Source organism: Triticum aestivum, chromosome 3A (assembly GCF_018294505.1).
Source record: "Triticum aestivum cultivar Chinese Spring chromosome 3A, IWGSC CS RefSeq v2.1, whole genome shotgun sequence".
NCBI lineage: Eukaryota > Viridiplantae > Streptophyta > Magnoliopsida > Poales > Poaceae > Triticum > Triticum aestivum.
The window spans coordinates 554,697,435-554,758,837 of record NC_057800.1 but is presented as its reverse complement, the minus strand read 5'-3'; the positions used below and the strand labels follow the sequence as shown (position 1 = coordinate 554,758,837).

The 61,403-nt window shown below is 46.7% G+C and overlaps 4 protein-coding genes and 1 long non-coding RNA gene across 5 annotated transcripts; 3 read left to right on the top strand and 2 right to left on the bottom strand.

The window, feature by feature from the left end:
• The first annotated feature begins 14,929 nt into the window (after positions 1-14,929).
• Positions 14,930-20,144, top strand: LOC123062193 (uncharacterized). Its single transcript, XM_044485575.1, has 3 exons — positions 14,930-15,579; positions 19,207-19,379; positions 19,660-20,144. The coding sequence occupies exons 1-2, from the start codon at positions 15,008-15,010 to the stop codon at positions 19,376-19,378; spliced, it is 744 nt and encodes a 247-aa protein (XP_044341510.1). The 5' UTR covers positions 14,930-15,007; the 3' UTR covers position 19,379; positions 19,660-20,144.
• A 4,861-nt stretch (positions 20,145-25,005) lies between these two features.
• Positions 25,006-25,896, top strand: LOC123058630 (stress response protein NST1-like). The gene is made up of 2 exons (XM_044481334.1): positions 25,006-25,255; positions 25,334-25,896. Exons 1-2 carry the CDS (start codon positions 25,040-25,042, stop codon positions 25,715-25,717), a joined length of 600 nt encoding a protein of 199 aa, XP_044337269.1. The 5' UTR covers positions 25,006-25,039; the 3' UTR covers positions 25,718-25,896.
• An 890-nt stretch (positions 25,897-26,786) lies between these two features.
• LOC123058629 (uncharacterized) lies at positions 26,787-28,004 on the bottom strand. The gene is made up of 3 exons (XM_044481333.1): positions 27,846-28,004; positions 27,351-27,771; positions 26,787-27,144 (listed from the first exon to the last, which is right to left on the bottom strand). Exons 1-3 carry the CDS (start codon positions 27,960-27,962, stop codon positions 27,134-27,136), a joined length of 549 nt encoding a protein of 182 aa, XP_044337268.1. The 5' UTR covers positions 27,963-28,004; the 3' UTR covers positions 26,787-27,133.
• Positions 28,005-32,971: 4,967 nt separating this feature from the next.
• Positions 32,972-33,806, bottom strand: LOC123058628 (uncharacterized). The gene is made up of 3 exons (XR_006427248.1): positions 33,664-33,806; positions 33,473-33,569; positions 32,972-33,068 (listed from the first exon to the last, which is right to left on the bottom strand). It is a non-coding gene; the product is annotated as an uncharacterized lncRNA (long non-coding RNA).
• Positions 33,807-37,166: 3,360 nt separating this feature from the next.
• On the top strand, positions 37,167-38,175 carry LOC123058627 (protein LURP-one-related 5). The gene has a single exon (XM_044481332.1). It carries the CDS (start codon positions 37,284-37,286, stop codon positions 37,944-37,946), a length of 663 nt encoding a protein of 220 aa, XP_044337267.1. The 5' UTR covers positions 37,167-37,283; the 3' UTR covers positions 37,947-38,175.
• The last annotated feature ends 23,228 nt before the right edge of the window (positions 38,176-61,403 follow it).

Here is a 61,403-nt window from a genome sequence, read left to right as displayed (position 1 = left end):
ACGTACACGTCTCCTTCTTATCCCCTCCTTCTTCCTTGGAGCTTCCTCCATTTTCCTGCCTCCTTTGACTGGCTGCTGTTGTTGGTTGCGGTAGTACTGCTCCTGGGTCAACGGTACTACCGTGGGCATCCGCGGTAGTATCGCGCAGTGGCGCGGTAGTACCGCTGGTGCCCACGGTAGTACCGCTCCCCTGGAGCCGCACTACCGCTGCCCACCAGGCTAGTGCCGCCCCTTTGCGGTAGTAGGAGCGGATGTAATTTTTTACATCCGCACCTACCGCGGTAGTACCGCTTTCGCCGTGTGGTAGTACCGCGCTATGCGGTCAGGCAGTAGTACCGCCCCACGGCAGTACTACTGTGTCGGGTTTTTGCTACTTCCGTTTCTTTGCGGAAGTAGGCACGGAAGTTTCCCTTATCCCCTGGCTGGGACTTTTGCCACGCGGTAGTACCGCATGGGGGGCGCGGTAGTACCGCGCGTGCGGAAGTTCCGCCCCCAGCTTCTGTTCTTCGGTTCTGTGCTGGGGTCGCGGCAGTACCGTGGGTCGGTACGGTAGTACCGCACAGCCGTGCGGTAGTACCGCTTGGTTGCAAGCAGTAGTACCGCGCGGCCTTGCGGTAGTACTGCTGGCCAGGCGCGGTTGTACCGCTGGCCGCGGGCTGGTTGGTGGGTAACGGTTGGATCTTTTCCACACACTATATAAGGGGTCCCCTTCTTCCCCGTTGACTCACCTCTCCCACCATTAAAGTTCCATTATCGCTCCAAGCTCCATTTTCGCCCGATCTCACTCCCTAGCCAATCAAACTTGTTGATTTGCTCGGGAGTGGTTGAGAAGGCCCCGATCTACACTTCCACCAAGAGATATTTGATTCCCCCCCACTAATCCCTTGCGGATCTTGTTACTCTTGGGTGTTTGAGCATCCTAGACGGTTGAGGTCACCGCGAAGCCATAGTCCATTGTGGTGAAGCTTCATGGTGTCGTTGGGAGCCTCCAATTGAGTTGTGGAGATTGCCCCAACCTCGTTTGTAAAGGTTCGGTCGCTGTCTCCAAGGGCACCAATAGTGGAATCACGGCATCTCGCATTGTGTGAGGGCGTGAGGAGATTACAGTGGCCCTAGTGGCTTCTTGGGGAGCATTGTGCCTCCACACCGCTCCAACAGAGACGTACTTCCTCTCAAAGGGAAGGAACTTCGGCAACACATCCTCGTCTCCACCGTCTCCACTCTTGGTTATCTCGTGCCTTTACTTGTGGAAGCTTATTTGTTTCATATATCTTGCTTGCTTGTGTTCCTATTCGTGTTGCATCATATAGGTTGCTCACCTAGTTGCATATCTAGACAACCTACTTTGATGCAAAGTTTAAATTGCTAAAGAAAAGCTAAAAATTGTTAGTTGCCTATTCACCCCCCCTCTAGTCAACCATATCGATCCTTTCAGCTGACGTCACGAAGGTTTCGGCTGATACCACGATGTCGCGTGCCCATAACTGTCCCCGCGTAGATGGTTAGTGCGTATAGGCCAGTAGCCAGACTCAGATCAAATACCAAGATCTCGTTAAATGTGTTATCTTGAAAAAACCGCGAATGCCGACCAGGGCCAGGCCCACCTCTCTCCTAGGTGGTCTCAACCTGCCCTGTAGCTTCGCCACAAAGATCCACTCAGAGGGCCGTCAGGACAAACGTCCTTTCGGACCCAATCCGTGAATCACTCGCGGGTACTCCTACGAGCCGACCCGTCTTTAGTCACCACAAGTATCATATATTATGTATATAAGTATATACCCGTGATCAACTCCCGAGTGATCACGGCCCGATAGTATAGCATGGCAGACGGACAAGAATGTAGGGCCACTGATGGTAAACTAGCATCCTATACTAAGCATTTAGGATTGCAGGTAAGGTATCAACAGTTGTAGCAACAATGACAGGCTATGCATCAGAATAGGATTAACGGAAAGCAGTAACTGTTGGGGAACGTAGCAATAATTCAAAATTTTCCTACGTGTCACCAAGATCAATCTATGGAGTCATCTAGCAACGAGGGAGGAGTGGATCTACATACCCTTGTAGATCGCGCGCGGAAGCGTTCAAGAGAACGGGGTTGATGGAGTCGTACTCGTCGTGATCCAAATCACCGATGATCCTAGCGCCGAACGGACGGCACCTCCGCATTCAACACACGTACGGAGCAGCGAAGTCTCCTCCTTCTTGATCCAGCAAGGGGGAAGGAGAGGTTGATGGAGATCCAGCAGCACGACGGCGTGGTGGTGGAAGTAGCGGGATTCCAACAGGGCTTCGCCAAGCGCTGCGGGAGGAGGAAGATGTGTCATGGGAGGGAGAGGGAGGCGCCAGGGCTTAGGTGCGGCTGCCCTCCCTTTCCCCCACTATATATAGGGCCAAGGGAGAGGGGGGGCGCAGCCTTTGGCCCTTCCTCCAAGGAAGGGTGCGGCCAGGGAGGAGTCCCTCCTCCCCAAGGCACCTCGGAGGTGCCTTCCCCTTTTAGGACTCTTCCTTTCCCTCTTCTCTTGGCGCATGGGCCTCTTGGGGCTGGTGCCCTTGGCCCATATAGGCCAAGGCGCACCCCCTACAGCCCATGTGGCCCCCCGGGGCAGGTGGCCCCACCCGGTGGACCCCCGGGACCCTTCCGGTGGTCCCGGTACAATACCGATGACCCCGAAACTTGTCCCGATAGCCGAAATAACACTTCCTATATATAATTCTTTACCTCCGGACCATTCCGGAACTCCTCGTGACGTCCAGGATCTCATCCGGGACTCCGAACAACTTTCGGGTTACCGCATACTAATATCTCTATAACCCTAGCGTCACCGAACCTTAAGTGTGTAGACCCTACGGGTTCGGGAGACATGCAGACATGACCGAGATGACTCTCCGGTCAATAACCAACAGCGGGATTTGGATACCCATGTTGTCTCCCACATGTTCCACGATGATCTCATCGGATGAACCACGATGTCAAGGACTTAATCAATCCCGTATACAATTCCCTTTGTCTAGCGGTACGATACTTGCCCGAGATTCGATCGTCGGTATCCCGATACCTTGTTCAATCTCGTTACCGGCAAGTCTCTTTACTCGTTTCGTAACACATCATCCCGTGATCAACTCCTTGATCACATTGTGCACATTATGATGATGTCCTACCGAGTGGGCCCAGAGATACCTCTCCGTCACACGGAGTGACAAATCCCAGTCTCGATTCGTGCCAACCCAACAGACACTTTCGGAGATACCTGTAGTGTACCTTTATATCCACCTAGTTACGTTGTGACGTTTGGCACACCCAAAGCACTCCTACGGTATCCGGGAGTTGCACAATCTCATGGTCTAAGGAAATGATACTTGACATTAGAAAAGCTTTAGCATACGAACTATACGATCTTTGTGCTAGGCTTAGGATTGGGTCTTGTCCATCACATCATTCTCCTAATGATGTGATCCCGTTATCAATGACATCCAATGTCCATGGTCAGGAAACCGTAACCATCTATTGATTAACGAGCTAGTCAACTAGAGGCTTACTAGGGACATGGTGTTGTCTATGTATCCACACATGTATCTGAGTTTCCTATCAATACAATTCTAGCATGGATAATAAACGATTATCATGAACAAGGAAATATAATAATAACTAATTTATTATTGCCTCTAGGGCATATTTCCAACAGTCTCCCACTTGCACTAGAGTCAATAATCCAGTTCACATCGATATGTGATTAACACTCAAGGTCACATCCCCATGTGACTAACACCCAAAGAGTTTACTAGAGTCAATAATCTAGTTCACATTACCATGTGATTAACACTCGATGAGTTCTGGGTTTGATCATGTTATGCTTGTGAGAGATGTTATAGTCAACGGGTCTGAATCTTTCAGATCCGTATGTACTTCGCAAATTTCTATGTCATCTTGTAGATGCAACTACTACGCTACAATTGGAGCTATTCCAAATAACTGTTCTACTATACGAATCCAGTTTACTACTCAGAATAATCTGGATTAGTGTCAAAGTTTGCATCGGCGTAACCCTTTACGACGAACTCTTTTACCACCTCCATAATCGAGAAAATTCCTTAGTCCACTTGTTACTAAGGATAACTTTGTCCACTGTCTTGTGATCCATTCTTGGATCACTCTTGTACCCCTTGACTGACTCATGGCAAGGCACACTTCAGGTGCGGTACACAGCATAGCATACTGTAGAGCCTACATCTAAAGCATAGGGGACGACCTTCGTCCTTTCTCTCTCTTCTGCCGTGGTCGAGCTTTAAGTCTTAACTTCATACCTTACAACTCAGGCAAGAACTCCTTCTTTGACTGATCCATCTTGAACACCTTCAAGATCATGTCAAGGTATGTGCTCATTTGAAAGTACCATTAAGCGTTTTGATCTATCCTTATAGATCTTGATGCTCAATGTTCAAGTAGCTTAATCCAGGCTTTCCATTGAAAAACACTTTTCAAATAACCCTATATGCTTACCAGAAATTCCACGTCATTTCTGATCCACAATATGTCAACAACATGTACTCATCAGAAATTCCATAGTGCTCCCACTCACTTCTTTGGAAATACAAGTTTCTCATAAACTTTGTATAAACCCAAAATCTTTGATCATCATCAAAGCATACATTCCAACTCCGAGATGCTTACTCCAGTCCTCAGAAGGATTGCTGGAGCTTTGCATACTTATTAGCATCTTTTAGGATTGACAAAACCTTCCGGTTGTATCACATACAACCTTTCCTCAAGAAAATCATCGAGGAAACAATGTTTTGACATCCTATCTGCAAGATTTCATAAATAATGCAGTAATCGCTAATATAATTCCAACAGACTCTTAGCATCGCTATGAGTGAGAAAGTCTCATCATAGTCAACTCCTTGAACTTGTCGGAAAACATCTTAACAACAAGTCAAGCTTTCTTAATGGTGATACTTACCATCATTGTCCGTCTTCCTTTTAAAATCCATATGTACCTAATAGCCTTACGACCATCATGTAGTTCTCCCAAAGTCTACACTTTGTTTTCATATATGGATCCTCTCTCGGATTATATGGCCTCGAGCCATTTTGGAATCCAGGCCCACCATCGCTTCTCCATAGATCGTAGGTTCATTGTTGTCTAGCAACATGACTTCCAAGACAGGATTACGTACCACTCTGAAGTAGTACGCATCCTTGTCATCCCACGAGGATTGGTAGTGACTTGATCTGAAGTTTCATGATCACTATCATAAGCTTCCACTTCAATTGGTGTAGGTGCCACAGGAACAACTCCTGTGCCCTGCCACACACTAGTTGAAGATACGGTTCAATAACCTCATCAAGTCTCCACCATCCTCCCACTCAATTCTTTCGAGAGAAACTTTTCCTCGAGAAAGGACCCGTTTCTAGAAACAATCCCTTATTGCTTTCGGATCTGAGACAGGAGGTATACCCAACTGTTTTGGGTGTCCTATGAAGATGCATTTATCCGCTTTGGGTTCGAGCTTATCAGCCTGAAACATTTTCACATAAGCATCGCAGCCCCAAACTTTTAAGAAATGACAGCTTAGGTTTCTCTAAACCATAGTTCATACGGTGTCATCTCATCGGAATTACGTGGTGCCCCTTTTAAAGTGAATGTGGTTGTCTCTAATGCCTAACCCATAAACTATTGTGGTAATTCGATAAGAGACATCATGGTATGCATCATATCCAATAGGGTGCAGTTATGATGTTCGGACACACCATCACACTATGGTGTTCCAGGCTGTATTAGTTGTGAAACAATTTCCACAATGTCTTAATTCTGTGCCAAACTCGTAATTCAGATATTCATCTCTATGATCATATCATAGATCTTTTATCCTCTTGTCACGACGATCTTTCAACTTCACCCTGAAATTACTTGAACCTTTCAATAATTCAGACTCGTGATTCATCAAGTAAATATACTCAACATCTACTCAAATCATCTGTGAAGTAAGAACATAATGATATCCACTACACGCCTCAGCACTCATTGGACTGCACACATCAAAATGTATTACTTCCAACAAGTTGCTTTCTAGTTCCATTTTACTGAAAACGAGGCTTTCAGTCATCTTGACCATGTGGTATGATTTGCATGTCACAAGTGATTCAAAATCAAGTGAGTCCAAACGATCCATCTGTATAGAGTTTCTTCATGCATATCTACCAACAAACATGGTTCGCATGTCTCAATCCTTTCAAAAATGAGCGAGTCCAAAGATCCATCAACATGGAGCTTCTTCATGCGTTTTATACCGATATGACTTAAGTGGCAGTGCCACAAGTAGGTGGTACTATCATTACTATCTTTTGGCATGAACATGTGTATCACTACGATCGAGATTCAATAAACCATTCATTTTAGGTGTAAGACCATTGAAGGTATTATTCAAATAAACAGAGTAACCATTATTCTCTTTAAATGAATAACCGTATTGCGATAGACATAATCCAATCATGTCTATGCTCAACGCAAACACCAATCTTGATGGTAGAGGGAGCGTACGATATTTGATCAACCTTGGAAATACTTCCAACACATATCATCATCTCACCTTTAGCTAGTCTCCGTTTATTCCGTAGCTTTTATTTCGAGTTACTAACACTTAGCAACCGAACCGGTATCTAATACCCTGGTGCTACTAGGAGTACTAGTAAAGTACACATCAACACAATGTATATCCAATATACTTCTATCGACCTTGCCAGCCTTCTCATCTACCAAGTATCTAGGGTAATTCTGCTCCAGTGGCTGTTCCCCTTATTACAGAAGCACTTAGTCTCGGGTTTGGGTTCAACCTTGGGTTTCTTCACTAGAGCAGCAGCTGAATTGCCGTTTCATGAAGTATCCCTTCGTGCCCTTGCCCTTCTTGAAACTAGTGGTTTCACCAACCATCAACAATTGATGCTCCTTCTTGATTTCTACTTTTGTGGTGTCAAACATCGCGAATATCTCAAAGATCATCATATATGTCCCTGATATATTATAGTTCATCACGAAGCTCTAGCAGCTTGGTGGTAATGATTTCGGAGAACCATCACTATTTCATTTGGAAGATCAACTCCCACTTGATTCAAATGATTGTTGTACTCAGACAATCTGAGCACAAGCTCAACAATTGAGATTTTCTCCCTTAGTTTGTGGGCTAAGAAAATCGTCAGAGGTCTTATACCTCTTGACGTGGGCACGAGCCTGAAATCCCAATTTCAGCCCTCGAAACATCTCATATGTTTCGCGACGTTTCAAAACGTCTTCGGTGCCTCAACTCTAAGCCGTTAAACTGAACTATCACGTAGTTATCAAAATGTGTATGTCAGATGTTCGCAACATCCATAGACAACGTTCGAGGTTCAGCACACTGAGCGGTGCATTAAGGACATAAGCCTTCTATGAAGCAACAAGGACAATCCTCAGTCTACGGACCTAGTCCGCATAATTGCTACTATCAACTTTCAACTAAATTTTCTCTAGGAACATATCTAAACAGTAGAACTGAAGCGCGAGCTACGACATAATTTGCGAAGACCTTTTGACAATGTTCAGGATAATTAAGTTCATCTTATGAACTCCCACTCAGATAGACATCCCTCTAGTCATCTAAGTGATTACATGATCCGAGTCAACTAGGTCGTGTCCGATCATCACGTGAGACGGACTAGTCAACATCGGTGAACATCTTCATGTTGATCGTATCTACTATACGACTCATGCTCGACCTTTCGGTCTCTTGTGTTCCGAGGCCATGTCTGTACATGCTAGGCTCGTCAAGTCAACCTAAGTGTTTTGCATGTGTAAATCTGTCTTACACCCGTTGTATGTGAACGTTAGAATCTATCACACCCGATCATCACGTGGTGCTTCGAAACAATGAACTGTCGCAATGATGCACAGTTAGGGGGAACACTTTCTTGAAATTATTATGAGGGATCATCTTATTTACTACTGTCGTTCTAAGTAAACAAGATGCATAAACATGATAAACATCACATGCAATCAAATAGTGACATGATATGGCCATCATCACTTTGCTCCTCTTGATCTCCATCTTCGGGGCTCCATGATCATCATCGTCACCGGCATGACACCATGATCTCCATCATCATGATCTCCATCATTGTGTCTTCTTGAAGTTGTCACGTCATCTATTACTTCTACTACTACAGCTAACGGTTAGCAATAAAGTAAAGTAATTACATGACGTTTATGTTGACACGCAGGTCATAAATAAATAAAGACAACTCCTATGGCTCCTGCCGGTTGTCATACTCATCGACATGCAAGTCGTGATTCCTATTACAAGAACATGATCATCTCATACATCACATATATCATTCATCACATCCTTTGGCCATATCACATCACATAGCATACCCTGCAAAAACAAGTTAGACGTCCTCTAATTGTTGTTTGCATGTTTCACGTGGCTGCTATGGGTTTCTAGCAAGAATGTTTCTTACCTACGCAAAGACCACAACGTGATATGCCAATTGCTATTTACCCTTCATAAGGACCCTTTTCATCGAATCCAATCCGACTAAAGTGGGAGAGACAGACACCCGCTAGCCACCTTATGCAACTAGTGCATGTCAGTCGGTGGAACCAGTCTCACGTAAGAGTACGTGTAAGGTCGGTCCGGGCCGCTTCATCCCACGATGCCGCCGAATCAAGATAAGACTAGTAACGGCAAGCATATTGAACAAAATCAACGCCCACAACTACTTTGTGTTCTACTCATGCATAGAAACTACGCATAGACCTAGCTCATGATGCCACTGTTGGGGAACGTAGTAATAATTCAAAATTTTCCTACGTGTCACCAAGATCAATCTATGGAGTCATCTAGCAACGAGGGAGGAGTGGATCTACATACCCTTGTAGATCGCGCGCGGAAGCATTCAAGAGAACGGGGTTGATGGAGTCGTACTCGTCGTGATCCAAATCACCGATGATCCTAGCGCCGAATGGACGGCACCTCCGCATTCAACACACGTACAGAGCAGTGACGTCTCCTCCTTCTTGATCCAGCAAGGGGGGAGGAGAGGTTGATGGAGATCCAGCAGCAGGACTGCGTGGTGGTGGAAGTAGCGGGATTCCAATAGGGCTTCGCCAAGCGCTGCGGGAGGAGGGAGATGTGTCATGGGAGGGAGAGGGAGGCGCCAGGGCTTAGGTGCGGCTGCCCTCCCTTTCCCCCACTATATATAGGGCCAAGGGAGAGGGGGGGGGCGCAGCCTTTGGCCCTTCCTCCAAGGAAGGGTGCGGCCAGGGAGGAGTCCCTCCTCCCCAAGGCACCTCGGAGGTGCCTTCCCCTTTTAGGACTCTTCCTTTCCCTCTTCTCTTGGCGCATGGGCCTCTTGGGGCTGGTGCCCTTGGCCCATATAGGCCAAGGCGCACCCCCTACAGCCCATGTGGCCCCCCGGGGCAGGTGGCCCCACCCGGTGGACCCCCGGGACCCTTCCGGTGGTCCCGGTACAATATCGATGACCCCGAAACTTGTCCCGATAGCCGAAATAGCACTTCCTATATATAATTCTTTACCTCCGGACCATTTTGGAACTCCTCGTGACGTCCGGGATCTCATACGGGACTCCGAACAACTTTCGGGTTACCGCATACTAATATCTCTATAACCCTAGCGTCACCGAACCTTAAGTGTGTAGACCCTACGGGTTCAGGAGACATGCAGACATGACCGAGATGACTCTCTGGTCAATAACCAACAGCGGGATCTGGATACCCATGTTGGCTCCCACATGTTCCACGATGATCTCATCGGATGAACCACGATGTCAAGGACTTAATCAATCCCGTATACAATTCCCTTTGTCTAGCGGTACGATACTTGCCCGAGATTCGATCGTCGGTATCCCGATACCTTGTTCAATCTCGTTACCGGCAAGTCTCTTTACTCATTTCGTAACACATCATCCCGTGATCAACTCCTTGATCACATTGTGCACATTATGATGATGTCCTACCGAGTGGGCCCAAAGATACCTCTCCGTCACACGGAGTGACAAATCCCAGTCTCGATTCGTGCCAACCCAACAGACACTTTCGGAGATACCTGTAGTGTACCTTTATAGCCACCCAGTTACGTTGTGACGTTTGGCACACCCAAAGCACTCCTACGGTATCCGGGAGTTGCACAATCTCATGGTCTAAGGAAATGATACTTGACATTAGAAAAGCTTTAGCATACGAACTATACGATCTTTGTGCTAGGCTTAGGATTGGGTCTTGTCCATCACATCATTCTCCTAATGATGTGATCCCGTTATCAACGACATCCAATGTCCATGGTCAGGAAACCGTAACCATCTATTGATTAACGAGCTAGTCAACTAGAGGCTTACTAGGGACATGGTGTTGTCTATGTATCCACACATGTATCTGAGTTTCCTATCAATACAATTCTAGCATGGATAATAAACGATTATCATGAACAAGGAAATATAATAATAACTAATTTATTATTGCCTCTAGGGCATATTTCCAACAGTAACAGGCTACACTACTCTAATGCAAGCAGTATAGAGGAGAGTAGGAGATATCTGGCGATCAAGGGGGGGCTTGCCTGGTTGCTCTGGCAAGAGAGAGGGGTCGTCAACACCGTAGTCGTACTGGGTAGCAGCGGCGTCGGTCTCGATGTCTAGCGAGAGAAGAGGGGGAAGAAACAATAAATATAATGCAAACAAAAGCATGACGATGCATGACATGACAAAGCGTGATGCTAGGCGTGCCCTAACGCGGTACGAGGTGGTACCGGTGAAGGGGGAAAACATCCGGGAAAGTATTCCCGGTGTTTCACGTTTTCGGACAGATGAACCGGAGGGGGAAAGTTGCGTGTTCGATATGCTAGAGATGTGTGGCGGACGAACGGGCTGCGTAACCGGATTCATTTCGAAATTCTGAGACACTTTTATGTACAAAACATTTTCATCTGATATACGGTTTATTTTATATGATCTTCTAAGGTTCTAACAATATTCTAAAATTTCTGGTTTTGTTTTAATTCGAGTTGACCAAGTCAATTTGACTGGTCAAAAGGGAGGTGGTGGCCCACATGTCACAAAGTTAAATCTAATCTAATAAATAAAAACTAACTTAAATGGAGCCATATATCATAGTGTAGCAATTACCTAACTAGTATGATTAGGCCTAATCTAATTTGAACAGTCCGGCCAGAGGCATAGCAAGCCTCACGCATGTGCACACATGCACCGCACAGGACACTCGGCCATGGCTACGGCCACAACCGAGGCCAAGGAGCGTTCAGTGGCAGCAAAAGGCAGCGGCGGCTGTGGCTATGAGCAGCAACGGAGATAGCAGTAGAAGGGAACAAAGACTCAACAGCAAGAGCATCAGCGTAGGAAAGCAGCAGCACTAGCAGTACAAGGTGCAGCAGCAGCAAACGACATCGACGACAAGAGGGTTAGCAGGTAAAATGATCAGCCGCGGCCAGAGGAGGAGCAGCAGCAGAAGCCAGCGGCCATAGCAGCGTGCGGGCAACAGGCAGGGCCGTGGTTGCGTGGGCGGAACGCTGGTGTGGCCGCGGCTAGCTCCGGCCATAGCGGCCATGCGAGCACGGGTGGAGTTACAGCGGAGAATCGACGGGGAAAAATATGCGGGAGGTAGCGCGGCTCACCGCGGAGTTCGATGACGCGCTCGGGGAGGCCAGGGACGACTCGACGGTGATGCAATCGGTGGCGAGGTGCCACGGCCGTGCGCGGAGAGGATGCCACGATGGCGGCGATGCGGTGCTCCGCCGCTTGAGCTGCTGCTTGGCGTCGATGAGGATGAGGCGGGCGGAGCTCCTCGACGTATTCACGTGGCTCGGGAAGGCCGTTAGTCAAGGACACGGCGAGGCGCGGCGACGAGCGAAGCTCGGTGATGGCGCGGGAAGAGGAGGCGGCGCGAGAGATGGGGGGAGAATAGAGAGGGGCTAGGGTTATGAGGGGCGCGACATAGGTCATAAGGCGTCGGGGAGGGGCTCGATGGCCGCCACGCACGCCATGGCTGCGACCATGGCCGTGGATGCGTGCCACGGTCTCCCCGCCTCCTGTAGCGAGAGGTGGGAGGCAAGTGGGGGGTTGGCCTGGGCCGTTTTGCTAGATGGGCCAAGTGCCTAGTAGGTTAGGTTTATTTCTAGTTTCATTTTCATATTTTCTTTGTGTTTTCATTTTCCACACTGTTTTGCAATTTAAGTTAATAACAACTGATTTTCGTTGCATTAGACATTCCATACGTAAATACTAGACAATGTATCAAGACCACACACAAGCTCTGGAAATATTCGGAAAGCCCAAACATTTATTTAAATTAAAATGTATCAATTAACCGTTGCCAGCTCAGTTTTAACTAGGTTAGGGGAATTTTATTAAATCAAATAATGTTGGCTTAATCATGATAATTAGTTAATGAATATTTGCAACACCACCAACATTTTTATTTGACAGTTTGAAGAAATAAGAATTTGAGTTGTTATTTGAAACTTGAATTTGACTCGGTTTTCATCAAGTGGCAGAATAGCTTTAACAAAACATGATGACATGGCACATTAGGGTGAGCTTACTGTAGCTCAATTGTCCGGGCGTCACAATTTCCCTCGCCGGAAGCCGTCTCGCAGCCGCCCGGGCGCCACCAAATCGGGAGGCAGTCGCGGTGGGATTCAGCGCCTCCGGCGGCCCGGCTGTCCATGTAGGCCTCCGCCTGGTCCTTAGGCCGCCGCCCGCCTCCGCTGCCCGCCGCTGCTCGCTGGCCCGCACTGTTGCCACCGCCTCCCGGCCCCGCCGCCGCCCCGCACTGACCCTGTCCTGCCGAGTTGCTGGCCGTGGTGTTCGCGACGGCTGTTGCCCGCCTCCATCGCTGCTCGTGGTGTTCGCGTCGGCTGCTGCCCGCCTTCGTCGCTGCTGGCCGGCAAAGGAGCACGTACAGGGGAGGTCGGGCTCCGGCCATGGCGACCACAGACGAGCACGGGAGCGGTGGCAAACGACACCGATCGAAGGGGGAAAATAGGGGGATTGGGATAGAAGCTCATCATGGGGAGGATGGCGCGCTCGGGGAGGTCGGGGAGAGCTTGATGGCGACGGATTTGACGAAGGCGGCCGACGTCCCGAGGTTGAAGAAGACGATCAAGGCGTTTTTACATCTTTGTTTTGGACCATTTGTTGGAGTTGCTCTTTTACATCTCCGATTTGGACCATCTGTTGGAGTTGAGCATTTTTCAAAGCTCCAAAACACACTTTTTGGCGGTCCATATTTTACATCTCCGGTTTTGGACCGCCAAAATTTGAACCATCTATTGAAGATGCTCTAAGAGGGGGGTTTTTAGGAAATAAATTAAGCTAATTGGTTTTATACCAAAATTTGGTCCCTCGAGTTAATTTCCTTGCTAGTAATACCGAAAACAAAATAATTCGCTATAGTCAGAAAGCAACAGAAAATGGTTACGCTTTGTTTTTTTTTGAATGAATACGCTTTAGTTGATTCATTGTTCTTTTGGTGCAATAAGTCGATTATATTTGTTTTATTGCAAAATTAATCATCTCTTTTTATCCAAGCTAATTTCATGTTTCTTTAAATGCAATGGCCGAGCCCACCAGCGAACAGGGTCGCTTTATCCATTGATGGGGCTTTCTCCATGGTGGATGAATCGGCGTCGGCTGGTATGATCTTGAGGAGACATGATGAAAGTGTGATCTTTGTGGCCTACCGTTGTCTATTTAATTGTAATGATGCACTAGAGACGGAGCTACACTCGCTAATGTAAGGTATGGCTCTGGCAGTCCAACACACTAACTTACCGGTCATCCTTCAATCCGATTCCTCGGATGCACTTTTGGCTTTGACTGGAGACAACCTATCCCAGTCGGCATATGGTCATTTAGTTGCTGAGATCAAGCATCTTATAGTAGAGAAGGAGTTTATTCCACTAAAGATTAAACGTGAGCAAAATAGGATAGCAGATCGTTTGGCTTTCTATAGTCGTACGAAGAGTACTACTGTTGTGTGGCTAGATAGAGGTCCGACCTATATAGAGGAACTTTTGCCTCTCGATTGTAACCTTATTCATTTGGAATAAAACTCCTTTACCCTCGCAAAAAAAGCAACATGTATTTGTTATGTGATTTTTTTATTTGGTTCTTTTAGTCATACATTTTGAGTTTTCTAAAATTGTTCTATTTAACTTTAAGGATGTACAGGTTGCATTTTCAAACTGTGCAACCCGAGTATTTATAATATGCAACTTACTTTTGTATTGCTCAATATGTTTCAACTATTAATTTGATTTTGTAAACTTCATTTGCACTTTTCTGCACATTTTCTGTGTTTTGTGCAAACTGTTTCTTACTACTAATCTCCTTTTTGCTATTTCCTAACGAAAATATTACTTCTTTATTGTGCAAATAATTTATTGTGTTATTGAATATTTTTTATTTTTACCTATCTTTAATATTTTTCTTTAGGAAAAACTTACAACCTGCTATTTATCAACTGTCAAGGCAGTATAAAGAACATAAGAAGTGATACAGATTACATTCAGATTCATAGACCACATATCAGCGACTACAAGGAGTAGAGCGAGCTGAGTGAGCGTCACAATCATCGATCCTCCTTTATAGTATAAGCAAATTTTATTGTAGTAGACAATCAAAAAATCGTCATGCTAAGATCCCACATGATAAACACTCCAGAGCGTCAATCGTCTTCAGGTATTTTGATCTTCTGATTCTTCTATATTTTCAGTCTAGGTATGAAAATCAGCTATCTAGCCAAACATGTCCTGATAAACCATTACGATTCTAACTCGAAGGAGAAAACACGGTTAATGAGAAAGACAGCAAACTGTACCATTCGGCCCACATGTCATTAGCAGCCGTAATTTCCTCTGGACGAAAATAAACAGACAAACAAACCGCATAATTCCCCATCCGCAGTAACCCCTAAACCCTTCTCTCCGCCTCGCCAGGATGCTCCGCCGCGCCGCCCCCTCCGCCGCCACGGCGCTCCTTCGCCGCGCCCTCTCCAACTCACCACGGCCACGCTCCTCCGCCGCGGCCACCGCAGTCGCGTCCTCCTCGGCCGTGAACTCCATCCTCCTCCGCTCCCTCAAGGAGCACTACCTCGAGGTCTCCAAAATGACGCCCCCGCCCAAGATCAGCCCGCCCAAGCCCTACACCATCGTCAAGGGCGCCCTGGACCAGACTTCGGGCCCCGTGCTCCGCCGCAGCTACGGCGAGGCCGGTGAGGAGATCTCCATCTCCGTCGCCAGGCTCTCCAACATCATGCCCCCCGGCGCCGACTCTGACTCCGACGGCTCCGACGGCGCAGGTGGGGTGAGCGGGTCAATCAGCCAGCTCTTCCTCCACGTCGACATCTCCAGGCCGGAGAGCAGCAAGTCGCTGCAGTTCCTCTGTGGATTGTACCCCGACGCCGTCGGGATCCATTCCGTCTGCCTTCGGTCGAAGACGGCCGCGTCTGGTGCGGTGGCGGTGGCCGCGGCGGCGAAGGGCGGTGGCGAGTACCAGGGCCGCATCTTCCAGTGAGTTATTTCTTCTCAATGCGTGCGAATTTGATTGTTTGTAATTTTGTTAACACATGAGCTTGTACGGTAAAGTCAGTGCTTCAGTTTTAGGAGGAATCTAATTTGTTGCGCAATATAAAACTGGTTAATAGGTTATTAGGTTGACCGATTCGGGGAGCTGGTGATCTGGTGTTATATGTGTAGAGGCTTTGTTGACAACATCCTTTAGATTGATTCTGTCTGATAGAATTGAGTAAAACAGATTTTCTATTTGTTAGCTATGACACGACCTATTTGTTAACTAATCAATGTAAGACATAGGCTCAAAGATGGTGGTTTCATTCATAATCAATCGATCATAAATGATGGCAGGCAATTCAAATTGAAACTTTAATAAGGGCACCAAGAAGTAAGAACATCCTGCAAGTGGTGTGAGGAGATATTTCAGCTGCATATTGCCTGTTGTTTTGTATGAAGTAGCTGTTGGCAATGCGTCATGAGAACTGAAAGCATGGATATTTTGTGTCAAAGGAAGAGTTTTAGGTATACCAATGTGCTCAGAACTTGGTACTCGTATGGGAATCTTTCATTGCCAAGTCCTTTTGTAGTTAGTACTCTGTAGTCACTATCTTTAGAATTTTACATGTTGTGAACAAATGGTGATTTGCTATCTTAGAGATGGTGATACTTCGATAAAGAATCTTAGGCCTGTGGCCCTGCAACAATGGCTGGCTGCCTGCAGACATAGGATGATCTTAATGTTGCATGATGGTATACTTGGTTAAATTACTGCTATCGTGTCTTGAAGGAAATAGGGGTGTAGAATGCATGTGCCTACTTGGTTCCAATATGCACAATGCTGGAGAAGTTCGAATTGAAATATGTAGTATAAATATCAAGGAACCGCATATGTTGGGACAAAGTTTTAGAAAACTGAACTTTTAGGGGAGAAATTACTTAACCACAACTATTGGGGTGGTCGGTTATAGGAGCCCACCCCAAATCTTGCGTCACAGCTCAGTTGACAGTGACTCTGACCTGCAGGCACACTGATTCATATCTGATGTGGCAAAATGACCAAGATGATACTGCCTCGTCACACACTCACCTGGAATGGGTTGAACCCAGCCTGGTTGGATCGTTGTCCACCAATATATCACCCCGCACCCATCAAGGCAATGTAAGACTGCGGTTGAACTGTTAATTCATCAAATTTCAGACCAAAGCCCTAATACAACAACAACAATAACAAAGGCTTTAGTCCCAAACAAGTTGGGGTGGGCTAGAGCTGAAACCCATAAAATCTCACAACCAACTGATGGTTATGGTACATGGATAGCTAGCTTACCCGTCCATGACTAGTTCTTTGGTGATATTCCAGTCCTTCGGATCTCTCTTTACGGACTCCTCCCATGTCAAGTTTGGTCTACCCCAACCTCCCTTGACACTATCAACATGTTTTAGCCGTCTGCTATGCAATGGAGCTTCTGGAGGTCTGCGCTGAATATGCGCAAACCATCTCAGATGATTTTCGACAAGCTTCTCTTCAATCGGTGCTACCCCAGCTGTGTCACGTATATCATTATTCCGGACCAGATCCTTCTTTGTGTGTCCACACATCCATCTCAGCATGCGCATCTCCACTACACGTAAACTGTTGAACATGTCGCCTTTTAGTCGGCCAACACTCAGCACCATACAACATTGCGGGTCGAATCGCCATCCTATAGAACCTGCCTTTTAGCTTTTGTGGCACTCTCTTCTCTTGTCACAGAAAAAGCCAGAAGCTTGGCGCCACTTCATCTGTTCGGCTTTGATTTGATGGCTCACATCTTCGTCAATATCACCATCCTTCTGCAGCATTGACCCCGAATTTCGAAAGGTGTTCTTCCGAGGTACCACCTGCCCATCAAGGCTAACCTCCCCCTGCTTGTGCCTAGTAGTACTGAAACCACACCTCATGTACTCGATTTTAGTTCTACTAAGCCTAAAACAGACAACAAGTTTGTCTCCATAGCTCTAACTTTCTATTAACCCCATCCAACTATCATCGACTAGCACGGCATCATCCGCAAAGTGCATACACCATGGGATATCTCCTTGTATGTCCCTTGTGACCTCATCCATCACCAAAGCAAAAAGATAATGGCTCAAAGCTAACCCTTTGTGCAATCCAATTTTAATCAGGAAGTCATCAGTGTCGCCATCACTTGTTCGAGCACTTGTCACAACATTATCGTACATGTCCTTGATGAGGATAATGTACTTTGTTGGGAGTCTGTGTTTCTCCAAGGCCCACCACATGACATTGTGCGGTATCTTATAAAAGGCCTTCTCCAAGTCAATGAACACCATACGCAGGTCCTTCTTTTGCTCCATGTATCCCTCCATAAGTTGGCGTACCAAGAAACTGGCTTCCATGGTCGACCTCCAATGCATGAAACCAAACTGATTTTTGGCCACGCTTGTCATTATTCTTAAGCGGTGCTCAATGACTCTCTCTTAGCTTCATTGTATGGCTCGTCAGCTTAATTCCACTTTAATTAGTACAACTTTGAACATCCCCTTGTTTTTGAAGATTGGTACTAATATACTCCAGCCATTCTTCTAGCATCTTGTTTGCCTGAGAAACGAGGTTGAAAAGTTTAGTTAGCCATACTATCACTATGTCTCCGAAGCCTCTCCACACCTCAATGGGGATACAATCAGAGCCCATCGCCTTGCCTCCTTTCATCTTTTTTAAAGCCTCCCTGACCTCAGACTCCTGGATGAAAGCCCATTGCTATGTCTCAGACCAAAGCCCTAATCTCAAATATATATGTACCAGCCAGCATGTGGCAAAGCAGCATTCACTCCGGAAGCATATTTGATGTAATTTTCATGAAGTTTAGGGGCATTGCCATGAGGATGGTGGGTGAGGGCGCTGAGTAGCTCAGGAAGCCTCACATTCGAGGCTTCCTGCCACTAACGGGAAAACGAATGGCCTGTGAGATTAAGCTGTTTTTAAGCTTTTGATCAGGGATAGCTTCTGGCTTATTTGGCTGGTCTATGAGCTCTTCCAAACCCAGCCTTTTTGTCACTCAGATCTGGCCAGTGGACCCTGTAGGTCGGAATTGCTGTTGACCTAGCTAAACATATGATTTGGGTTGTAACCATGTGCCCCAAGAGTTATGGTTAAGTGAAATAAATTCCATAAGTTGTGGCTTTTTGAAACCTCTATGTCCCAATAGTTATGGTTTCTTGATATTTATTCTAATATTAAAGATCATTTACATTGTTCTCCAGTGACCCAGTCACCTTTGTTTGAATAGGCCCTCTTGAGAGCGGATATCAATGCAGATGGATATCCAAATTGAATTTCTTATAAGCACTGATCCTAACCCTTCTGTAATAATCGATGAGTTGTCCTGTGTGCTGCTATTGTTTGCAACTTTGCATAGCTGCTTGGATTGTGGTTGCTTGTTTTCCCTGGTATGCAGAAGCATGTGATGTTTAATTTTTAATTGCCCGCTGATAGAGTAATTCGGTTTGTACTGGTGCTAGCCTTGTTTGTACATGATAATACTAACAAAGTAACAGATGCCATGAGTGTTAACTTGCTAGGTTTTATTTATAATTTATCGAAATTTGCGTTTGGGTTGACAGAGAGTTGGATGAGAAGGTGCGTGATGCATTCCATTTTTACATTGAGGCCCGTGGCATAAATGAGAAGCTCTTCCCGTTTCTACAAGCGTGGCTCTATGTGAAGGACCACCGCAACCTGATACGCTGGTTTAAGAGTGTGGGTGCAGTCATCAATGAGCCAAAGCCCGAGTAAGGTGTGTTACCGTTTTCCTATGTGCATTGCATCTTGCAATATCTCGTCTGCCGCATCTTTCTTGCATTGAAGTTCATGGGAACGAATATTGCTGTCACTATAAATCAGTGTGTTCTGTTACGTTATTGGGCTGTTAAGGTAATATTATGGCTGTTCATGAGAAAATTAGTGCAAGCATTGTCAGTTGTAATGCTACTACAACGAGTTATCAGTTTGAAATACAATCACTAGTATGAGCTGGGGTACCTCATAGTGTTGATGTACAGTTTTATGCTTTTCAGATGACAAGTATGCCTCGCTCAAGATCACCCGTAAGGCGACTGCGGAAGTTGTTGCCTGTTGGGAGAACCCAGAGGATTGAGAGTAGTGCTAGTAGTATAAAGTTGGCTTGGGTACAAGATAGTGCCATCAACTAATTAATATATATTGCCTTGTCTTTAGTTTTGACTGTACCACTTCGGGCTTTGGAGGATGCGTGATAGTGCCACTGGAGGGCTTAATTGCATGTCGCTAGCCTCTGATCCGCCGCCGTATCACATCCTGAGGTGGTTGGCAGGTTCTCAATTATTCCACGACCGTGGGTCATACTTGTGCATGGCAATCATGCATCCTTTTGTGCAAAGGTGCGTGCATTTCAGATAAACATTTTTCTTGCTTTCTCCGGCATTGTGTGGGTAGTCTCATCGAATAGTGGCAAATTTGACAATTTTGACCTGTGGATGAAATCATTTCACAAAATAAACTCTCTTTAAAAGAAATTCACTCAGCTGACCTTTTTGAGTGGCGCCCGACACGAAGGCGTCACACTACACTGTGTAACGCCTGACTGACAGGCGCTACACGCCTGACCAGCGTAGCATCTCGGACTGCCGAAAAATTACTAAGTCAATGTGCAACGCCTAAGAGCTAGACGCCACACTATACAGTGTAGCGTCTAGACCCTAGGCGTTGCACTATACAGTTGCCGCTGCTTGCAGGCGCGCAGCAAACACAGGGCTACAAAACTGCTAGCACTAGTAGTAGTACTCCAACGAGACAAGAAAGCTGCTAGCCGCAGCAGGTGCAGCTGCATGCACTGCTATTCCATCCATCCAATCCTTGATGCAGCTGTTGCAACGTACAGGGAGTAAAGAGAGGGCTGCTGCGCGTGTATCCGTTCCGGCCTATCTGAAAAGACGTGATACCCAGCTGCTGCATGCGATGCATGGAGATGGAGGCGAAGTTCCTTGCGCTGGCTTGAGGCGACGTACGTGCAGTGCAGTGCAGCTGTGCAGGATCTAGTCAATACGTATAGTGCAACGCCCGGAGGCTAGGCGCTGCACAATATAGTGTGGCGCCTAGCTCTTAGCCGCTGCACATTTACTTAGTAATTTTTACGCAGTTCAGGGTGCGAGGCTGGCCAGGCGTGTAGCGCCTGTCAGTCAGGCGTTGCACAGTGTAGTGTGGCGCCTCCGTGTCGGGCGTTACTCAAAAAGGTCAGCTGAGTGAATTTTCTTTAAAGGAAATTCATTTTGTGAAATGATTTCATCCACAGGTCAAAATTGCCAAATTTGCCTCGAATAGTGATGCCGTGGCTTCCAGAAAAGCTATCATCGCCGTAGTACAATCATGCGCCTATTTTGTTGCCTGAATGGTGCTTTAGTCCTCTGTTTTTTTTTGCCTGAATGGAGCTTTAGTCCTTCGTGTATACCACGCTAGTAAACATCTGTGATGCAGAAACAACGAAACTGGCGGATGTCTTTCCCGCAGAGAAAAAAAAGAAACGGTCGGTCGTCTGAGAATATCTCAAGACAGTATTATTGTAGATGAGACGCTGTCAACCTAGATGTATGCTCATTCCCATCTGGGTTCTGGCCTTCTGGGATACCATTAATGTTAGGCTCGCTCCTCGCAGCCCACAGCATTTCTTGGCTCTCGGCGGTTCAGGATCAAACCCTTAATTTCGCTTTCAGGCTCAGGGTTGAAGGTTAATTTTGGGTAATGTCTCGACGCCTAAGACTAGTCACAGTGAGAGTAATTTTAGCAGTAACATCGAATCCAACTAAGCAAATTTACTTATGTAGCAATGAGTTAATGCGGGGAGAGATAGTTTGAGTAACTTAGCTAGTTACTGTAACATCACATGTCCTAATGCAATACGAGTCTATAACCTAATAAATAAGGCTTTGCGTGTTACCATACTAATGTTACTACTCACTATAAAGATAGTAATATAGTCTAGAGATATGTGTATGTTACTAGTGTATGTTACTCTCCATTTTGGCTAGTCTATAAGATCGGCCAAGCACGACGTCAGCAGACTGCATAGAGGATCAGGCCAACCATTCGGCCGCCATGTCAGCCAAGTTGCTGCCGCCTTACACGCCATGCGCGTGCTTGTTTTAAGTACACGCCAAGGCAACACACAAACGTCATGGCTGGGAAACAAGCTAGCTCTACTACAAGCACGCACAGTGTATCGGCAGCTCCGGTCACTCTCTACCGTAATGATATGGATTAGAGAGCCACTAGCTTGACCCCGGTGCCAGAACCACGACCAATTAATTGACCATGAACAGCAGCCTGGCAATCGACGGCCGTCCACAAAAAAAGTCGAAACACGCGGAGTGGTTGGTCACTAAACTACTAGCGCGCCAGATCAGCCCTAGGCCCCAGCTAGATAGGGCTGCTCCCCGGGTCACGCACGGCACGAGAGGAGCATAGCATAGCACGGCGACCGGCGAGCGGCCGCCGTGGAACTATCCGGAGCAGGGAGATAACGGGGGCCCCAAGGATCGCGCGCCCATGCCTCGTGTCCATGGCGACGTGGCGACGTGGCGCATGGCGCGTACCGGCGGAGAGACGCGAAGTGTGCGTGCGTATAATGGCTGACGTCAGCCCGGATCTAACCTGCCTAATCGGGATAAACTCGAAGGGGGGACATGATCCCAAAAGGTTTGGCCACGCGCCGATATTTCCATATTTTTCCCATGACCTCTTTCATGACGACGACGTGATGCGCACGGCTGATGATGACCTGCTCACGCGCCCGGGGAAAAGGATCATGACACGGACGATATTTTACAGCCGGATAAGTGAGCGGGTGGTCTGGTATGATGTCTGCGTGTAAAGAATTGTTAAGTTTCGCTTGAAGTCTGGTTAATGGACGCCCGCCCACGTTTGCGCTCCTTCAGTTCACAAACCTATGGCACGACCTTCAAGCAGTGCACCTCAATCCGGATCAACGGGACTCAATCTCATGAAGATGGACAACCAATGATGCTTACAGCGCAGCCTCTGCGAACAGAATTTTCTTTACTGCAACCATCAAGCAGGACTTTGCCACAATGGCTTGAAACTCTGAGGCCCCGCCGAAGTGCCAGTTCTTTGTTTGGCTGGCGATTCAAGGACGTTGTCTTACGGCTAATAACCTTGTCGAGCGTGGGTGGCCACATAGCTCAACCTGTTTGCTATACCAACAAACTCCAGAGATGGCGATGCATATATTGGCGACCTGCCCATTTGCGCAAGGGTTGTGGCTTCGAGTGCTTGACTTGTTGATGATGCCGAGCGACATGGCGCTGCTGCCCACAGATGATACCCTCCCGGGCTGGATGACATGCACTTCGGGGAGGCTCACGAAGGACGCGAAAAAAACTTGAAGATCGATCAATGCGCTCATTTGATGGTCACTATGGAAGGAGCGAAACGCCCGTGTCTTCAGCCAACAAGCCTCTACGATTGGTCAGGTTCTTTCCAACATACAGGAGGAAGCAAATATATGGATCGATGCTGGGAGACGTCGGGTGATAGCACTAATTGAAAGGCCCAGGGAGCCTGGTTGAGGGCTAGTTTAGAAACAACAAAAACAACAACAACAACAACAACAACAACAACAACAACACCACCACCACTATTCTATTCCCCAACCCCAACCTCCGCCACTCCTTGTTTTCTTTCTGGTTACCCATTTGTAACATTTTACTCCTAATCGCGACGAAAGCAACCAAGCTGCATTTCGTCAAAAAAAATTCATTGCAGTAATGCTATGTAACTGACGTCTTAGTGAAGAGGATGAAAAACAAATTCGCTCCTCACAAACAAAAAAATGTTGTTTGCTGGCAGTTTTAGTTACGGCGCGAGATCAATTGATGGCAGCTTCTACTTGCTTTTTCTTAAAAAATATATCTTTTCAGAAACTGCCATGCTGTTGTGAAGAAACTGTCAACCTTTATAGAACTAAAATGGATTGGCTAGGTGCCAGTTGACTGAATTCCTAATTTGGGTCAGTTAACTGTTCTCCACCCTCGATCTCCGATCTAACGATTGCTAAGTCGTCTTCAACCTGCCAATGCATCTTCTTCCAACCATTTGACGGAGCATCGGCCGAACCGCCGGCCACCACCACCCGCAGCCGATGGCGCTATCGGGCAACCTCGACGCCCCGTCCTTCCCGGAACCTCCTCCCACCACCATGCCGCTGCCGCCTCCGACCATCCCTCTAGGCCCAGGCCTCGCCTTTTCTTCTCTCCAGCAAACCTTCACCATCACCGTGCTGTCCCCCCTCCCCAACCGCCGTGCTGCCTCCCCCATCCCCCCACCCTAAGATAGATGATGGGATAGCCAGCCCAGCGAGCTTCTTCCTCCCCTCCGGCGAGTTCTTCCTCCTCTCTTGTTGTTTCTCCGTTCAACCAAAAACCGATTGACCGCAAATTTAAAAGTCAGGCAATTGACATGTATCTATTATGGAACTAAAAATGTCATACAATATAAAAGTTCGCAAATGTCACTCACTCCCAGCAAACGTTCGCCAGACAAGAGGGTCCTATCATTGGATCGCGGATTTTTTGTCCAAAAGGACCCCCTGGCCAACAGAATTGCCAAAAAAGACCACATGTCAAAAACATTGTCAAAAAGGACCCCCTCGCTAGTGGCGGCAGGCGCGGCAGGCGACACGTGGCGCCTGCCGCCGTGCCAGGAGGCGGCGGGCCCGGCCGCCACCGGAGGAGGCGGCCACCCCTTGCGAACGGATTATCGGCAGTGCTTCACGCCGCGACGGAACGGGGCTGGCCAGGTGGGCCCGGCCGCCACCGGGTGAGGCGGCCTCCCCTGGCGCGGTCGGTGCCTGGCCGACAGGCCCTGCTGAGAGCGGGCCCCGCCAGTGGGCCTCGCCGCCACTGGGTGAGGCGGCACCCCTGCCGACAAAAAAGAGCTGCTGCTGCACGCTGACTGCACGGAAGGCGAGGTGCACTGTTGCTGGCGGCATCTTTGCATGCGCGGGAAAACGACACTGATTCCGTGACTCACGGCGCTGATTCCGATACAAATTTCGCTCTTTCTGATGATTCAAAAATTGACGCTGATAGCCTGCTTTTGCTTTAGTCATGCGCGGCGACAGGTTCCCTGTTGCAGACTTAGCTAATTCCCTCGCGCGTGCTGGCTATTGCTTGAGAGGACGCGACGGCACTGCAGAAATACACTCACTCGTTGCGGGAATCCGAGGTTCCCTGTTGTGCCGACACTACAGGGATCCTAAAATATCCCGCCTAATTTCCTCTGGTCTCGCTTATTTTCTCGCCATCATTAATCGTCTGAGCCTATAAAAGAAGACACCGAGGCTCTTGTCCAGCCATCCTAGAAATCGCCAGTGCGCAAAGTGTGTAACACATTTTTTCAGTCGATATGAGTTTGCCTTGTTCAGATCAAAGCATTAGGCCGAGGAAAATGAAGAATGCAAGTTTGCCTCCTGGGGTGGCAGTCCTGCGGTGTTGGTGTGGCGATCTTTGCAAGGTGAAGGAGGTGACGGATTTTTCTGATTGGTTGGGCATGAAGTTTTTCATGTGCGCCAATTATGAGGAAGATCCTGCCGTAGCTCTTTCAGAGTACGACAAGCCTCCGGTATGCTTTAACCATCACGAATAGATATTGTTGGTATTTTCATTGATTCTTTAGTAACATTCTTGTTTCTTGTTGTAGTCTCCTCCGCCTCTGTGCATGTACTATCGTTGGATTGACACGGAGAAGCCGGCTTGGGCAGTGACTGAGATTCGTGAAAGAAGTCGCCGTGCGTGGAATACTTTATTTGCGGAAGAGCGACGCGAGAAGGCGGAAGCTGAGGAGAAAGCAGAGCAAGAGAGAGAGTTAAAAGAATACTATGCGGAGCAACACCGTTTTTTTCAGGAAATGGAAAAAAAAACAGGGAAGAGGCTCGTCGCATGGAGGAGCAGGAACGACAGCGAAAGGAGGCTCGTGAGGCTGAGAGGCAGAGAAAGAAAGAAAGGGCTCGCGAGGCCAAGGCAGCAGAAGAAGCTGGCGATGGAAAAGGAAAATATCCACGCTGGACTCAGTAGATTCTTGTGATAGTATTTTAAATTTCGCAATCATTTGTATCTTTATTTCTGCACTTTAATGTAGCTTTATTTCAGGAGTTAAATGTAGGTTTATTCCTACAATGTATCTTATTTTCAGTTGTGCCGTGTCGTAATGGAAAAAAATATAGTTTAAGAATAAAGTAGTGGCATTTTCTTTTCCTCCACTAATATCGAACATCGTGCAACAACTACAAAATAAAATTAAGATAGAACATAATGCCCTACAATAAGAGAGTACAAACTAATAATGCAAGTACATCCGAATTAAACGGTAGAACTGGAATAAAACTACATGAAGGCATCATCATCATCCTCCATCGATGCAGAACTCTTGCCCTTCGAGGATGTAGAACTCTTACCCTTGGACGATGCAGAACTCTTGCTCTTCGAGGATGCAGTACTCTTGCCCTTAGACGATGCAGAACTCTTGCCCTTTGATGATGCAGCACCCGGAAGCGGCGGCATGAAGATATCATCTTCATCCTCGCTCTCCTCAGTCCATAAAAATGGATGATTTTCTGCAGTCCTTCTGAAAGTTTCACTCTTCGGCTCCACTACATTCTTCCACCTTGCACGCAACCTAAGAAGTTCTTTACGTACCTCCTCATAGGTCCTTTCAGGCCACCCAGACCTACGTAATTGGTGAGCCAACTCATTCATTATGGTGTCACTACCGGTGAGTTCGTCCCATGGAACTATCCTATTGTCCATCCTGAAATCGGTAGCTAGCCTCAGAAGAGTCCTGCTCATCCCAGGGTGAAAACTACGATCGAAAGGATAATGGGACATCTCGACTACACTACACTCGAATGCTTATCCACCTCCGTCTGAAGGGGGTTTTATAGGTAGAGAGGAGAAAATGGCGGGAAAGAACGAGTGCAGTGGAGCGGGATAGTATGGCGGGAGATATAGGCGGGAAAAATTGTTCCTGACTGGTGCATTTTTATTTCAGCAAACATAGATGTTCAAATCGAAAAGTTTGATACACACATATATAGATACAATGGGTCGCGCACGTGCATAGATGAATCACCCTACTTTATGATGATCACCTGGCCTTTCCTTACGACCGGAAGGGGACAAGCGATTAGGTGGCCGGGTCACACGAAGACCGCGGCCGTACTCCAATTCGGCTTCATGTGTCTGCGAGTCCTGCGTAGGTGGTGGAGTCGCGAATCCTTGTTGCGAACCTGAAGCGTAATTGTACGCGTATGGTTGTGACTCCGGGGGGATAAAAGATGGGCCAATAACATCCCCTCCGAAGAACTCTGTAACTAATGATGTAACCGTGTCGCCAAGATCATGTGATGCTCCCCGAAGGCCTGTGTTGACGCCATGATCATGTGATGCTCCCCGGAGGCCTGTGTTGACGCCGCGTTGGGTGTTCTCATCGCCCCAATTAACATCAGGTGTGTCCTGCACATAGAAACATTTTAAACAAATTGTTAGAGGATAATATATGATATCATTGTAAATGCATTGAAATGTAAACATGACTACCTGAGCATATCCCTCTCCTATACTGTCTGGCCATTGTACTTGGTGCTGGTTTAAATCTGGTACACGAGTCTCCTCGGGCATGGGGATCCCTCGCGTGGAGAGAAACGGCTGAGATCCCTCACCTTGGGTGTATGCATCATATCCTGTGTACGCATATGGGTTAGGGGAAAGAAACTGCTCGGGCATCGAATCCAAGCCCGTGCCATGGTCCTGAGATGTCTGCCCCTGACGAAGCTGCATCGAAGAAGAGCGATGCAGTGGTAGAGATGAGTCATGTCGTGGCAATGTCGTTCTAGTACTCGGACCCTCCCCCCATTGCTCATGGCTCGTACGCGCCTCGCTCGGTCTGGACGACGGTGCCGCACTCGGTCTGGCTGACCTCGCTACCGGCATGTATGCTCCAGTGGCAACGTCGTCGCCTCTACCGCATCTGAACTTCTTTGCCACGAATTGTTGCAAAAGTTTCTGGAATGTCTTGCGATATGGGCCCTGGGCCGGCATGCTATCCGTAGCCATCTGCCCTACTTCGTTGACATTTTCAAGCTGAATAATATTTGAATGTTATTTAGTTCAAATGATTATGAAATGATGGACCTAAAAAAGTTACAAGTGATTACCAGGTGGTCACGATAGTAAGCTGCATGCAGCTCAACATGTCTCCGCGCCTGCTCCTCTTGTGTGAGATGTGTTGGTATAGTAGCTGGCTGACTGGCCAGGCTAGCACGTGTGTTCATGCAGTACCACTGCTTGTACGCTTGATCTGTACTTCCATCGTACGGCCTGCAAAATTAAATAATTACATAAACCGTTGTGATGAAAGCAAAGCATCTTCACGTATCGTATGATCATCGTAAAAAAATAATGTACATAAAATATACCTTAGTTGACGCACTATATCTGCTAGCGCTTCATTTGTCCACTTGTGTACCCATTCACTGTTCTCTTCCCTCCAATCGTATAAACTCCAACCCCTGCCCATATTGGTTAGCCTGCAAATTACGTAACAAAGTGTGAGTTTAGTAAATTAAAAATGACACTAACTATTTAGGGATGTCACATCTTACTTATGTGTTTCCTCGTCGATACGTCTGGGAAAAGGTGGTGGAATTTCTTGATAGAGACCGAACTGTCTCATTACACGCTCTGGGTTGTAAGGTTCAACACACCACAGGAACAATAAGTTGCAGCGAGTCAGCCAGAATGCACTATCGGTCAACATGCCTGGTGTGAAGTGTCGAGCATCAAAGACCATTTTTAGCTGGTCCTGAGTCCACGGGTTCCATGTGACTTCTGCCTCATCAAGTATCTCAAACTGCTGGTGGTACATAGGGTAACAATTTTTCGCAATATCTGGAGACCAACGTTTCCGTGCCTTTGTCCACCTGGTGGCCATAGTTGCGCTAGCACCCTCGCCAAAGTCATATGGGTATATGGGTTGTACTATACGAGGTCGTCCTACAGGGAGGTATTCCCAGGACCACAACTGTAGAAACTCATAGGCGACACAAAGTAATGGAGCTTTTTGTGCGAAAGAGGTTTTTTGCGTGGCATCACACAAGCCTCTGTATGTATGAGATAGCATGGCAGAACCGAAGCTGTATTTTGGCTGCTCGGGTAAAGGTTCATCTACCATATTCTCCGCAATGTAGATGAGACCAGGGACAACAACGTCCCCATGTGAATTTGGAAATAGATTCCCGAGGAGCCACAACAAATATGCAAACAGATGTCTTTTTCTCGTCTCCTCATTGGCGAAGCTAGAAAAATGAAGAAAGTTATCACGAAGCCAGACGAGTGGGATGCCCCGAGGGTTACCAGAACGTTGTGATTCTGGCATTTCCATCCCAAGACGGGCTGCTATATCTAATGCCCAAGATGGAGACACTCGTGGAGAGACTACCGGCTCACCTCTAATTGGTAGAGCAGTGATCATAGAAACATCTTTCAGTGTAGGTGCAAGCTCCCCAAAACGAAAGTGAAAGGTGTGGGTTTCAGGTCTCCACCGGTCAACGAGGGATGTCAAAAGGGATGGGTCCGAACGTACTTGGTCGTCGCATGATGTGAGCCTAGCAAAACCTTGTAGTCCATAAGCGTCAAGGTGAGCAAGGAAATGATTGTGTATTGGCCATGTTTTCTTTATGGTTCGAAGTCTGAAAGGCCGATAATCATGCTTAGTATTTGGTTTCAAAAATAGGTGGCAACGGTGCCCGGCGTCATGGGGCCCCTGCAAAAGCACTGACACTTCACCCATAACCTGCACACAAACATACAAATATAAATTACGAGGAAGACAGAAATACAAATGCAAATCAAAATTAACTTAAAAAATACAAAGAGATACAATTTACATTAATTATCTGAAGTTAATATCAGGAGTACAATAATACAAAGAGAATCAATTTAAATTCAATATAAGTACACATAACGAGTAGAAATATAAATAGACATGGCGAGTACATATATATCAACATCATGCGTTGTTGTTGGCTCGATACGGGCAGTCTTTGCGTGAATATCCAGGACACCTGCAAACGCGGCATCGCCTTGGTTCTCCCATCTGGCTATGGTCCATGTCATTGCGATGACGCCTAGATTGACGTCGTCCCTTTGCGGTTCTCATCAAGTCGGTGTTCGGAACCCATTTCGGCCCATCTGGCCACAACATTTTGTAGTTCATATCAATGCCCCAAGCCCAGAACTCACCGTTCCAAGTGTTGTACAGATTGTACATGTTGAAGTACGGCGATATGTATGGCTCGACGCTGATTTTTTGAACAGCAGCCGCCCGGAGCACATGACTGCAAGGGTAGCCCTCAAGCTTGGGCTTGTTACAAGTGCACTCACAGGAGGTTGAGCCAAGGGTGACAGCTTGCTTTTTTGATCCTCTGTGGTGACCCTTAACGTACTTGGCTCGCACATTGACCTCCCACTTATTCCTAAGTGCGTCCACTTTCCTGCAGCCATGACTTTGGGACTTCTTTGCTTTCTCGTCCAGATGTCTTTGCATCTTCTCGGACCATGGCTTGTTCAATTCAACTTGTGCTTTGGCGACGGTGACCCTGTCTGCAAAGTATGACAGGGTCCGGTTCCAAGTTTCTTCAATTAGGGCTGTGATAGGCAGTGCTCGCACCCCTTTAAGAACACCATTGTACACCTCTGACATGTTGCTGGTCATTATTCCATACCGAGCCCCGGTGTCGTGAGCCTGTGCCCACTTCTCCAAATGAGGGCAATTCTCGGTGATCCACTGGCTCAAATTTATGACCGTCCTATGACCCCTCCGGTCTTCTCTCTGCGGCAAGGCCGCGCGGTCGATCTCACCATTGATACCTGCCCATATCGCATTCATTTTGGCTACAGTTTTTTGCATGCACATCCTCTTGAATAACTTGAACCAATCCTTGTTTTTGAATTTGGAGTAAAAGTTTGCTGCCAAATGCCTCATGCACCACCTTCCCTCTAGATCGGGCCAGCCCCACTCTTCTTCCGACGCCTTAATTATTTCAAGAGCGCTTAATAATCCAGTGTTGCGATCAGAAATGATGCAAACACCTTTACGCTCTTTCACAACACCCATCTTCACGCAGCTCAGGAACCACAACCAGCTATCTTTGTTCTCGCTCTCGACCAATGCATATGCAATAGGAAGAAGCTGATTATTTGCATCCGCTGCAATCGCCACCAATAGTGTGCCCTTGTACTTTCCAGTGAGAAAGGTACCATCAACAGATAATACCGGGCGACAGTGCCTGAAGGCTTGTATAGTCTGGGCGAATGCCCAGAATAAGCGGTCCAGGATTAGCTCACCCGGGTTCATTGGGTTTGGACGTTCTCTCCGCCAAACTTGAGTTCCCCTATTAGCACTTGCTATTTGATGAAGCATTCTAGGGGCATAAGAATATGCCTCCTCATAGGTACCATACAAGTTCTTAAATATATTTTCCTTCGCATGCCTAGCCTTGCTGTAGCTAACAGGGAATCCAATTAGATCCTCTGCATCTTTTTGCAGAGCCCTAACACTAATGTTGAGACTTCCCTGCACAATTGTTTCCATCGTCTGTGCCACAAATTTTGCTGTCACATTGCAGTGATCTGAAAGAGTCCCAGTTTGCTCACAGGTATGCTCCACTATTTTTGTGATATGCCATGACTGACATACCCCAGGCTTCAGTCTAGCGAGAACTCTTCCGCGGCAACCTTTCGCGGTGTGGATGCATATGACCTTCAACTCTTTTTTATCAGACTGCTTCACTCTATGCTGGCGGTGGATGCCGATTGCATAGCTACCCATTGCCTGGTAAGCAGACTTCTTATCTGGGAAAACTTGCCCAACCTCCAGGCTTCCCGCTCCTAGGCCAGAAGCAGAGTGAAATTCGTTGGTGATGCTCATATCCTGTAAAAACACAGGTTGCAGTGCCGCCGCGACCGCCCTCTGAGGAGGAACATCTTCTTCTCCGCTTGACTCCGAAGACGCAGAAGAATGATCATCATCATCTAGCGCCTCCGGCAATCCCTCTACGTGTTCGCTCATGTCAACGGCCGCCGACCAATATCCTGTGTCATACACAGGCTGGCCGCCCGTCGGTTCCGATGGGCCGATGCTAGGGGCTGATGTAATGGCCAACTCGACCTCACCACCCCTGCTACTGCATCCGGCAACATCAGTGACTGAAATGAACTCCACATACACCATCGGCTGACCATACATTGAGTTATTGGGATTGCTTGCAAACCTCATGTACGACCCCCACGACCGATCACCTGTGACAGGCCGCAAACCCCAACGGGCAACTGTCCCATCATTTCCTCCGTCAACGACGAAGGCCTCCATTGTCATTTTTTTTCCTGCATCACTGGGCCAAACACCGCTCGGATGCACCTTCTAACCGCTGCGTAACCCACGTTGACCATGTCTCTCACCACTACTGTAGTCGACTCGCAGAAGGACACATCCACCCCGCATGGACCGTCGCGTAAGACGTTCCCATAGTACACTACTAAATTTTCCATAGTACCTAACCAACATACATGTTTACATTTCAAATAATTAGTAACTGAACATTTAGTAACGATGACAACATTTACATATCTTATGACTAAAATAATAACCGTATTTTCGTTATAAATATTCGGTTTGTTTTTAAAATCATTTGCTTAGACTTTAAGGGGTTGTTTGGTTAACGGGTATTTACAGATCTATTTTTCTCAAACTTGTCTATGAGCGTAACAAACTAAAACTCTGTTTGCTTTTCTCTAACTACCCCAAAAATATCCTAAAATAGTTCTCGTAACATGCAAAAACTTAACTTCTGGAAAAACGACTATTAGTAAAATATGGTTTTCTACATAATTTCCTTACAACAGGTTATGACAAAACTGAGGGTAAGTACTCGCTATTCAAACAACCACTAAACATAATATTACGATAATAACATTTAAATATCATATGAGTGTCATTTTTCTTACAACAGGTTATGTCAAACTATTTTTCTTACAACATGTTATGACAAAACCCATGGTAATTACTTGCTATCCAAACAACCAGTAAACATAATAGTACGATAATAACATTTTAATATCATATGAGTAAAACATTTAGTTTCTTTCGGCTTTATATAATTTTTTTCACATCATACGATAACAATCATTTATCTACAAATAATAATATTTACAGCAACATGCACATTATTCACAATAGTACATCAATACAAAAAATATTAACAAAATTACAGTATCATTTTTTTACCTTAGCTCCAATATGGATGTGCTTGCAAATGCAATTAAGCGTCAAAATAGTTCCAATAAATATCCGTCGCCAGTACTATATGAACGGAGTCAACCTGTTATCACATTAACATCAATATTACACACGGATTTTTCTTCCTGCTAACAAAATGGAAACACAATTTCTTCAATCATGTCTTCTCCTCCTTGTTTGTTACTAAGATGAATTATTTTACCTAATTACATACATCATTAAGTACATTAGCACATAATCTTAACATATAAAATTTAGATTATTGCGACATAACTATAGACTTATTAATAAACATACCGCATAAAATAACATACCACATGAAATAACATACCACATGCAATAAAAAATATTGTAAATGTTGTATCTGTCGTCTGAAATTATTTCTAACCTCTACGCACTAACATAGAATAGCTAATGACGAGCTAAAAGACTAACTAATTACCACCCCGCATGCACAAATAAATAAATGTATTGCAAAGCTCATACCTTGATCTTCAACTTCGTACTTCACTTTCGCAACGCAAATCCTACTCCTCAAGCTCTAAATGACTCCAAATGACTCCTTCAAGTGCTAAAATTATGCCTAAAACAACAGAGAATACACACTTAGGAACTAATAAAACAGAACAAAAACATCATGCATGTGAATGAAACCAACAAAAATGGATAGATCTTACCTTAATCTAACTTTTCTTCAACTTCATCATCTTCGAAATCAAACTCCAAATCGACCAAAATCACGAGTAAAAGTGGCTACCTAGTTTTCCTTTCTGTCTATGTATGCGCTCAGAGAGAGTTAAGAGGTAGAGGAGGCAACCAGAGATATGCGAGAGAGAGTGTATGCGCACGGAGTCGCGGATGTGCGTTTAAAAAGAAGAGGACCACTGTATTGTCGGCAGAACAAACCAGAACTCACCTACCACGGCATCGGATTTCAGCATCGCGGTGTCTCATCATACGCAGCAACAACAACGCCTGAATGCTGTCGCTTCGGCTGGAGAAATAGACGGAAGCGAGAATCACGCATAGCTTTAATCAGTGTCGTTTACGTACCAATCAGTACTACAAAGTTTAGGCGGGAATCTGATCATCGAAACTTGTGGCAGGCAAAACAAGGAGCTGGGAAAAGCAGCGCCCGTGAAAATCTGCGCCACCGGAATCAGCGCCGCACGGGAATCAGCGCCGTCTGCGCCGTTGTCGCGTGTGCAGCAGCAGTGTCGCCGCCTCCTGCAGTGGCGGCCTGGCCCACAGGCGGGGCCCGCGAGCATCACGAGTGGTCGGCCCGCGCCCGACAGCGGCCAGAGAGGCCGCCTCACTAGGTGGCGGCGTGGCCCACCAGGCCTGGCCGTTCCGTCCGGGCTCGGCGCACTGTGCTGACACGGTTATTTCTCGCGCGGCCGCCTCATCCGGTGGCGGCAGGTGCCACGTGTCGCCTGCGCGCCTGCCGCCACCGCTGAGGGGGTCCTTTTTGACAATGTTTTTGACATGTGGTCTTTTTTGGCAATTCTGTTGGCCAGAGGATCCTTTTGGACAAAAAATCTGGATCGCGCTGGTCCAGGCTTTACCGCGTGCGCTTGGTGCGCGTGCTTGCTTGCCGTGGACAAAACGGGATATGGCTGAGCTGTACAACAAAACCTGAAAAACCAGTGACGTCAGCGTATCCCTGGTCGAGGACGGTACGCCTTGCTCGATCCATCGACGCAGGACGGCAGGATCAGTCGCCGCCGTGCCGAGACTCCAATTTTCTCTCGAGTTCGGTGTATGTATGGCACGCCGTGCATCGAACCCGGCAGCGTCAACTTGATCGGTCGGCGCTTCTGTTAGGTCCGTCCACCCATGTGCACGTACGAGGCGCCCAAGATGTACGCGTCATCACGTTCACGTAGCGTACTCCATTGCCCCATGCTGTACTCTGTCTACACGTTTGCTGCGATCCGAGGAAACAATCCGGCGGCGCAATTAATCCTCACGCGCAGTCCGCGCCATACGCCGGCCGGCCACCGTGGTCGCCGCGCGTTGCGCCAAGTCGTCGTCGGCCTCGCGACCTCGACGGCATGGGAATGGGGATTATTGGCTTGCTAGGTGCCTAGGGCTGTGGACGTGGCTGCGCCGGCTAGCTAGGAACGCACCTCGATCGTACTCCTGTCGTATTCGTGCGTTCGTCCGGGTTCAATGCTTGCACCGCCACTTGTTGGGTGTTGGCCAGAGAGTGCCACTTGTGCGCCATCCGTTCCGTACCACAGCGCCAGCGAGGCGAACCTGCGGAAGAAAAACCCGGCCCGGAAAACCAAATCTTATGACAAACCATCCACCTACGCCTTCAAACGATGCCAAGAAGCACCATCACGGCGAGGGCGAGGCATGGAGAGGACAAACCATCTCACCACCGTTAACTATGGACTAAAACCTAATCTAAAAACTTCACCCTACCACCACCGGTCCGAAACAAACAGGGTCCCTGCCCCTCTTGTCACCGAAGTGGCGAACAGAGGGAGTGAGAGGCCCGTGATCTCGCCGACGAGGAGCTAGACCACCGGCGCTGCCCTAGCTCCTAGGATTTCGCGGGAGGGAGGCAGGAAGAAAAACGCTTCGTGAGATACAATCTAACATTTATTGTAGTTATGTCATTTGATTACTACCGTGTGTTGAACAACTTTCTAGAATACACCCTATAAGCTTATCTCATTTCATATGAGAAATGCCAAGAAGCAATACAAATTGCCGTGAGTGGCTACGCCGCTACTCCCTCCATTCTAAGTCAATATTTTGTTTTAAATTAGACTTTTTCTAGTTGATCAAGTTATAAAAAACTACATTAACATCTAGAATATTAAAATTGACTCTTACGGTTCCCACAGTTTATCTTTATTCCTCCGTTTTGTGAGGTCCACACCATCAAGTTTGGTGGCCATTCCCACCTGCTCAAAGATCCTCTTAAACCATCCTCCAACTTCAACCCTAATCTAAACCTCTAACTCATCTCATTTTTGATTTTGCCTTGACTCTGTCAACAACATTTGTGTATGTGACACTGTGTCACAGCTGCTACTGGCTCGAATTAAATCCCGCCTTGCATTGACACCGCCATGCCCTCAGCGGCTCGGTCTCCTGCCCGGTGCCGTGGTGGGCTCCAACTCGTGCTCACCAATATCAAGGAAGATGAGATAGAGAAGAGGAGATTGCTTTCAAGTCATCAACGGATGCCAGTGATTACAAGCTGTAGCCTGAACGATGTCGTGGTGGGCTACAACTCGTACTCACTAGTATCAAAGAAGATGAGTGAAAGAAGAGGAGATTATTTCCAACAACAAAAAACCCGATTATCGATGAATTCGATTTTAGTCAACACGAAATTAACAAATCCGTTGCAATATGCTAATATATCAATATGTAGAACATCAAATTAGTCTCATGATACTTTTCTAGTCATCCTCACCCTTATTCCTCCGTTTCGTTGGCTCCACACTATCCAGATTGATGGCCACCACCACTTGTTAAAACGTTTCACTAAACCACCCTTGGTTTACCGATGACTCCTTTGACCCGAACCCTAATTTGAACCCTGGCCCATCTCAAGTTTAAAATTGCCCCGACCCCACCAAGAATGCTAGGCCTGTGTCATTGTTGGCTCCGGCTGAAATTACGTCTCGCCACGCCTCGGCGCCGCCATCTGCTCAACAACTTGGGATCCCACCTAGCGTCATGGCGGGATCCGACTCGCACCCACCGTTATACTCCCTTCGTTCCTAAATGTAATTCTTTTTAGAGATTCCACTACAAACTACATACAGATGTATATAGGCATATTTTAGAGTATATGTTCACTCATTTTGCTTCGTATATAGTACATAGTGGAATCTCTAAAAAGAGAGGGAGAGAGAAGAGGAGATTTTTTCCAACAAAAAACCGATTGTCGGTGAATTCAATTTCAGTCAGCACGAAATTAACAAATCCGTTGCAATATACACATATATACTCCTTCGTATCCACCTTTTAAGTTGTTCACAAGACCCGTCCAATGGACCGAGTGCATGCACCTCCGAAAGGACGAATGCGTTGCGACATCAACACTCTGATACCCCACCACCTTCGAATCTACACCGACCGTTCTCACTTCATCCCTACTAACTGAACGCCAACGCGGAGCGTGTGGTCTCCTTCTATATATCGTGGACCTCGGAGCCTCGAGCTCCCGAACCTTACCAAAGCAAGCAAGCAAGCAACGAGAGCGCGCGCCCCGGCCTTCGAGCACAGGCAGCTCGCGCCCGCGCAGAGGGAGAGGCAGCAGCTAGCAGCAATGGCGGTGGTGGGCGAGGAGTACTGCGACCTCAAGGAGCGGCTGCTCACAGTGCGCAAGACCTCCCACTTCTCCCCCGGCGACGGCTTCGCGGCCTACGACAACCGCACCGGCGGCCTCGCCTTCCGCGCCGACACCTACGGCCGCGGCCACGGCGGGGGCGCCGCCTCCCCGGGCGAGCTCGCGCTGCTCGGCCCCGCCGGCGAGCCCCTCCTCACCGTGCGCCGCCGCCGCCCGTCCCTGCACCAGCGCTGGGAGGGCTTCCTGGGCGCCCGCGCCGACGGCCAGAAGTCCCTCTTCTCCGCCCGGAGGTCCTCCATTCTCGGCGGCGCCGGGCGCGGCGCCGTCGTCGAGCTCCTCCCTTCCCCCGCCTCCGCCGCTGCCGCCGAGCTCCGCGTCGAGGGCTCCTTCGGACGGCGCTGCTGCCGCGTGGTGGCCAAGGGCGAGGACGGGGAGGAGACGGTGGTGGCGGAGATCCGGAGGAAGGTGGACGAGGCGGCGCGGGTGGTGATGGGCAGGGACGTGTTCGTGCTGCGGGTTGGCCCCGGCTTCGACGCGGCCTTCGCCATGGGTATCGTCCTCGTGCTCGACCAGATCGCCGGGGACGAGGCCGACGGCGGCGACGCCGGACAGGATGTTGCCGTCCACGCCAGGATTTGGTGATCCGAGAGTCGTCTGTTTCTTGGTTTAGCCGTAGACAGTTGGTGAACTTATTTTCTCCCAACTTTTTCTTCCTCTGTGCTCGTGCCCCTGCCCTCGATCGACAATGTACAATACGTGCTGGATTTGTTGCTGAAGTCTGTTTTTTGTATCTAGCAACCGCCGGTTTAGCAGAAAATTTCTGCTAAGAATAAGATCAGCATCACTTGGAGAAACTGTGTTGGATCTCGCAGCTACTGTTCTATCAATTTCTGCATTCCGGTTCCGGTTGCTAGCCGCTGTTCTCTTCTTTTTCCAACAGTCTGGACTAACATCGTTCAATATCCTTTGTATGCACAGGTAATCTACCTCAGCTGCTTTACTCGAAACACAAGATATCCTTTTCATTTTCAGTCAACAATGTGGAAACTTTGTGTGGTAGCATACTAGCCAAGGAGTAGTTAGTGATGTGAAAGAGTGCAAGTTGCCCAAGAAAATTGGGAGTATCCAAATAATGGAGATACTCTCTGTGGCGCAGAGATCGCAAAGGGAGGTCTAACTGGTTGATTGGCCCCTAGCTTCCCACAAAGCAAAGATGCCTGACAGCGCGCTGTATGTGCTGTGCTGCGTGCACAGTGCACGCAGAAGCGGCATGATACACGTGGGGATGTAGAAATACCAACGACAAGCACGTCACGTACATGATCCAGACATAAAACTATACTCGATAATGATAATAAAGATAATCCAGCAATAAATCAAGGACAGCGAAACGAATCCGCGAGCGAGCGCGCGTTCGGTGTATGGATGATCTTGCTTGGCATAGAGAATGACTTCATTAGCAGATAAGACAAGCAACTTAATAATACATGAGTACTACTCCCTCCGTTCCAAAATATAGGTCTTTCTAGAGATTCTAACAAGTGACTACATACGAAGTAAAATGAGTGAATCTACACTCTAAAATATATCTATATACATCCGTATGTTGTAGTCCATTTGAAATGTTTAAAAAGACTTCTATTTAAGAACGGAGGGAGTACGTTCTAGTCTACTCGGTATGGAAATGGAATGCACTGCCTGTTTATGTTCTTTTGCGTGTGCCTTTTGACGTCAGCTGCAGCACACTTGCATGCTCGAACAATTCTTTCTTTTTGAAGCTGCATGCTCGAATTATTCTCCTCGTTATTTTAGGCTTGATCAGGTCCGGCCGTACGTGTAGGCTCTGCAAAAATTATAAGAGCAAGGGTTTGTATATTGCGCGCCCTCCTGTCACGTTGCATGGGCATATATGCTCCTCCATCGATCCCACGCACACGCGCGCGGGAAGATACGGCGATCTCCCTCCTTCCCTTTTGCGCTAGACCGCACATGATAATGCTGCCGAGCATCCGCTACCGCTAGCCCTCCCTCCTACCGGCTACCGCTCGCTGTTGTTTCCAAGTGGTTCTGTTCCCTTCCGTCCGTCGGTCGGTCGGTCGGTCGGCCATCGATTCGGTTGGTGGTGGTCACAGGCTCACAGCGCAGGACAGGAGGTGAGGTGATGATCGGATGTCCTGAAACCGACCATCGGTATGCAGTGGCGGGCAGCCAAGCAGGGGAAGGGACAGGGTCGGCACCGCCGCCATGAGCACTTGCCGGTGCATGCTGTTCCACGGAATCGGGCCCGGCCGGCCGGCACACGTCGCCAACAGCGAGCGTGATGTGATCGCTCACCAAGTACTTATCAGGCGTGCCTACGGTACGAAATAAGGCCATTTTCACCGCGCAACCCCAAACGGACGTTTGGTTTGGCTATATTTTGTCACTTTGGGGCGCCGACAGGGTTCGTCCATGTGCGGTCTTGTTCGTCGGGTCGTGCGTGCGTCCACCGCGCGGCCGCACCCCAAATCACGTCCGCGTTGGACATGATTTGAAAAAAAAAGAAAAACATAAATAAAATGACTAAAAAAATTAAATAAGCGCAGTTTAATAAACATAAAATTTAGTTAGGGTCGTCACGGCCACAAAATGGCCTAGTTTCACTCCAACTTGACATAATTAAACATAAAAAAGAAAATAAAAAACGGCCGCCGCCAGCGCGCTCCTGCCCATGCCCGTCGATGCCGTCGCCGTCGCCGTCTTCAGTGGCCGCCGGCATCGTCGTCGTCGCTGACGAGGTCCACGTAGGCCGGCGGCGTCCAGAGGTGGGCCGGCGGTGCGTGGTATACGGGGGCGGCCTGGACGGCAGGAGGTGCCAGCACGATCTCCTCCCGTGGCGACGCCTCCCGCTCCGGTGACCGCGGCGGAGTGGCGCACCAGTTCACGCCCACGGCGGCGGCCATCTCCGGTGCAGTGCAGGACCAGCCCCACCCCTGGCCTAGCAGACCCAGGTGGAACGCGGCCACCGGCTCTTCCTCCATCGCCTCCTCCTCGGGGATGGCTACCTCGCCGGCGGCGGAGCGGGCCATCATCTCCTCCAGGCCCTTCCATTGCCCTCATCATGTGTGTACATGGAGTCCTCCATGACATGCGCCATGAGACGGGCCTCCTCCTCCGCTGTCATGCGAGGAGGTGGTGGTGGAGATGGCGAAGGCGACGGCGAGGGCGTGGGCGTGAGGCCGCGCACCAGCCTACGCCCCGCGCTGGGGAGCAGGCGCTGCGCGCTCTCGACGTGGCCGCCGCGGCCCAGACGCAGTGCCGGCGACGAAGGAGGCACGCCGCACGTCGTGCTCGTCCCTAAGCCAGGTATCCCAGAGGGAGGAGTCCGGGGCGTACCTATCGTCGTAGTACATGTCGTCAGGGAGGAGGCGGCGGCGGCGCTCGATCTCTTGACGGCGTGCACGGACGCTCGCCAGGACCGGCGGGATCGGCACACGGTCGGCGCTGAGGTGCCATCCGTTGGGGAGGTGGACGTCGCTCCAGGGGAGTGGCATCCTCGTCTCCCAATAAAGGCGGCACACCGACGCGCGGATGTAGTGCCGGTCGCGCTCGCCGGCGAATGTGGGGGCGATGGAGAAAGCGGGCGGTGCGGGGGGCCGGCGTGGGGTGATGCGGCCTCCTTCTTCACGGAGCCGGCGCGGCGCCCCGACGAGGAGCCGGCCTCGCGGTCGTGCTTCCCCTTGCGGTTCCAGAAGCCCATGGCTTCGAGGTGGCCGGCCGGCGAGCTCGACAAAGGATGGCTAGGGTTTAGCGCGGTCGGGTTTCGAGGAGGCCGCGGGATGGAGTGAGGCAGTGTGGACGATGACCGGTCCACGAGTTCCCCATTTAAGAAGGACGGCGACCTTCCACTGGACCGATGACAGGCGGGGTTGGCCACCCGTGCGCATTGATGTTGTCGGGTGAGAGGTAGGTAGCCGCCCCGCCACGCGGCCAGACACGGACGAGCGGCGCGTCCGTTCGGTGTCCGCGATGACCCAAACCCGACGCAAAGATGCGCTCGAAATGTGTCGGCTCGGACACAAAACGGATCAGATGGATCCGGGCCGTCGCGCGCTGGACCGTCTCATTTGTCCGTTTTACTTCAAACGAACAAGGTCGGACAGGATGAGATCGCGCGATGGAGTTGGCCTAAGTACCTGCCAAAGTTTCCTCAAGGCCATGATCAGATCAGGGAACGCTAGCTAGCTAGCAAAGAGTCGTTGCACGTTTTCATCCTGATGAAGAACCTGGGGGAGCATTCCTTCCTTTCTCGCACTCGCGAGGCTGCAGTGTCGGTCGTCAGTATAGTGTGTGGTGTGTACGCAGGGCATAAATAAATTTGTACGACTAATACGTGTGGTGTGGGCTGTTTAATAAAGGTGCATGCTACTGTTGAATTGGTTCTCCTCTCCGGGAACTTTTGAGCGCGACGGGATAGATGGTCGTGACTCGTGAACGTGCTTAATTATATATACGACTGCAGGCCACACATGCTTAAATTTTTCTCTCTAGCTACCAAATCCTCTTGAAAAAGCAATGGAATTTCACTAGTATTTTCCGTGTTCTCCGCGGTCCTGGCACCTTTCGCCTTTCTTGACAAACTCCGCAAACGCATGGAGTGAATGAGTATAAACTATAACCGGCGAAAGTACGTCGCTCATACGTACATACGGCCACCAAAGCCATGTGTTACTCCTGCTTGTGCTTGGTATGGTAGTGGACATGGGTCGGTTCAACAGTGCAACTTGCTTGAGGAGCACCGTGTAGCTTTCAGACGCGCTTTGAGCCAAGATTCTTGGATCACAAGGTTGCGTTCACAAAAATCTGAAACAGAAAAGGTATCCATCCCATGGAGATTGCTGCCCGTGTTCTACGTGCCTAGCGACCCTAACGCGTCTTCTCCCGAAGGAGGGAAATGTACACCCGTTGGCTAGCTCTCAGATGTCAGTGCACCTGATATGGAAAAAACATACCATTAGCAATTGTAAAAAAAGTTTAGAAACATTGTTTCAAGAAAAGTTTAAAAAATCTGAACTTTTTGAAAATATACTTGACCTTCTGTTGTACCCGTATAAAAAGTTTCGTCAATGAAAACTTTCGTAACTTCTGGGGAAAAACATTTTTTAGGACAGAAAGAATGAACAGTAACTTGTACTCCCTCTGTTTCATAATGTAGTGCATATAGATTTTTTTTTGAAAATTCAAACCTCATAAACTTTGACCAAGCTTGTGCGAAAAAAATTACATCTAGAATGCCAAACATATGTCATTAGATTCATGGTAAGAGGTAGTTTCATATTTTATATATTTGAAGTTTCTTTATGAACGTAGTCAAAGTTTGCAAAATTTGACTTTTCAAAAAATCTATGTGCGCAACGTTATGGAACGGAGGGAGTCTATAGTGTCGAATTTGTTTTTTTTTCTGCCCACAATCAAAGTTATTCCTTGGCAAAAAAATTTACACGAGTGTAACACTTGATCATGTTTGTTGCCAAAAAATTTCAGGATTTTTTGACTTTTTTTGCACTTACTATTTAAAAAGGAAAATCAGATGCACTGACACCCGAGAGTCAAACATCTACCTCCAATCCTAGAAGGACTATTTAGAAAACGGAAATCATACCGAGTGAATATTTTCTGGAGTGGTTTTTTGAGGGAAGATTGCCTGGTGCGTCTGATCCCACGTGCGAGTCTCTAAGTGGTGACATGTGGCAATTCCCGCCGGCGCACCATTCACGCTCATGGCCGACGCAAGCGTTCCCCCCAACGCACCATCCCAAGTGAACGTCCCCATGTTTAGCATGGCACTCTTATATGATGTAGCATGACAATTATTGAAGCATGTATGACAACTTCTTTTTTTTTTGAAAAGGAGGTCATCCCCGGCCTCTGCATCGGAGAGATGCATGCGGTCACTTTATTAAAAAATGACGAATCAAACAAAGTCTGGTCTACAAAGTACAGCTCACAGAAGAAGCAAAGAAATAAAGAGTACAAAGCTCAAAGCCGCATCCGGCTGGACGGAGATTCATTAAGGACCTATCCTATGCAGCGACCGCCATCCAAACCGATTGAAAAAAACCGTGCTGCCATCTCCCATCGGTTGCACCCAGTAGCCAGCTGCTCCCTGGAGGCCGTAGGAGTGAGTAATGACCACGTACAGATCCATGTCATAGCCCTGAATATAACCTGCAATAAATTAATCATAGGTCTTATGTTAAAAATCATATCATTCATGCAGTTCCATATAGCCCAAAGAAGTGCGCATATTCCAATCCAAATATTGGACATGATATGAGTAGTCACCCCATTTAGCCACGTTCAAACAACGTTTCAATGCTATCTGGAGGAATAATATTAAAAGCTACATGAACAGACCGCCAAAGTAACTTCGCGAGAGGGCAATCAAGAAATAAATGTTGTATTGTTTCATCATGAACACAAAAACAACAACGCGAGCTACCTACCCATGTCCGCCTTAATAAGTTATTTTTGGTAAGGATAACTTATTTGTGAACAAACCACATAAAAATCTCAATTCGTAAAGGAATCTTAACTTGCCAAATGTGAAGCGATCATCGGATTGGGCCAGAATTTATAAGATCTAAGCACATCGACTTAACCGTGAACACTCCGTTACTCGTTAGCTTCCAGCTAAAAGAGTCTCCCTGATCTGATAGGTGAACGTCCATTAACCTCCTGACAAAGTGTAGCCAGGAGGTCCATCGTTCCCCTACTAGAGACCTCCTAAACTAGATATTTAAAGGTACCGCCTGCATCACCGTTGCTACGTAATCTTCCTTACGTTGAGCAATACGATACAGGGAAGGATATTGGAGAGCTAGCGGTGTGTCACCTAACCACGTGTCCTCCCAAAACTTTGTTGTTGTTCCGTCCCCAACAATAAACTTCACCCTATGGAAGAAGGTTTCTTTCACTCTCATGATTCCCTTCCAAAATGGTGAATCGTTAGGTCTTACAGTAACCTTGGCTAGAGTTTTGGAGTGCAAATATTTATTACGGAGGATTTGTGCCCACATTCCTTCGGAATGTTGTGATAATCTATAAAGCCATTTGCTCAACAAGCACTTATTTTTCACCTCAAGGTTCTCGATCCCAAGACACCCCCCAGTCTTTTGGTCGACAAATAATATCCCATCTTGCCAGGCAATATTTTGTCTTAACCTCGTCAGACTGCCAAAAAAATCGAGATCGATAGAAGTCTAATCTCTTGCGTACCCCTTTGGGCACCTCAAAAAAAAGACAGGAGGAACATCGACATACTCGTTAGGATCGAATTTATCAATACGAGCCTTCCTCCATAAGACATAAGCTTAGTTTCTTCTCGAATCGATCCTCGATACATTTCCATTCTTTATTAGTCAATTTCCTATGATGAACTGGAATACCTAGATAACTGAAGGGCAAAGATCCCATTTCACAACCGAACAGGTTCTTGTAATTGTCTTGGTCTTCTTTGGCACTGCCAAAGCAGAATAATTCACTCTTGTTAAAATTGATCTTTAACCCCAACAATTGTTCAAATAGGCATAATACTAGTTTCATATTTCTGGCTTTTGAGAGGTCGTGCCCCATGATTATAATGGTGTCATCCGCATATTATAGGATAGAGACTCCCCCATCCACCAAATGGGGAACTAGTCCACCTACCAAGCCCTTCTCCTTGGCTCGACCTATGAGAACTGTCAACATGTCTGCCACAATATTGAACAGTATCGGAGACATCGGGTCTCCTTGTCTCAGGCCTTTATGCGTTTGAAAGTAATGACCAATGTCATCATTCACCTTTATCCCAACACTACATCTCTGGCCAAAGGAATCCCCCTGATTCCTCCATGTCTCATTAAATCCTTTCATGTGCATGGCTTGCTGCAGAAAAGGCCATTTGACCTTGTCATAGGCCTTCTCAAAGTCCACTTTGAATATAACTCCATCGAGTTTCTTCGAGTGGATTTCACGTAAAGTTTCATGTAAGACAAATACCCCCTCTAGGATGTGTCTTCCAGGCATGAAGGCAGTCCGACTTGGTTGCACCATCGAATGGGCAACCTTTGTCAGCCTGTTGGTGGCCACTTTCGTGAAGATCTTGAAACTCACATTCAATAGACAAATGGGCTTGAATTGCTCTATGTGAATGGCTTCCTCCTTCTTAGGCAGAAGAGTAATTGAAAGAACATGCAGTGCCCCCATGTTTAGTTTTGGTAATTGATGACAATCTCTATGGACTAATGGTTGCCTTGAGTTATATTTGAAGGTTTTGTCCATAGGCTTTTCTTGGAGTACATGTGTTGGTTTCAAGGAGAGTTTGTGTCGACCAAGGTGCTATTCAAGGAATTACCTAAAGATTGGTCTTGTGAGAGGTTGATCAAGACTAAGTTAAAGAGTGAATCAATTTGATCAACCCACAAAGCATAGAAGATGTACCGAGAGGGATCAAGTGATCCCATGGTATGGTAAGCATTGTCAATTACGCTTTGTGTACTAACCCATGGTCTTCGTGAGGGTTCTTTGTGGGGTTAGGTTGCGGTGTGCAAGTTTAAGTGGAGCACCACGAAGAGATCAAATGCTTGAAGCTTGCTATCCTTTGTGGTGACAATGGACCTATGAAGATGTGCGGAAGAGGCTCACCCATAGTGGAGTATGGGGGAGCAATCAACTAGTCTTCATCGAGCCAACACAATCAAGAAAGGTGGTCCAACTTGAGGGAGTCAAGATCGTCATCATCTAGCTCAAGTGGACCATGTGCAAGGCAAAGGTTTGCCCTTGATAGGTTTTCTATTTTACCGGTCTCATGTTGGTAGTTGGGAGATCGGGTTATAGGATCGATTGCCATACTATCAAGGGGGGCTCTCGATGAGTAGCTTGATCGTATCGTCCGTTGAGAGCTCAAACCATTGCATCGTTGCATCATCTTTCTTGGTTCTTGTTTGGTTCTCTTTGTGAGTCTTAGAGCTTACGGTCATCTTGTTGACAAGCTTGTGTTCATCGAAAATGGAGTTCGCTTGCATCTTCTATGATGTTTTCGACGTTGGAGGTTTTGCCGGTTCTTCTCGGTTGGAGGTTTCACTCCTATTTTTGTTAGGCATAACTCCTGTTTTGATGCTACTCGTCGTCTTGTTTCCAACAAGCTTGAGTTTGCTCAATTCGGAGCTCATATGCAGAAGTTATGGCAGTTCTGGTTTTCTTGAGTGTGGTTTTTGTCAGGGTCCCAGCGGTAGTACCGTGGTACCCAGCGGTAGTACCGCTGAGGAGTCACAAGCGGCAGTACCGCTCCGCAGCGGTAGTACCGGCGGTGACTCTGCAGCAGTACTACCATTGGCTTACCAGGTCCCTACCGCGTTGATTCGAGGGGTCTTTTTTTGTGTCGGATTGTGTGGTACCTCGCTGCGGCAGTAGTGCGGCAGTACCGCTCCTTAGCGGTAGTACCGTCCTTCCTCCGCGGTAGTACCGCCTGATTCCCTCTTTCCTTTACCCTTCGTTCTGCGCGGCAGTACCACCGAAGGGTGCGGTAGTACCGCCTAACCCAGCGGCAGTACCGCTGTCTCCTACGGCACTACCGCCCCAAGGTTCATGTTTTGTTGCTCCTTTTCCCTGTTTCTTCCGCCTGAGCGGTAGTACCGCTCGTGTGCGGGCTGAGCACATAACGGTTGGATTTTCCCCCTCCTATAAAAGGGGGTCTTCTTCCCCATTGAACCTTATCCTTTGAGCTCGTGTTCTTCCCCCATTGTTGACCTTCTTCGAGCTTGCTAACTCTCAATCCCTCCATGGATTCTTGCTAGTTTTTGAGGGAAAAGAGAGAGGAGATCTAGATCCACATTTCCACCAATCACTTTCTCCTCTATGTGAGGGGAACCCCTTGGATCTAAATCTTGGAGTTCTTGGTGTTCTCCTTCTTGTTCTTCCTCTCATTTTCCTCTCTAGCATTAGTTGCTTCGGTGGGATTTGAGAGAGAAGGACTTGGGAACTCCGTGTGCCCTTGCCACTGCATTTGGTGCATCGGTTTGAGTTCTCCACGGTGATACGTGGAAGTTACAAGTTGAGAAGCTTATTACTCTTGGGTGCTTGGTACCCTTGAGCTTGTTCCTCTTGGGTGCTTGGGCGCCCTAGACGGTTGGTGGTGTTTGGAGCTCAATCATTGTGGTGTAAAGCTTCGGACAAGCGTCGGGGTCTCCAATTAGGTTGTGGAGATCGCCCCGAGCAATTTGACGGGTACCGGTGACCGCCCCCAAGGGTTACCAAAGTGTACGGGTTCGGTGACCGCCCCAAGGGTTGCCATTTGTACGGGTTCGGTGACCTCCCTCAAGGGTCCCTTAGTGGAATCATGGCATCTTGCATTGTGCGAGGGCGTGAGGAGATTACAGTGGCCCTAGTGGCTTCTTGGGGAGCATTGTGCCTCCACACCGCTCCAAACGGAGATTAGCATCCGCAAGGGTGTGAACTTCGGGATACATCGTCGTCTCCGCGTGCCTCGGTTATCTCTTACCCGAGCCCCTTTACTTATGCACTTTACTTTGTGATAGCCATATTGTTTCTTGTCATATATCTTGCTATCACATAGTTGCTTATCTTGCTTAGCATAAGTTGTTAGTGCACATAGGTGATCCTAATTGTTTTAGGTTTTGTGCTTGACAAATTAACCGCTAGGTTTATTCCGCATTTGTTAAAGCCTAAACCGTAATTATTTTAAAATGCCTATTCACCCCCCCTCTAGGCGGCATTGACGTTCTTTCAGTAATCATGCCAAAATTTAAATTAAATAGTTGTAGATGCCCATTAAATAGATCATGAAACATAGGCATAAGATCATCTTTCACAATATGCCAACATTTCTTATAGAATTCTGCCGGGAACCCATCTGGTCCTGGTGCCTTATTCGCTTTCATTTGAGCAATCGCCTCAAACACCTCCTTCTTAGTAAAAGGTGCAGAAAGGGTCTCATTATCCCCTGACGGCAACTGAGGGATATCCTCCACCACACTCTCATCTAGAGTCACCGCGTTATCTACTGGTGGTCCAAACAACTGCTTGTAGTAGTTGGATATGTAAAGCTTAAGATTCTCATGGTCCACAACTGTTCCCTCATCTTGCTCAAGCTGAATAATCTTCTTTCTCCTATGCTTGCCGTAAGAAATCATATGGAAAAATTGGGTGTTGTCATCCCCTTGGACGACCTTAAGAACTTTAGCACGTAAGGCCCATTTCATTTCCTCTTATCTAAGAAATGCACACAATTTTGACTCGGCCTTTGACTTGCATGCTTGCTCGGACTCGTCCAGCAGATTCGTTTCTGCCCGCAAATCTAGCGTCTGAATTAGCTGGATAAGTATCTCCTTCTCATTTTTATAAATCCCACTCTCATTTTTGGCCCAACCCCTCAAGAATTGTCTCAGGTGTCTAATCTTATTCTGCCAGCGTTCCATGTTGGATGTGCCCACAACTGGCCTAGCCCACTCTCTTGCCACCATCTCAATTTTTTTTCCGAACCAACTGAGTTCAAACGAGAAAATGTTTTTATTGCCAATATGAGTTGCGTCACCCGAGTCAACTAACAAGGGTGTGTGGTCAGAAATCGCCCTTTGCATCGCGTGCACCGATACCAGGGGTATTTCTGTTCCCATTCCACACTCACAAGTACCCTATCAAGCTTCTCATAAGTAGGAGTAGGAAGAGAGTTTGCCCAGGTGAACTGTTTACCCGAGAGTTCTATCTCCCTGAGATTGAGACTCTCAATGATCATATTGAACATAAGTGACCACCTGTTGGGGAACATAGTAATTTCAAAAAAATTCCTTCGCACACGCAAGATCATGGTGATGCATAGCAACGAGAGGGGAGAGTGTCGTCCACGTACCCTCGTAGACCGTAAGCAGAAGTGTTATGACAACGTGGTTGATGTAGTCGTACGTCTTCACGATCGACCGATCCTAGTACCGAACGTACGACACCTCCGCAATCTGCACATGTTCATCTCGGTGACGTCCCACGAACTCACGATCCAGTAGAGTTTCGAGGGAGAGTTCCGTCAGCACGACGGCATGATGACGGTGTTGATGAAGCTACCGACGCAGGGCTTCGCCTAAGCACCGCTACGATATGGCCGAGGTGGTATGATGGAGGGGGCACCGCACACGGCTAAAAGATCAATGATCAACTTGTGTGTCCATGGGGTGCCCCCTCCCCGTATATAAAGGAGTGGAGGAGGGGGAGGGCCGGCCCTCTACTATGGCGTGCCCTGGGGAGTCCTACTCCCACCGGGAGTAGGATTCCCCCCTTCCAAGTAGTAGGAGTAGGAGAGAAGAAAGGGGAAGAGAGAAGAGAAGGAAGGAGGGGGCGCCGCCCCTCCCCCTAGTCCAATTCGGACTAGGCCTTGGGGGGGGCCTGCCCTAGGCAGCCTCTCTCTCTCCCCTAAAGCCCAATAAGGCCCATATACTCCCCGGTGAATTCCTGTAACTCTCCGGTACTCCGATAAATACCCGAACCACTCAAAACCTTTCCGATGTCCGAATATAGCCTTCCAATATATCGATCTTTACGTCTCGAACATTTCGAGACTCCTCGCCATGTCCCTGATCTCATCCAGGACTCCGAACAACCTTTGGTACATCAAAACACATAAACTCATAATACCGATCGTCACCAAACGTTAAGCGTGCGGACCCTACGGGTTCGAGAACTATGTAGACATGACCGAGACTCATCTCCGGTCAATAACCAACAGCGGAACCTGGATGCTCATATTGGATCCTACATATCCTACGAAGATCTTTATCGGTCAAACCGCACAACAACATACGTTGTTCCCTTTGTCATCGGTGTGTTACTTGCCCGAGATTCCATCATCGGTATCTCAATACCTAGTTCAATCTCATTACCTGCAAGTCTCTTTACTCATTTCGTAATGCATCATCCCACAACTAACTCATTAGTCACATTGCTTGCAAGGTTATAGTGATTTGCATTACCGAGAGGGCCTAGAGATACCTTTCCTACAATCGGAGTGACAAATCCTAGTCTCGATCTATGCCGACTCAACAAGTACCATCGGAGACACCTATAGAGCACCTTTATAATCACCCAGTTATGTTGTGACATTTGGTAACACACAAAGTGTTCCTCCGGTATTCGGGAGTTGCATAATCTCATAGTCAGAGAAACATGTATAAGTCATGAAGAAAGCAGTAACAATAAACTAAATGATCATTGTTCTAAGCTAACAGAATGGGTCAAGTCAATCACATCATTCTCTAATGATGTGATCCCATTAATCAAATGACAACTCATGTCTATGGCTAGAAAACTTAACCATCTTTGATTCAATGAGCTAGTCAAGTAGAGGCATACTAGTGACACTTTGTTTGTCTATGTATTCACACATGTACTAAGTTTCCGGTTAATACAATTCTAGCATGAATAATAAACATTTATCATGATATAAGGAAATAAATAATAACTTTATTATTGCCTCTAGGGCATATTTCCTCTAGTCTCCCACTTGCACTAGAGTCAATAATCTAGTTCATATATTTATGTGATTAGTTCACATCTTCATGTGACTAATACCCAAAGGGTTTACTAGAGTCAATAATCTAGTTCAATCGATATGTGATTAACACCCAAAGAGTGATTATGTTTTGCTTGTGAGAGAAGTTTAGTCTACGGGTCTGCAACATTCAGATCCATATGTATTTCGCAAATTTCTATGTCTACAATGCTATGCACGGAGCTACTCTAGCTAATTGCTCCCACTTTCAATATGTATCCAGATCGAGACTTAGTGTCATCTAGATCGATGTAAAAAGCTTGCATTGATGTAACTCCTTACGACAAACTCTTTTATCACCTCCATAACCGAGAAATATTTCCTTAGTCCTCTAAGGATAATTTTGACCGCTGTCCAGTGATCTACTCCTAGATCACTATTGTACTCCCTTGCTAGAATCATGCTAAGGTATACAATAGGACTGGTAAACAACATAACATACTTTATAAAACCTATAACCGAGGCATAGGGAATGACTTTTCATTCTCTTTCTATTTTTTGCTGTGGTTTGGTTTTGAGTCTTTACTCAACTTCACACCTTGCAACACAGACAAGAACTCCTTCTTTCACTGTTCCATTTTGAACTAATTCAAAATCTTGTCAAGGTATGTACTCATTGAAAAGCTTATCAAGCGTCTTGATCTATCTCTATAGATCCGATGCTCAATGTGTAAGCGACTTCACTGAGGTCTTTTATTTGAAAAACTCCTTTCAAACACTCCTTTATGCTTTCCAGAAAATTCTACATTATTTCCAGTCAACAATATGTCATTCACATATACTTATTAGAAATGTTGTAGTGCTCCCACTCACTTTCTTGTAAATACATGCTTCACCGCAAGTCTGTATAAAACCATATGCTTTGATCACTTTATCAAAGCATATATTCCAACTCCGAGATGCTTGCACCAATCCATATATGGATCGCTGGAGCTTGCACATTTTGTTAGCACCTTTAGGATCAACAAAACCTTCTAGTTGCATCAGATACAACTCTTCTTTAAGAAATCCATTAAGGAATGTAGTTTTGACATCCATTTGCTAGATTTCATAAAATGTGGCAATTTGCTAACATGATTTGGACAGACTTAAGCATCGCTACAAGTGAGAAAATCTCATCGTAGTCAACAACTTGAACTTTGTCAAAAACCTTTTTCGACAAGTCTAGCTTTGTAGATAGTAACACTACTATCAGCGTCCGTCTTCCTCTTGAAGATCCATTTTTTATTAATGACTCACCGATCATCGGATAAGTCAATCAAAGTCCATACTTTGTTCTCATACATGGATCCCATCTCAGATTTCATAGCCTCAAGCCATTTCGTGAAATCTGGGCTCATCATCGCTTCCTCATAGTTCGTAGGTTCGTCATGGTCTAGTAACATGACTTCCAGAAAGGATTATCGTACCACTCTGGTGCGGACCATACTCTGGTTTTCCTACGAGGTTCGGTAGTAACTTGATCTGAAGTTTCATGATCATCATCATTAGCTTCCTCACTTACTGGTGTAGGAATCACTAGAACTGATTTCAGTGATGAACTACTTTCCAATAAGGGAGAAGGTACAATTACCTCATCAAGTTCTACTTTCCTCCCACTCACTTCTTTCAAGAGAAACTCCTTCTCTAGAAAGGATCCATTCTTAGCAACAAATGTCTTTCCTTCGGATCGGTGATAGAAGGTGTACCCAATTGTCTCCTTTGGGTATCCTATGAAGACACATTTCTCCGATTTGGGTTTGAGCTTATCAGTATGAAACTTTTTTACATAAGCATCGCAACCCCAAACTTTAAGAAACGACAACTTTGGTTTCTTGCCAAACCACAATTCATATGGTGTCGTCTCAATGGATTTAGATGGTGCCCTATTTAACGTGAATGCAGCTGTCTATAATGCATAACCCCAAAACTATAGTGGTAAATCGGGAAGAGACATCATAGATTGCACCATATCTAATAAAGTACGGCTACGATGTTCGGACACACCATTACGCTGTGGTGTTCCAGGTGGCGTGAGTTGCGAAACTATTCCGCATTGTTTCAAATGAAGACCAAACTCGTAACTCAAATATTCTCCTCCACGATCAGATCATAGAAACTTTATTTTCTTGTTACGATGATTTTCCACTTCACTCTGAAATTATTTGAACTTTTCAAATGTTTCAGATTTATGTTTCATCAAGTAGATATACCCATATCTGCTCAAATCATCTGTGAAGGTGAGAAAATAACGATACCTGCGCGAGCCTCAACATTCATCGGACTACATACATCAGTATGTATTATTTCCAACAAGTCTGTTGCTCGCTCCATTGTTCCGGAGAACGTAGTCTTAGTCATCTTGCCCATGAGGCATGGTTCACAAGCATCAACTGATTCATAATCAAGTGATTCCAAAATCCCATCAACATGGATTTTCTTCATGTGCTTTACACCAATATGACCTAAACGACAGTGCCACAAATAAGTTGCACTATCATTTTTAACTTTGCATCTTTTAGCTTAAATATTATGAATATGTGTATTACTACAATCGAGATTCAATAAACCATTCACCTTGGGTGTATGACCATTGAAGGTTTTATTCATGTAAACAGAACAACAATTATTCTCTAAATTTAAATGAATAACCTTATTGCAATAAACATGATCAAATCATATTTTTGCTTAACGCAAACACCAAATAACATTTATTTAGGTTCAACACTAATCCCGAAAGTATAGGGAGTGTGCAATGATGATCATATCAATCTTGGAACCACTTCCAACACACATTGTCACTTCACCCTTAACTAGTCTCTATTCATTCTGCAGCTCCCGTTTCGAGTTACTAATCTTAGCAACTGAACTAGCATCAAATACTGAGGGGTTGCTATAAACACTAGTAAAGTACACATCAATACATGTATATCAAATATACCTTTGTTCACTTTGCCATCCTTCTAATCCGCCAAATACTTGGGGCAGTTTTGCTTCCAGTGACCAGTCCCTTTGCAGTAGAAACACTTAGTCTCAGGCTTAGGTCCAGACTTGGGCTTCTTCACTTGAGCAGCAACTTGCTTGCCATTCTTCTTGAAGTTCCCCTTCTTCCCTTTGCCCTTTTCTTGAAACTAGTGGTCTTGTCAACCATCAACACTTGACGCTTTTCTTGATTTCTACCTTTGTCGATTTCAGCATCACGAAGAGCTTGGGAATCGTTTCCGTTATCCCTTGCATATTATAGTTCATCACAAAGTTCTAGTAACTTGGTGATAGTGACTAGAGAATTTTGTCAATCACTATCTTATCTGGAAGATTAACTCCCACTTGATTCAAGTGATTGTACTACTCAGACATTCTGAGCACATGCTCACTAGCTGAGCTATTCTCCTCCATCTTGTAGGCAAAGTGCTTGTCAAAGGTCTAATACCTTTCGACATGGGCATGAGTCTGAAATACTAATTTCAACTCTTGGAACATCTCATATGCTCCGTGGCGTTCAAAATGTCTTTGAAGCCCCGATTCTAAGACGTAAAGCATGGTGCACTAAACTATCAAGTAGTCATCATATCGAGCTTGCCAAACGTTCATAACGTCTGCATCTGCTCCTGCAATCGGTCTGTCACCTTGCGGTGCATCAAGGACATAATTCTTCTGTGCAGCAATGAGGATAATCCTCAGATCATGAATCCAATCCGCATCATTGCTACTAACGTCTTTCAACTTAGTTTTCTCTAGGAACATACAAATAATAAAACAGGGGAGCTAAACGCGAGCTATTGATGTACAACATAGATATGCAAATACTATCAGGACTAAGTTCATGATAAATTGAAGTTCAGTTAATCATATTACTTAAGAACTCCCACTTAGATAGACATCCCTCTAGTAATCTAAACGGTCACGTGATCCAAATCAACTAAACCATGTCTGATCATCACGTGAGATGGAGTAGTTTTCAATGGTGAACATCACTATGTTGATCATATCTACTATATGATTTACGCTCGATCTTTCGCTCTCCAGTGTTCCGAGGCCATATCTGCATATGCTAGGATCATCAAGTTTAACCCGATTATTTCGCGTGTGCAAAAATGGCTTGCACCCGTTGTATGTGAACGTAGAGCTTATCACACCCGATCATCATGTGGTGTCTCGGCACGACGAACTGTCACAACGGTGCATACTCAGGGAGAACACTTATACCTTGAAATTTAGTGAGAGATCATCTTATAATGCTACCACCGAACTAAGCAAAATAAGATACTTAAAGGATAAACATCACATGCAATCAAAATATGTGACATGATATGGCCATTGTCATCTTGTGCCTTTGATCTCCATCTCCAAAACACCGTCATGATCTCTATCGTCACCAGCATGACACCATGATCTCCCTCATCTTGATCTCTATCAACTGTCGTCACATGGTCGTCTCACCAACTATTGCTTTTGCAACTATTGCTATTGCATAGCGATAAAGTAAAGCAATTATATGGCGCTTGCATCTTATGCAATAAAGAGACAATCATAAGGCTCCTGCCAGTTGCCGATAACTTTAACAAAACATGATCATCTCATACAACAATTTATATCTCATCACGTCTTGACCATATCACATCACAACATGCCCTGCAAAAACAAGTTAGACGTCCTCTGCTTTGTTGTTGCAAGTTTTACGTGGCTGCTACGGGCTGAGCAAGCACCGTTCTTACCTACGCATCAAAAACCACAACGTGGTATAGTGATTGCTTTTTGATCTTTAGGTAGAACCCTATTCATTGAATCCGATTCAGCTAAATTTGGAGAAACTGACACCCACCAGCCACCTGTGTGCGAAGCACGTCGGTAGAACTAGTCTCGCGTAAGCGTACGCGTAATGTCGGTCTGAGCCGCTTCATCCAACAATACCGCTGAATCAAGAATCAACTAGTGACGACAAGAAATATGTATATACCCACGCCCACAACTCCTTTGTGTTCTACTCGTGCATATAACATCTACGCATAAACCTGGCTCGGATGCCACTGTTGGGGAACATAGTAATTTCAGAAAAATTCCTACACACACAAGATCATGGTGATGCATAGCAACGAGAGGGGAGAGTGTCTTCCACATACCTCGTAGACCGTAAGCGGAAGCATTATGACAACGCGGTTGATGTAGTCGTACGTCTTCACGATCGACCGATCCTAGTACCGAACGTACAACACCTCCGCGATTTGCACACGTTCAACTCGGTGATGTCCCACGTACTCACGATCCAGTAGAGCTTCAAGGGAGAGTTCCGTCAGCACGACGGCATGATGACGGTGTTGATGAAGCTACAGATGCAGGGCTTCGCCTAAGCACCGCTACAATATGACCGAGGTGGATTATGGTGGAGGGGGCACCACACACGGCTAAAAGATCAATGATCAACTTGTGTGTCCATGGGGTGCCCCCCTCCCCCGTATATAAAGGAGTGGAGGAGGGGGAGGGCCGGCCCTCTACTATGGCGTGCCCTGGGGAGTCCTACTCCCACTTGGAGTAGGATTCCCCCCTTCCAAGTAGTAGGAGTAGGAGAGAAGGAAGGGGAAAAGAGAAGAGAAGGAAGGAGGGGGCGCCACCCCCTAGTCCAATTCGGACTAGGCCTTGTGTAAGTGCATCTAGTGCCACCCCTAGTTGGTTTTGGAGTATTGACGACAAACCTAGTTGAGGGACTAATGTGTTTACGAGAATTGCAGGTTAACACAGGTAGAAGTCCCTCATTGATTTGGTTTTCCTACCAGAGATGACCCCTAAAAATGTATGAAGACATTGAAGTCAAAGGTGGTATATGAAGATATTCACATTGAAGACTATGACAAGAGAAGACACCACATGAAGCCTATGGAGCTCGAAGACTTAGATCTTTCGTAGTTCTTTTTCTTTTGTGTTGAGTCATAGGAACCACTGTACTGTTAAGTGGGGTCCAAGAGAACCAGTCAGAATGACTGAAGTGATGCCTAACCAAAAACCTATGTCTTCGAGTGAAGACTATGAGAGCGAATCTTGTCCAGAGTCGGACAAGTCAGCTTTGCTTGTAGCCCAAGTAAAGTTGCCGTGTGAGTTTGAAATCTGACCGTTGGAACACATGTCAGTTCCTTAGTGACCCAGGGTCATTTCGGACAAATCAGGTCGGGTTGCCAAGTGGCTATAAATAGCCCACCCCCACAACCATAAATGGTTGGCTGCTCAGATTAAGAGTACGGCTTTTGTCGTTTGAGAGAAGCCCACCTCGAAGCCTTTGAGAGAGAATTCCTTGCGAGGATAAAGCCCTAACCACCCAGAGCCAAAGAGAATTGGGCATCACTTGAGTCTTCTTGTCTGTGTGATCTGAAGACTTATTACACTTGAGGACTGTGCATCCTCCAGCCGGTTAGGCGTCGCATTCTGAGCATCCAAGAGACATTGTGGATTGCCGGTGAACGAAGTCTGTGAAGGTTTGGGAGTCTACCTTGAAGACTTACCAGAGTGATTGGGCGAGGTCTGTGTGACCTTAGCTCAAGGGGAATATGGTGAGGACTGGGTGTCCTGAGCTGCGTGTTCAGGACTGGGTGTCCGGGAGTGTGTGTCCTAAGGTTTAAATACCTAGCCGCCCCAACCAGACGTACAGTTGTCACAGCAACTGGAACTGGTCCAACAAATCATTGTCTTCAACGAGTCACTGGTTTCATCTTCCCTTCCCTTTACTTACTGTTGCTCCTTGTGAAGTCATTGTATGTTTGCACTATCTTTTGTCTTCACTGAGTGACTGCATGTTCTGTATGGCTTCATAATATCTTCCTACCTGATCCTTACTACATTGCTGCTATTAAGTCATTGTGTTTTCACTTTATTGAATACTTGACTATGGCTTGCCTAGTGTAGTCTACCTTCCGCTGCATGGTAATAGGTTTATTTCTATCGTTTGTCTTCATAACTTCCATGTTTTGAAGACTTTCATAAAAATCGCCTATTCACCCCCCCTCTAGTCGATATAATGCACTTTCAATTGGTATCAGAGCAAGGTGCTCCCTTGTTCTATGTGATTCGGTTTAACCACCTGGAGTTTTAGCTATGTCGACTGCAGGGATAATTAAAGTCTCCGCTGCGTGCCCCGTCTTCGATGGAACTGAATATCCCTATTGGAAGAATAAGATGCGCATGCATCTTGAAGCCATTGATGTCGACCTATGGTATGTCGTTGAAAACAGCGTTCCCAAGGCTGGAGAAGGTGTCACTGCTGCTGATGTCAAGAAATTTTTTCAACTGGACTCTACTGCCAAGAATATCATCTGTGGTCACCTGACCAAAGGACAGTATGGCCGTGTGAGTGCTTTGAAGACATCTAAGCTGGTCTGGGACTGGCTCTCCAAGGTCAATGAAGGCATCTCAACCCAGAGAGATCAGAGAATCAGTGTCCTTCGCAACCTCTTCAACCGCTTCAAGCGAAATGACAATGAGAATGTCCAGCACACATTTGACCGACTCACTGACATCACAAATGAGCTTCAAGCCCTCGGCGCTACTGAGATCACCAAACATGAAGTCGTCAAGACACTACTGAGATCACTTGATAGTTCGTTTGACATCCTAGCCCTGATGATTCAAGAACGTCCTGATTTCAAGACACTCGATCCATCTGACATACTTGAGAGGCTCAATACACATGAGTTTCAGCTTTCTGAGAAAAGAGATATCTACGGTCCAAACTATGGGCGAACTCGTGCCTTGAAGGCAAAAGCTGTCTCCTCATCTAAAGAAGAATCTGACAGTAGTTCTGATGATCCTGAAGACATTGGAAGGGAACTTGCTATGCTTGTGAAGAAGTTCCAAAAATCCACCAAGAAGAAAGGCTTCAGAAAGTCTTCCTGATCAAGCTCAAGGAATGATGAAGCTTCTGCTCACGACTACAAGAAGAAAACATGTCACAAGTGCAAGAAACCTGGCCACTTCATCTCTGAGTGTCCATAGTGGGACAATGAGAACAAAAAGAAGAAGAAGAGCAAGGAATATGACTCTGACGACAAGAAGAAGAAGAAATACTCAAAGTCTTCGTCCAAGTCTTCCTCAAAGTCTTCATCACACAAGAAGAGCTCATCTGGCAAGGCACGTGCGTTGTGTTGGCAAGGAAATGGATTCAGAGGAGGAGTCCGCTTCTGAGGAGGCGGAGGTGGAGTCTGAGGAGGAGTCCGATTCAGGCATCGCAAGTCTGGCTACAGCATACGTTGCCAAGTCCATCTTCAATACTGAAGACAATGACCTCGTCACCGACACCGATGCAAATGACAAGGACTACTCCGCTTCTACCTACTGCTTCATGGCACGCGGTGCCAAGGTAAACACACGCACTACTCACTATCAAACATCTAGTGATGATGACTCTGATTGTGACTCAAAACCCAGCTACAAAACACTTGCTAAAATTGCAACTGAACAACAGAAAGCTATGGAACATATTCAAAAACTGCTAGACAGAAGCGATGATCTGTTAGGTGCTGAAATGACTCGATCTGAATCCTTAATTGAAGACATAAAAAATCTTCATGTTAAGTATCAGGAACTTGAAAGTCGTCATGAAACTCTCTCAACAACTCATGAAAAGCTTTCCTATGATTATCTTCAAAGGAAGCAAGATCTTGAGAAATTGAGAGCGGTTCATGAAGATCTTCAAAAGGAAAACGAGTCACTTTGCGCCAAACAGATCAGTCCCGCTTAGGAAGGATTTGAACCACCATGTCTTAAATGCATTGAGCGTGATAATGCTACTTCTGTTGCTGAATGTTCTACTGCTACTACTGTTGCAATATCTTCAACTGTTGATGTGGTAACTAACCCCTCTGCCGAGGATACCACTGCTATTGCTGATGAGAATGCTAGGTTGAAGACATTGCTTGAAACAGGGATGTAAAAAAGTCTTAAAGGGCATCAGACACTATGTGATGTCCTCAAAAAGCAGACACTGAACCGAAACCCGAGGAAAGAGGGTGTTGGGTTCGTAAGGAAAATGAATGCTGATGGCTCTTATTGGAAACCTGAGCAGTACCCCCAAACCATGTGGGTTGCTGCAAAGGAACCTTCAGCAGACCCATCCAATCTATCTGGCTTCACTTGTGCTAACCCCATTATCATTGATGAATTCTTTGATGCAAACTATATACTGTTTAAGAATCAGAATGGTGAAGTGTTTGCCAGGTACATTGGTACTAACTGCAGGAATGGACCGCCTATGAAGAAGATCCGGGTTCCGAAAAGGTGTCTGGAGAATCTTGCTGTGAATGTCATCAGGACACCTCACGTGAAGAAGACAAACCTCAGACCAAAGGCTTCATACGGTCCAAAGGCTTCATACAGACAGAGGACTCACCTGAGTCGCACTAACGCAAATGTTTTGCAGGGAAACCATATCAGGCATATGAATATGAGAGCGGTTCATTAAACCGCCATGTTCATAAGACCAAGAACTATTCTTCCTATTCTTATGAGTACTATTGTCCGCCTGCAAGACTGTTTGCTAGGGCTCCAAAGCCAAAATTCTCAGATGCTGCACTTAGACTTATTGCTTCTCAGCCACCCTTGAAGATGTGGGTGGCTAAGAAAGCTTAACTCTCTTTTGCAGGGAAAGGTCTCCAGCAGAAAACCAAAATCGTCTAACGCCATTGCTGGGGACCTTAAACATCTTGTAGGGCGCAAGATCAAATGCCCGAATGGTCTTACTATGTACTTCGTTCCTGAATCGCTTGCTACTCTCCCTATTAGTCCCAATCTGGATCTAAGCTTTCATAACCCATTGGTTCGTCAAATGCTTTTGCTTCACAATGCTCTTGGTGAAGCCTATCCCCCTAACTGCACTGTAGGGTACGACACCAACGTCTTCAGAATGGATTATTGATAGTGGGTGTACAAATCACATGACTGGCAAAAGAAGTCTTCTTATGGACTCAACCTTACGTCCATCCGACAAGAGCCACATCACATTTGCTGACACTGGTAAAAGTAAGGTATTGGGTCTAGGTAGAGTTGCAATCTCAAGGGATCAACACATGGATAAAGTCATGCTTGTTGAATCCCTTGGCTTCAACTTAATGTCTGTCTCAATGCTTTGCGATTTGAACATGATCGTAATATTTGGAAAATATCGTTGCCTTGTACTAATGGAATCTGACAAGTCTCTAGTGTTTGAAGGGTATCGAAAAGATGATTTGTATGTGGTAGATTTCTCAGGAGGACCACAACTTGCCGTATGTCTTCTAGCAAAAGCTTCAGAATGCTGGCTCTGGCATCGGAGGCTTGGGCATGCTGGCATGAGGAACCTCCACACCTGGCAAAGAAGAAGCATGTCATAGGCATCGAGGGTGTCAAGTTGAAGAAAGATCACTTATGTGGTGCCTGTGAGGCAGGAAAGATGACGAGGGCCAAACATCCCTCGAAGACAATCATGACCACTACTCGACCCTTCGAACTGCTTCACATGGATCTTTTCGGTCCCACTCGTTACTTAACTCTTACTACTACTGCATGCCTCTATGGCTTCATTA

What these genes read in the sequence shown, in the direction of transcription:
- LOC123058629 (XM_044481333.1), bottom strand. Translation starts at nt 27,962, where the DNA reads ATGAACACACGTGCTAGCCTGGCCAGTCAGCCAGCTACTATACCAACA. An exon ending in CTTACTATCGTGACCACCTG is followed by an intron (nt 27,772 to 27,845) that starts GTAATCACTTGT and finishes AATATTATTCAG; the next exon opens with CTTGAAAATGTCAACGAAGT.
- LOC123058627 (XM_044481332.1), top strand. Translation starts at nt 37,284, where the DNA reads ATGGCGGTGGTGGGCGAGGAGTACTGCGACCTCAAGGAGCGGCTGCTC.
- LOC123058630 (XM_044481334.1), top strand. Translation starts at nt 25,040, where the DNA reads ATGAGTTTGCCTTGTTCAGATCAAAGCATTAGGCCGAGGAAAATGAAG. An exon ending in CAGAGTACGACAAGCCTCCG is followed by an intron (nt 25,256 to 25,333) that starts GTATGCTTTAAC and finishes TTCTTGTTGTAG; the next exon opens with TCTCCTCCGCCTCTGTGCAT.
- LOC123062193 (XM_044485575.1), top strand. Translation starts at nt 15,008, where the DNA reads ATGCTCCGCCGCGCCGCCCCCTCCGCCGCCACGGCGCTCCTTCGCCGC. An exon ending in TACCAGGGCCGCATCTTCCA is followed by an intron (nt 15,580 to 19,206) that starts GTGAGTTATTTC and finishes TTGGGTTGACAG; the next exon opens with AGAGTTGGATGAGAAGGTGC.